The sequence below is a fragment of the Adiantum capillus-veneris genome, chromosome 6 (genome assembly GCF_014529385.1).
Source record: "Adiantum capillus-veneris isolate H3 chromosome 6, ASM1452938v2, whole genome shotgun sequence".
Classification (NCBI taxonomy): Eukaryota; Viridiplantae; Streptophyta; class Polypodiopsida; order Polypodiales; family Pteridaceae; genus Adiantum; species Adiantum capillus-veneris.
Window position 1 is genome coordinate 128,777,052 of NC_140936.1, and position 72,089 is coordinate 128,849,140.

The window sequence follows — 72,089 nt, forward strand, 5'->3', positions numbered from 1 at the left end:
ATCCCACTTACTACTAACTTAACCTATATACACTTATTCTTTAATACAATAGAATAAGGAGCTGAAAATAGGATAACGTTGCTGTGCGCTCCACCCAAAGTAGGTCTCTCTCTCTCTCTCTCTCTCTCTCTCTCTCTCTCTCTCTCTCTCTCTCTCTCTCTCTCTCTCTCTCTCTCTCTCTCTCTCTCTCTCTCTCTCTCTCTCTCGCTGCTCTTGCACATGCTTCCCGTGGAACCTTCAACATCTAGAGATCTTGTTTACAAAATTGACTCTTATAGTCACAATAGAAGCTCCACATAATATACTCCAAATTTGATGCCATATCCAAATTTTGATCGAAGCGTGGTTGATGTGCATGAGCAAGACTTGCTTTAGCTTTTAGAGCATGCCTTTCTAGAATCTTAATTCTAGAAAATGGTCCTTCTTTGTTGGGTCTCCATGACCAAATAATTTCATCTACCATTTCCCACACTTGTGGGTCTTTGCAGTTGATAGCCCAAAAATCCTTCCAGCAATTAGTGTAAGCTTGAGTATCCGTCATCCCACTCTTTCTTGTAGAAGGTGCCCAATATTGAATCAAATGTTTTTTGTAGTTTGGTGATGTAGTGTAACATTTAATGGCCTAATAACTTATGTGTAGCGGAAATTAGCATGAACATAGTGGGCATTTCATTAGAATAGATTCCTAATGAGAATTACAAGAGTGCTTGGGTGGAGAGAGCAACAAAAAGCATAACACGTAGTTAGATAGCATCGACAATACTTTCAAAAGAGAGAGCAATTAAGCTATTGACAACAGTTGAGGACCAGATTTTCATGGAGCCGGTCCCCCCTCCAAAAGACTTTGTATTATGGTTTCTCCCATCAAGAGAGACATTGTACAATACAATTCTTTGTGTTCCTTCAAGACTAGCTAGTGCAATGAAGATGTAAACTTCATGCACTAAGAAAAACACTTAACAAACACAACTTGAATTATCCCCGTTCTCAGACCCAAGACCTCACACACCTTCGAAGATGGTGAGAGCTAGCAGGGTATGAGAGTAGATTGAGAGGAAGAAGGAGTATCTTACGAGAAAGATGTACATCTCCTCACATAATCACTCATATGTAGCATAGCTTAGCTTAGTAATTAGCTTGGTAGAGGAGATGAGCATGCATTGAAGCTTGGCTCTTGGTTGGATTTGCATCCACATGCCAAGAGAGTGTTGATGTAGGCTTCTATCTCACAAGCTTGGAGTAGGTGATGAGCTCTCCATTAAAGCTTGGGAAGATATAGTCTTCTCTTTCTTCACACATGAGCTTGTGTGAGTGTGTGTGTGATAATGCCTTGCAAAAATCAGCCCCCCCTCTATCTTGGGCGAGCCCTCTTGCTAAATGCTCTTCCTGAAGCCTCATTGGCCCTCCCCAAGTCAAGCCAATCACAATTAAGCAGCATAAGTGATAGCCTTCTGACATGTGTCCCCCTTTCCCCTTTTGTGAGAGCTTTAGGTAATTAAATAATTAAACTAAACTCTCATTGGACCCCTTTGCCTCCTGGCCAATAGGAATCAGGCAAGCCATGGGGCTCCTGAATGCTCATTGGACTCCTTGGGAGACTGCCCAATAGTCTTCTAGGAGACTTAATTCTCATTGGTTTCTTTTATTAAATGTTTTTAAATTAATTAAACTAGATTTACTCTAGCTTAATTTTCATTGGTCCACTTCAAGGGTCATCCAATAGAAATTGGGCACACCTTGTGGGCATCTGGCCTAGGGAGCTGACATGTGTCCCTCATTCCATTTGTGTAAAGGGAGCCTGTGTGTGTGTGTGTGTGTGTGTGGCTTTCTCTCTCATCCCCTACTGTTAGGGCTTGCCCCCTCCCATGTAGGGATGTGCAAAGACTTTTAGGGCACACACAAAGCATCCAATTTTCCCTAGGGTTGACCTTTGGACACAACCTTTGAATTTTGGAAGTCTTAATGGGATGAACCTTAGGGTCTTTTTAGCCCATTGTTGCACATGGCTCTTTTGCAGATGTCCCCCCCTTTGGATCCCTATTTTCCCTCCTTTGGATCCCTTCTGTGGCCGGTCTGCTAGCTTAACCAATATTCTAGCTTTTTCTCCCCTGGCCTTCCCCACATTAAATGATCAGTTTAATATGAGAAAATCATTTAGGAGAATTAGATATTGATTATTATGACATGTAGGCTTGTTATCAATGTTTGATAAAGCCATAGTGAGACAAATTGGATAGATTTCCATGTCACTTGGAGCTAGCATAACAAAGTCACCTTGGTGCACATCAAACATAGGGTCAAACTCTTCCCTTGGTCTATCTCCTTGAGGAACACAAAAATGATCAGTCAACTCTTCAAGGCCTAAGAATCTTTCTTCTCCTTGCTGTAAGCTCATTGTGGTGGATTGTAGGTGACAAGAGTCCTGAGTTGTTGGCCAAAAATTTTCATACAAGCCTCCCTCTGATATGGTTGCTTTTCCAAGCTCGTCAATCACCTTACTCCAATAATCTATCACAAATCTATAATACCGTGGCACATTTGAACCATTTCCTAGATTTTTCCAAAACTTAATATAATTCTTCAACCCTAAAATCACTTCTTCGTGAGCCTTGACATATTCTGCAATTGGCACCAAAGGTGGATCTCAATGTGGCAACATTGGATTGCCTTCTATGTCTGTTTTCCAAAGGCGAATGCTTCCACTCCAACTTGATACACCTACATAGGCCTTATGATGCATCATTGGTGTCTCATCTTGAATAAAAAACCTGAATTGAAGTGGTTTGGAATGTTCAACAAGTATGTCTTGTCCACCATCACAATATTGCTTGAAATCGGGGACCTTTTCAAGCAAAAATGGGACAGGAGATGAAGATGAGCTATTTCGTAATGTATCCATCAAGTGTGGAAAAGTATATGTTTGTGTAACTCTCAATTTCTCTGGAAATTTACTGAACTTGGCATCTATGTTCTCATGTGTATGCCCAACCATCAAAAATCCTAGTTGGATGGTTTTGAAAACACCCCTTGCAACAAGAATTGACAAATAGGCAAATAAGTATGGATTTTTGTTTTCCCCTGCACAATTATCCAATTGTAGTAACAAGTTCTCTGGCAACTTGCAAAATGTATTCCTCTTTTGTAGCTTTTGATGGCTGCACGATGGGCTCTTTTCTATCACTCAATTTGTAGTGGTCTAATGTAACATTTAATGGCCTAGTAACTTGTGTGTAGTGGAAAATAGCATGAACATAGTGAGCATTTCATTAGAATAGCTTCCTAATGAGAATAACAAGAGTGCTTGGGTGGAGAGAGAAATAAAAATCATAACACCTAGTTAGATAGCATGAACAATACTTCAAAAGAGAGGGAAGTTAAGCTATTGACAACAGCCGAGGACCGGATTTACATGGAGCCGGTCCCCCCTCCAAAGGGCTTTGTATTATGGTTTCTACCATCAAGAGAGACATTTTACAATAAAATTGTTTGTGTTCCTTCAATACTAGCTAGTGCAATGAAGATGGAAACTTCATGCACTAAGCAAAACACTTATCAAACACAACTTGAATTATCCCCATTCTCAGACCCAAGACCTCACACACCTTCGAAGATGGTGAGAGCTAACAGGGTATGAGAGTACATTGGGAGGAAGAAGGAGTATTCTTACAAGAAAGATGTACATCTCCTCACATAATCACTCATATTAGCATAGCTTAACTTAGTAATTAGCATGGTAGAGGAGATGAGCATGCATTGAATCTTGGCTCTTGGTTGGATTTGCATCACAAAGAAAAGAGTTGTTGGTGTAGGCCTCCCTTCTCACAAGCTTGGAGTAGGTGATAAGCTTTCCATTAAAGCTTGAAAGAAAGAGAGAGTCTTCTTTTCTTCACACATGAGTTGTGTGTGTGTGTGAGTCAATAATGCCTTTGAAAAATCAGCCCCCTCCCTCTCTTGGTCGCGAACCCTCTTGCTATTTGCTCATGTTGCAGCCTCATTGGACCTCCCCAGAGCTAGCCAATGGTAATTAAGTAGTATAAGTGATAGGCTTCTGACATGTGTCCCCCTTTCCCCTTTTGTGAGAGTTTTAGGTAAATAATAAATGCAACTAAACTCTCATTGGACCCCTTTGCCTTCTGGCCAATTGGAATCAGGCAAGCCATTGGGCTGTTGAATGCTCATTGGTCCCCTTGGGAGACTATCCAGTAGTCTTCTAGAGAGATTAATTCTTATTGGTTCTCTTATTAAGTGTTTTTAAATTAATTAAACTAGATATACTCTAGCCTAATTCTCATTGTGTAAGAAACTAGGCAACTAGGCTATGGTAGATCCTCCTCCCAACCTCCCTTTATAGGGTGGACTCCTAGCCCCTTGCCCTAGATGGATCCCCTATCCACATTGCCTAGCCCGGACCGTGGCTGTAGTCCTTGCCTAGCCTAGTTCTTAGGGTACAGAACTCAGCCTTTCATTCAAGGACAAAGCACATTGAGGTGAGATATCACTTCATACGCACTCTTTTGGAAGAGGGACAACTAAAGCTAGGAAAGGTGCATACAAGTGAAAATCCTGCAGACATTTTTACAAAGGTGGTCAACAAGGAGAAGTTGAGCTTTTGCTCATCTTCAATCGGCATTCAAGGATAAGAAGCCAGAATGGAAAGCAGTCACAGGTTTGGTTTGGAGATCAGTCTTCAAGTGGGAGATTGTTACGTATGGAGCCTGATTTACCCTTTTAATTTTCTGTGGTAAAAGCGCACATTTTTAAGGCCCCCATTATGAGGAGAAGCCATCGTGCGTGAAGGAAAATCACTCACTGGAAACCAAAATTTTCACGGACAAGAATCAGGGGAAACTTTAAAGGCCGGAATATTCTTTTTCGCCGGTAGTCAATGGCCGATGGCCGGTGGTCGGAAGTCAATGGCTGGTGGCCTGTGGTCGGAAGTCAATGACCGGTGGCCGGTGGCCGAATTCAAAAGCGGACTTGTCTTCTCAAGGACGGCCACACATGGGCGGATTGGAGGGTCCGATTTGGACTTATTCGCACAAGGGCGGCTACACATGATTGTCTCTCATAAGAGAGGGCAACCCTTTTGGCCTATAAAAGGAGGCCATTTCTACACACATTTCATAGTGTGAAGTTGATGCAACAAGGTGAGTGTGAGGTGGTGAGAGTGAAGCAAGGCGGGAGCTCCATTAAGGGTATAATCCCTTTGTAAACTACTTCTTGTTTTGAAGTACTAAAGCCATTGAGTGGCTGCTTTTCCGTGGACGTAGCCCACATTGGGTGAACCACGTATATCATGTGTACTCTCTCTCTCTCTCTCTACTCTATAATCTCGTGTATATAAATCTGTCTCTCTCCATTAAGTAATCTACTCAATTATCTATTTAGCTACGTCTTATTTCCTAACGGTTGAAACCCATACATGAGCATGAAAGGACTGAAGCCCATTGTGACACGCTTAGAACTATTGTAGGCAAACTCGAGAATAGGTAAGTATTCTTCCTAGTCTGTCTGTTTTTTGCTAACGTATGCTCGAATCATATCCTCTAGCACCTGGTTAACCCGTTTCGTTTGACCATCTGTCTCCGGATGGTCAGTTGTACTGAGGTTGAGTTGTGTACCCAATCGTTTAAATACAGCTCGCCAGAAGTGACTGTTAAACTTTGGGTCACGATCACTAACAATATTACTTGGCAATCCATACAATTTGTACAGATTGTCCACAAACAATTTTGCTAGTTCTGGTGTCTTAACCGTTGATTTGGTCGGAATAAACTTACATAGTTTAGTCAACCTGTCTACGACCACCCATACTGAGTCATGTCCGTGTATAGTGGTTGGTAAACCTACTATGAAATCCATGGAGATACTTTCCCATTTTCCATTGGGAATTTCCAAGGGATGTAAGAGTCCTCCTGCTTTCAGGCGCTCTGCTTTGTTAACTTGAAATTTTTGGCAATGCAAGACATAAACTTGAACAAAACCACGGAGACCTGGCCAGTAAAACTGTCATCGTAGGAGAGAGTAAGTTTTTCTAATCCCTGGGTGCCCTGCACTTGGACTATCATGACATTCATAAAGAATTTGGCGCCGAATGTCTGTGTCCTTCGATACACAAACACTCCCCTTGTGAAGTAGGTACCCATTGTCGATGGTAAAATGCTTCCATCGCTGTAGTTCATCACTTGATAAAGGAGAACTAGGTGTGGAGGTTAACTGTGCACTACCTTCATTGGAGTGAGAAGGATCCCTCTTTTGAACATGGCTCCACACTTTGGAATATGTTTCATCTTGCTCATATTTGCCCTTGAGAGAATCTAAAAGTTCACTTACGAAGTTCCGTGAACAATAGCGAGTTAATCTCTAGCATTAGACTGAGAGAATCTGCCACTATATTGTATCGGCCTTTGCGATACCTTAACTTGGCGTCATATTCATGAAGGATCTCGGCCCACCTGGCTTTTCGACCCTTTAAATCTGTTTGTTGTGTAAACCATTTGATGCTTTCATGGTCAAACACAATCTCGAACTGAGCACCATACAAATAGTGACACCATATCTTTAAGGTAGACACTATTGCATAGAGTTCACGTTCGTAAGCAGAGTAATTATGCTGATCTGCATCCAGCTTCTTACTTTCGAATGCAATTGGCCGTCCGTCTTGTAACAGGACTGCTCCAATAGCATGGTCGTTGGCATCCGTTTCCAAAACGAATGGTTTCAAAGGATCGACAATAGCTAGTATAGGAGCTGTAGCTAATGCATCCTTGAGTGTTTCAAAACTCTACTGTTGAGCTGCACCCCACTGAAAAGACTTACCTTTGCCTTTGAGTTGGTCCGTCATAGGTACAGCAAGGTGAGCATAGTTTTTAACGAACCTTCGGTAAAAACCTACAAAGCCTAAAAAGATTTGTAATTCTTCCAGATTTTTAGGAGGTGGCCATTTCCGGATGGTATCCACTTTGGATTGATCCATGTACAGGCCATTTGTTGAAATAACATGCCCTAAATAATGAATTTCTTCCTTGAGAAAATCACATTTAGATTCCTTGGCATATAACTTGTTTGAACGTAACAACTCAAACACCTGTCTGAGATGTTGCAAGTGATCTTCTTTAGAAGCACTGTAAACTAGTATGTCATCGAGGAACACAATGACAAATTTGCCCAGATATGGTTTCAAGACACTATCCATAAGTGTCATGAAAGTTGCGGGTGCATTGGTTAACCCAAAGTCCATCATCAAAAACTCCTAATGTCCAAACCGTGTTCGGAATGCAGTCTTAGGGATAACAGCAAGCCGAATACAGACTTGGTGATATCCTGACCTCAAATCAATATTTGAAAAAAATCGTTTATGCGTTAACTTGTCAAATAACTCATCGACCCTTGGAAAATGGGTATTTGTTCTTAATTGTCACCGCATTTAAACCTTGGTAGTCTATGCACATGCGCATATTGTGTCCTTTTTCTTCACCAAAATTATAGGCGAAGCCCATGGTGAAGAACTGGGTTGTATAAACCCTATGCTAAGGTAGTCAGCAAGCTGACGTTCCACTTCAGCAGCCTCTGAGTAACTCATACGGTATGGTGGTTTACTAACAGGCTTACAGTCTGCAGCCACGTCAATGCCATGTTGCATTGAACGTGTCGGCAGTAAACCTGATGGCAAATCATTAGGAAAAACATCTTGAAATTCCTTTAACAATTTTTGTAATTGATTAGCAACGTTTTCTTGTGTAGAATTAGAAATTGGTGGAATAGAGGAGAGAGAAGCATGCGGCATTGAGGAATTTTCAACAGACTCAAGATTGGAAAGAAAATGAGACAGTGAGTAACACAATAAAACCTGTTCTATTTCATTATCAGAAACGAGCTGCATCAGCTCAACATTAGAAATCAGTGGTGATGATGGTATATCCTTTTCTCCTAACAACAACACATGTGCGCCCTGGGAATCAAACATCAAACTGTTGTGCTCATAGCTACGCTTCAGTGATGGTCCTAGGCTATGCAACCACTCCCTACCAAGAACCACATCAGCCCTTTCCATGCTCATAACTTGAAAATCCAAACAAGTAGAGTACCCTTGTACTTCCAATGGAACAGCTCTACATTGAGTATCCCATACTTCACTGTCATGTCCATTCATCATTGCTACCTTGTAGCGGTTGGTACTCGGAGTTTGAGGCAGTTTGAGTTTTTTCACCAATCCATAATTGGTGAAATTGTGCGTAGCACCGTCATCTACCAAGATGCGCACCTTGTGCCCTTGCAGATATCCGTGCATACGTACTAACTCATGTGTTCCAAAGGTCTGTTTCCACATGAATGCTATGAGACAGCATTCATGCACCACCTCAGTGTGTGTTACTTCCACTGTAGAAAACTTGGAGGAAGACTCGAGAGGCAGTAGTTGCACGGTGTGCACTGCTTTCTCCTTCCCATGGGCAGCAGATTTCCCCTTGGGACAATCCTTTTTGCCATGGCCTCTTCCTAAGCATTGAAAACATAGCTTCTCTTTCTTGGCCTTATCAAAATCCTCAGGAGAGAGAGGACCCCTGGACCCCTTGGGTTTTTAGATGCCTCTGAATTAGCAACTATAAATTTTCTTTTATTGTGCCCATACTGAGTGCGTGTATTATTATGTGTACTAGCAGGCACATGACTGTGATGTGTTTTCTTATCCTCAGGGTCATCATGAATATGTGCTTTCACTATGGCTTCCTCGAGTGTTTTAGGGTCTTGGGTCTTGACATACTTCTTAAGTTCTGGAGTCAGACCTCGGATGAACCCTCGTACTTGTTGAAAGGTGTCCAATCCTTCCAACTTGAGGATAACGTCCCGATAGTGAGAGATATATTCAAGGAGTTATGGATATTGGTGCATGGAACATGTGTCCCAATTGGTCCAATTCCGATCTGCCTCATTGGTAGGCAAAAACTCATTGCTGAACATTATTTCAAAGGCTGCCCAACTCTGTGGTATGATGTTCTTCTCCTTGAGAGACATCCACCACTTGTAGGCCTTGCCTTCCAGAGTTAGGCTCGTTTGCAGAGCTCTTACTGCATCCAGAGTGCGTCGTAAGGCGTGAATTCCATCCCATTTACTGAGAAAGATGGTCATTGCATCCTTATTGCGGTCCCGGTCTTTGCCTTTGAAAACTGGTGATTTGAAATTTTTCAATAAATCATCTACCTCTTTGGTAGTGAGAGTATGTAGTGTTTCATTAATTGGGCCTTGCCCGTGTGTTCCAACGTGCTCATGCATGTGTCAGCCGGACCCTTGTTCTGCTGTTGCAGCAATTGAATGACTAAATTAGAAAGTTTAGTAACATTTTCATTTAAAGCCTTAAAATTCTCGTCCATGACTGTCATGCATGTTTGAAGTGCACGAAATTCTTGAATATTGAGCAATTCATAAGTATCTTCTCCTGCCGTAGCGTCGCACGTACTCTCCTTGAGAGTATCCGGCCGCGAGACATCATTGGCAAGAGCAGGAATACTTTGCTCAAAATCAAAATTCATGTTGATATCCAAATCCATGGCTACACAGTGCAGTGCAAGAAGTACTCAGGAAAAAAAAAACCTGATCTCGGTAGCTTGAAAATATTGAGCAAATCGACAATCGATGATTCTCTTGAAAGTATGGAGCAAATTCAAGCGGCCAATAATCTGGTTTGCGTCGTATGCAATACACCAGTTAATCTTTGAAATGTGTCGACGAAATTCGTACCCGACAAGAAGCGTGAACAGACGAATCACTGTGGAGTTGTTTCCGATGGGGCTTGCATCGTATACGAGAAGCCAAAACGGAAAAAGTTTCGACCAATTAATGGCTTGTCGAAACGTCCAAAAGCTATGTGCAGCAAGTTCGAATTTCTGGATTTACTGTAGTTGACAGAAATTTGTTGTGATGATGCCCATCGTATCGGAGAGGGAAGCCGAAGAGCAAAAGAAAACAAGCTGCGTGGGCATCGGCTCCCTTATAATGTCCAATAGGGTTGTCCGAGTGGGAACGGCCAACCCTTAAGGGATTTTAAAAAACAATTATGACGAACTTTGCTCTGCAGACAGCATGACCGCCTGCGCAATCCTTGTGAGGGAGTTAGCTCGCGATGGCGAGCTCCTCTGAAGCCGGGCAAGAGACGGCAATTGTGGGTCTTCCCCTTGCGCTCCCACTGAGCCTGAGTTCGACGGTTTTGGAGCAAGTCAAAAGACGCTCTCTTCCCCCACTAGGGGTTGCTGCACACGTGCGGGCTCTGGCTTCTTCGTCCCTCTCCCAATTTAGATTGCATGACCATGCAAAGCCAAAAACGGCTGGTTCTCCACGCCTGTGTCCTAAAAAAAGGAGTGGCTATGATACCAGTGTAAGAAACTAGGCAACTAGGCTCTAGTAGATCCTCCTCCCAACCTCCCTTTATAGGGTGGACTCCTAGCCCCTTGCTCTAGATGGATCCCCTCTCCACATTGCCTAGCCCGGCCCGTGGCCGTAGTCCTTGCCTAGCCTAGTTCTTAGGGTACAGGACCCGTGTCTTGACACATTGGTTCACCTCAATGGCCATCCAATAGGATTTCAGTACACCTTGTGGGTATCTGGCCTAGGGAGCTAACATGTGTCCCTCTTTCCCCTTGTGTACAAATGAGGCTTGTGAGTGTGTGTGGGTGTTTATCTCTCATCCCATACTTCTTGGGCTTGCCCCCTCCTATGTAGGGCTTGAAAAAGACTTTTTGGGACACACTCAAAGCATCCAATTCCCCTAATGTTTGACCTTTGGACACAACCTTTGATTTTTGGAACCTTATCATTTTGGAAGTCTTAATGGGCTAAACCTTAGGGTCTTTTAAGCCCATTGTTACACATTGTTCTTTTGCAAATGGCCCCCCCTTTGGATCCCTATTTTCCCTCCTTTGGATCCCTACTGTGGTCGGTCTGCAAACTTAACCAATATTCTAACTTTTTCTCCCTTGGCACTTCCCCATATTAAATGATCAGTTTAACATGAGATAATCATTTAGGAGAATTATATATTGATTATCATGACATTACCTCTCTCTTGAAATCATAGTCGTCTTCGACTATGGTGTAGAGAAGATAAAGCATATTCATGAGTCCTTTTTCCTAGCGGGTAGAGGATCTCTATGTTACCCTACGACATCGTTCCACAATGGATGACTAGTCCATTTGGTGCTTGAGAGCCTGAGGCTGCTGCAAGCATGTTTGCACATTAGTCCTATCAATCTTCCATAGTAGAGTGACAAGCTCTACTTGGTGTTCGGGAGACTTCGTCTCCGCAAACTTGATGTAAGCATGCATACTACTTCAATTTTGTGCACAATAAAGAAAAAGAGAGTCTTATAAGACAAACATTTTGTTCATTTTTAACATTTGTACATTTTCTTTACTCTTGGGAAGCATTGTAAGCATTGACAAGGTTTAGGTTATCCTTTAATTGTATGCCTTACATACATCCATCTAGCATCTTCAAAAGGATAATTCTTAAACTGAATAAGATATCATCGGATAGTCTTACCGCCTCTTAGTACCTTGTCTTCATGTCGTAGAATGGACTCGGGGTGGAGCACCTCTTCTTGGTCCTCGATCTCCGGTGGGTCTTCAATATTTGGTTCTTGAGGTGGCTCTCCTTTGTAAGGCTTTAATAGGCTCACATGGAAAGCATTATGTATGAGCAAGTGATTGGGCAACTTGAGTTGATAGGCCATCTCATTGATTGGCCTAAGAATTTGGAAGGGACCATAATACCTTTTTGCTAGCTTGGCATAGTACGTTTGGTGTCCTGTAGGATTCTTTCCCGTCGTGTGACTTAATCGAGCCTTGGGAAACATGAGTAAGACCCAATCATTTCTTTAAAGGCTTGGGCTCTTTTGTGCTTATCAACAGTAGCCTTTTGCATTTGCTATGAGATAGAGATAGCATCCTTAATCTTTTGAAAAGATTCTTGTAGGTCTCGGCTATACTCATCTGCAGTGAAGATATTCCCATGTACCTTAAGTACCAAGGGACTTTTTGATCTTTCCTCAATTACCTCAAAAGGTGCTTTTCTTGTGGAAGTATGTACAGTGTTATTGTAAGCATACTCCACTAAGGGTAAGTACTTCTTCCATTGGGATCTTTGATCTACTTCCGTTACATAGGCTTTTAGTAGATTGAGAAATGTTAGGTGAGCTATTTCACTTTGGCCATCCGTTTGAGGGTGGTAGGCCGAAGAGAAGTTTAGCCTTGTCCCTAAATTCTCAAAGAGTCCCTTCCAAAAATTACCGATCATTCTAGGATCTCTATCCGACACTATGGACATTGGCAAGCCATGGTATTTGAAAATTTGTGAAATGAAGAGGGTTGCCATTTGATGGGCTTTGATAGTCTTTTTGACAGGTATAAAATGAGCTTGTTTATTGAACATGTCTACTATCATCCATATTCCTGCATTCCCATGGATAGACTTGGCAATCCAAAGATAAAATCCATGGATATGCTCTCCCATGGTGAATTATGGATTGGCAACGGTTGAAGCAATATGGGTTTCTTCCCTCTATCAAATTTTGTCTTTTGGAATACCACACATTTAGAAACATACTCTTGTATGTTCGCTTTCATGGTAGGCCAATAGAAATATGTTTCAATTCCCTTTAGGGTAGACTGAATCCCTCTATGCCATGCATAAGGATGAGCATGAGATTCATACATTACTTTCTCACGGAGTGAGTTAGTAACACATAGTCTATTGCCATAGAGACGATAACCATCTTGTAAAGTAAATGGTTCCTGTTTCTTTGCTAATGCAAGGGCTGAAGTCACATCTCAAAAATTAGGATCAATAGCATACTCATCTATCATTGAAGATAGATCATTGTGAGTTGCTATGGAAACCGCATTCATTCACGGCCATCTTGAGAGTGCATCGGCTACTTGATTATGCTTGCCAGCAATGTGAGCAATATGAAAATGAAATTGTGATAGGAAATTTTCCCACCTCATTCGTTTTCCGGAGAGCTTGGTATACCTCACGAAGTCCTTAAGTCTTTGGTGATCCGTTTGTAGAATGAAAGGAGTCCCCAATAGGTAGTGCTTCCATGAGTCTGAGGCATGTAGAACTGCAAGGAGTTCCTTTTCATATATGCCTAGAGATTTCTCAACAGGGTCGAGCCTTCGATTCTCATAGCCTATAACGTGCCCTTCTTGGAGCAAAACAACTCCAACACAATCACCACAAGCATCACATTGGACGTCAAATGGATTTGAGAGATCCGATAGTGTAAGCACAGGTTGAGAGATAAGCTTTTCGAAAGCATTGTTCTCTTTAGCAGACCATGTATACCTAACACTTTTGTTTGTTAGGTCATGTAATGGTCCTGCAATTTGTGAGAACTTTTCTATGAAGCGCCTATAGTATGCACACATACCTATAAAGCTTCTTAGTTCATGAAGGTTCCTTGGTTTAGGCCATGCTTTTATTACCTCTAGCTTTGATGGATACATTTGGATGCCATCTTGAGAGATAATGTGACCTAAATACTAAATCTCTTGCAAGAAAAATTCACTTTTCTTTCAATTAACATAAAGTTTATTCTCTCTTAAAACTTGAAATATTACCTGGAGGTGTTGCTTGTGTTCATCTAATGAATTAGAGTAGATGATAATACCATCAAAGAACACTCTAGTGAAGGTTTGGTGAGGCCTCAATAGCTTCTCCATCAAGCGGTTGAATGTGGCCGGTGCATTGGTCAAGCCAAAAGGCATGACAATGTATTCATAAAGACCAAACGTAGTGTGAAATGCGTTCTTTATGATGTCTTGATCAACTATCCTTATTTGATGATAACCACTTTTTAGGTCAATCCTACTGAAGTAGGTTGACCCTTGTAGCTTATCAAATAGGTTTTCTACCCGTGGAACGGGAAACCTATTTTTGATAGTGATCCTATTTAGTGCTCTATAGTCGACACACATACGATATGTGCCGTCTTTCTTTTGAACTAGTAGCACAAGAGAACAAAATGGGGATGATCTAGGCCTAACCATGCCCTTCTCAACTAACTCATGCACTTGCCGCATAATGTCCTTTTGTTGAGCTTGAGAAACTCTAAAGGAGGTTTGTTAGGTGGTGAACTCCCTGGAAGAAGTTCAATTGCATGGTTATCATTACCTCGTTTACGAGATAGCTCACAAGGGATGTCGTCAATAAAGACATCTTGAAACCCCTTGAGAAAATTGGATAACTCTAATTCCTTTTGTTTGTGTATACTTTCTTTTGCTAAAACATTAGGTTCATTTTGAGAATCTTTAACAAAAATCATGTACATGGAAATAGAGCTCTTTATTGACTTGTTAAAAGCTTGTGTATGTACAATGGGTATAGTGTTACCCATTTCATTAGCATCTATATACATATATCTTTTTCCCTTAACTTAAAGGAGATTCTCCTTTCAGGAAATTCAACATTGGTAGCCATGCAATCAACCAATGGTGCCCCTAGGATTACATCCTCATGCTTGAGAGGAGAGTTAACAAAGTCCTCTTTGTCCACATAGCTTTGGACACGGAGCCTCAATTTCCCTATGAAGGGAGTGACTGAAGCTTCTTGCCCCTTGAAAGGACCGTCTGCGGGTAGGACATCTCCCATCTCGTAGGCTTGTATGCCTAGCTTGGTGGCCAACTCTATAGATATAAAATTGTGTGTAGAACCAGGGTCAAAGAGAATAAAAGCATCATGTTCTCTTACATTTCCCCACGCATGGCATAGAGGAGATTCTTTGTGGTGAGTTTCCTCCTCTTGGATTTCAACCAAGGTAGCTCTAAGAGGCTCATGGCGGGTGTTCTTTTGGGGACAAGCGCGGTACGCATGCCCTTGTTTGCCGCACTTGAAACAGCGTTATCGCAAAAAGAATGGCTATCTTTGCGATAACGCTCAAGCTCTTCAGGAGAGAGTTTTTTTTTGCCTTTGTAAACTCCCTTCTCCTTAGCTTTGTTGGAATTGGCCTTAGGAGACTTTTGGACATTGTCCTTCCCCTTAGGCTCATTGGAACCCTTGTTTTCAGAGGGCTTAAAATTCCTATTAGCCCTTGTTTGGAAATTGATTCAAGAGGCCACCATAGTGTGGTGTATTATCACCGATATGGTGCGTGACCTTTGGGAGTTGACGTACTCCGCCATTTTTTTTGGTTAAGCCCGCACAAAATTGCTGCTTTTGCTCTCCAAAATCCAACTTTTTGAAGACAGTGGCTTTGAGTTGTATGTCCCAAAACTTGTCTATATATTTGTGGATGGATTCATAGGGAGAGAGCTTCAAGCTTCACCATTTGGTGAGTAGTTTTTCTTTGGCATCAGTGGAAAAAAACTGCTTCATAATGGAAGCTCTTAAATCTTTCCATTTCGTGGAGCTTCACCATTAGCCCGTAGGCTAAACCACCATTGCTTGGAGGACTTTTGAAAGTGCATAGCTACATGGCATAGCTTAGAGGAATTCGTGAAGCCCTCATCTCCGAATGCTGCACCAAATTGTTGGATAAAGGCCAAGACTTTGTCCGTAGCACCAAAGGTGCCATCATAGGTAAGAAAAGAGATGCTCTTCCCTCCCCCTTTGAACTTCTTAAGCTTGGACGACCTCTTCCATGCGGCATAGGATTTCCTATGGCCTCTTCTTTTTTATGGTTCAAAGGTTGCACCATCACTTTCTTCAAAAGATGAATAATTTGAGGAAGATGGAGAAGAGGGTGACCTCTTTCTCGCCTTTTTCTTGCCTTGATCTTCGTTGTCTTCACCATCACTTTCATAAGAGGAAGAGGATGAAGAAGATGGAGAAGAGGGTGTCCTCTTTCTCGCCTTTTTCTTCTCTTGCTTTTTGTCATCCCTCTTTGAATTATGGTGTGGAGAAGTGTGCGATGGTCTTCTCCGTTCTGGAGGTGATGGAGAGCGTTTAGCCGGCCGTCTTTGTGGAGCCATCTCCATCGAGGTGGCGGGAGACTCACTCCTTTCTCGTTCGGTGGAGGCTCTTGAGTTCTCCTTTGGGAAGGAGATGCATCATTAAGAAGTAAATTCTTGAACCCTTCATATGGATTCTTTTCTTCTTCCCAAATCGAAGAGAGGCCTCTTTTGGAAGTCTCACAAGGAGGCTTCCTAGGTGTTCTCTCATCATGGTGGGGAGCTTGGAGAATCCCATGAGCATGGAGCTATCGTTGCACTTCACTTTGGAGAGATGGATTGCCCATGGCTTGTTGAAGATTAGAAACAAGATAGTTAACAAGCATCGGGGCATCATTAGTAGCTTGCTCATTAGCAAAATCAAATTTATCAACATTAATTTCACTCTCTTTACTTTTGTCAGCCATTCTAACAACTTTTAAGTGTAAACTTTTTAGGTGTACTTTGGCACTTCATGCCCTAGTTGCTACTCCTCTTTACCCCTTTAGAAAAAGCACTCAAACTATTGTACCCGTGGCTCGAATACCATTAATTGTTGCAAGGAATAGAAGAGAGGGTCGTTCACCCCATCAAAACAGCACCGGATCCTGTCAAGCTTCTAATAGCTCAATAGTGGTTAAGCCATAGGAAATCCCTGTAGGACTCCACTATTAAGACCATAGCTCTCCACGGTGATGCCCCTTTAACTGCACAAAGGCAGGTGCACTGCAAGGCTGAAAAATCCCTATTCTGTTACTCACATGCAATTAATAACACCAACCATTTATAGCTAGCTTGAGGACCTCTCTTCTTGAGCAAGAAAAGAGAAACCTTGCACTCTTATACCAATGTAGCATTTAATGGCCTAGTAGCTTGTGTGTAGCGGAAAATAGCATGAACATAGTGAGTATTTGATCATTAGAATAGCGTCCTAATGAGAATAACAAGAGTGCTTGGGTGGAGAGAGAAACAAAAAGTATAACACCTAGTTAGATAGCATGAACAATACTTCAAAAGAGACAAATTAAGACCGGATTTACATGGAGCCAGTCCCCCCTCCAAAAGGCTTTGTATTATGGTTTCTCCCATCAAGAGAGACATTTTACAATACAATTCTTTGTGCTGCTTCAATACTAGATAGTGCAATGAAGATGGAAACTTCATGCACTAAGCAAAACACTTATCAAACACAACATCATTTCCGTCACGGTCTCAAACCCAAGACCTCACACACCCTCGAAGATGGTGAGAGCTAGCGGGGTATGAGAGTAGATTGAGAGGAAGAAGGAGTATTCTTACGAAAATATGTACATCTCCTCACATAATCACTCATATTAGCATAGCTTAGCCTAGTAATTAGCATGGTAGACGAGATGAGCATGCATTGAGGCTTGGCTCTTGGTTGGATTTGCATCACAAAGCCAAGAGTGGTTGGTGTAGGCCTCCCTTCTCACAAGCTTCGAGTAGGTGATAAGCTTTCCATTAAAGCTTGAGAAGAGAGAGAGAGTCTTCTTTTCTTCACACATGATTTTTGTGTGTGTGTGTGTGTGTGTGTGAGTCAATAATGCCTTTGAAAAATCAGCCCCCTCCCTCTCTTGGTAAACCCCTCTTGCTATTTGTTCATGTTGCAACCTCATTGGACCTCCCCAGAGCTAGCCAATGGTAATAAAGCAGTATAAGTGATAGCCTTCTGACATGTGTCCCCCTTTCCCCTTTTGTGAGAGTTTTAGGTAATTAATAAATGCAACTAAACTCTCATTGGAGCCCTTTGCCTCTTCGCCAATAGGAATCAGACAAGCCATTGGGCTGTTGAATGCTCATTGGTCCCCTTGGGAGATTGTCCAATAGTCTTCTAGAGAGCTTAATTCTTATTGGTTCTTTTATTAAGTGTTTGTAAATTAATTAAACTATATTTACTCTAGCCTAATTTGTTAAGTATGGAGCCTGACTTACCCTTGTAATTTCTATGGTAAAAGGGCACATTTGTAAGGCCCCCATTATGAGGAGAAGCCATCGTGCGTGAAGGTAAATCACTCACCGGAAACCAAAATTTTCACAGTCAAAAACCAGGGGCAACTTTAGGGGCCTCGCCGGCGGAAGCCCCCGAGACTTTTTTCCCCCCTCTCCGGAATATTCCTTTTTGCCGGAATATTATGGCCGGACGGCAGCCAAAAAGTGGTCGGAAAACAACCGTCGGTTGGCCGGTGGCCGGTAGTCAATGGCCGGTGACCGGTGGTCGGAAGTCAATGGCCAGTGGGCCAGTGGTCGAATTCAAAATCGGACTTGTCTTCTCAAGGGTGGCCACACATGGGCGAATCGGAGGGTCCGATATGGACTTATCTACACAAGAGCGGCTACACATGGCTGCCTCTCATGAGAGAAGGCAGCCCTTTTGGCCTATAAAAGGAGGCCATTTCTACACACATTTCATAGTGTGTGAAGTTGATGCAACAAGGTGAGTGTGAGGTGGTGAGAGTGAAGCAAGGCGGGAGCTCCATTAAGGGTATAATCCAATAAGGTATTTCTTATGAAGCGCTTATTCAATCTAAAGATGGCAGAGAATGGTTTAGTTGCAGAACACCTAAACATTAGGAAATTTTGGAGGTCATTTGGAGGGCCATATGAAGAGAGAGAAAAATAGAGCGCGTCCAATGAGCATGAAGGCTACGTTACGTAGAAAAGTACCTGGAAAAACTCAAAAAATAGGAAAATAGCATAAAACTTTCACGAAACTAGGATTGTAGCATAGTAATTTCCTTACTTTTACCGAGCTTTTAGGTGCTTGCGTGTGGTCCCACTTCTGATATTCTCTCATGGTCATTAACGTACTGGAGGGTGACCATTAAGCCCGCACAAGATATTGGAATTTTGAAACACTTTCCCTCCATTAGAATGCTTTCAAAGTGAATCTCCCTCCACTAAAGCTTTTCTCTGAGAGTTATGGCATCCACGTCTTCTCGCCCAAGAGCCTCAAGGTGTTTACTGTCTCTCACACCAACAAACAACAACGGCACTTTGCCTAGAAGGCCAAGTAGTAGCATATCCTCAATTACAATACCAGCTTCAATAAGTGCAGACAACCAATGGGTTGGACAAAGGATAAACAAAGGTTCATGGGTCCTCATGCAACCAAGAAGACCCAAGAGGTTTAGTGGTATCAACGTTTACCGCTCAGCATGGAAAGCCAGGGTGTTGGATTTCAAAGTTGAGATCGGCAAAAGATCTGTAAAGGAAGTTCTTGTTCAGCATGTGTTTACCCATCCAGAGGTGATAGCAAACGGTGGAAATGTATCAAATATACATCAACCACGTTGCAATTGTAAGTACTCTTGACATGTGAACTTACTGATACTCTCATTATAACTTTTCTTATATATTTTGCAATGTTTCTCCCGCTTGTTATGAGTAATGTCTCTACTCTTCACAACTCAATTACATTAGATTTGTCATTTGTACTTATTGATACTCTTAGTTTAACTCTTCTTTTATATATTGCAGATGTTTATCCCTCTTCTTATGAGCAATGGGAGCCTGTGGAGTGCATAATAGGCCTCTTCCATGTTGTACATGCCCATATTGGTTCTCTACAGTATTCAGAGAGGAGCACCAAAAGATTGGCTGATGAGGGAATCTTTTTTTATGACCACTTTTACCAACTCAGCTCAGGCAATAAGAATGGCATGTTGGTGAAACTACCTCTACCGACTGATTGGAACACTGTGGACTGGCCAGTTCCCGAGGAAACAATGGTGGAGGCAATGCGAAGTAAGCTCTACAAGGATATACAAAGGTCTCTGCGTAGCTCTGTTCCTACCAAACTGGTTCGAATTGCAAACTTTTGTCCTGTTGCACTCTTCATAGAGCTGTTTCATAGCTACAACATCAGAGTTACAAAAACTATGTTCATGTGCAAGTCATTTCAGCAGTCATCCTGTGACAAACTTCTTGACAAAGGATGGTATGCAAAGGAAGAGATTGGTTTACGGTGCGAGGTCGCGCTTGATACTCTAGTTGTCAAGTACATGATTGCAAGCCAATCACTATTACTCTCATTTTGGTATATGCGATCACAAATGCTAAACGGTAAGTACATTCCTATGGACCAAGTTTCTGCAGGTTTGGAAGATAATCCTACTGTGGATGTGGAAGTGATTGATAAAGAGAATGGCCTACTATTGGTGGTTACAATAAGGGAGCTATGCAGTCTTCAGCATTTGCGAAATGACATCATTGAAGAGTCAATGGACAAGGAACTATCAGATTTTTCCTTTTTCTTAGCTGGCCGTAAGGTGATGCGGCGAAGAGAAAAAGATATTTTGTGCAAAGAGTTGGATGGTCGGGTTGAAGTAGTGTCAATGTAACAGATATTCTTGTAAACCCAAGTGTATACAAATGACTTTCAAGACATGAAGTTTATTGATCTCATTTTTCAATTGTGCCCTGTGAAAAAGTGTGCTTGAAATACATTTGTTTACCACGTCAAATCTCTCTCTCTCTCTCTCTCTCTCTCTCTCTCTCTCTCTCTCTCTCTCTCTCTCTCTCTCTCTCTCTCTCTCTGTCTATATATTAGAAAAACACAGATAGAAGAATCATCTTAATTCATTAGAAAGTACAAACTCGTCCGTGAACAATGGACTGAGATACAATTTCTGTAAGTATGGAATCAGAATATCTTCAAGGTAAAAATCGAAGGAATGCCCCTCGAAAGAAGGTGGTGAGATGGTTGTTCCCGGCGGATTTAGTTCTCCCTTTTCGGGAGTATCGTCAATTAGTAGTGTATTAGTTGCATCAAAGGGTACACCGATTTGGCTAAACGGTTTGTACAAAAGAGGTAATCCTGGTTTTTTAGGGTGGTAGTGGCCCTCAACAGTAACGCATTTTCTTTGATCATACAAAAAGGCAAAATCTGACGTGTGAGCTTGGCATACACTGCAAACTATTGCAACTAGTGGCGATAAGTTTTGCCTTTGCATTGAAGACCATATGCCAACTCTGAAGCGCGGAAGAAGAAACTCAATAAACTCCTTGGTTCCTGGACGAACCACGACTCGACAAGTTCCCATCCGAAACGTTTGCAAATCATCAAAGGGTCCTCTGTCACCGAGAGGCACCCGCATCAGCAGCAATCCATTGACGTCCAAGATAATCAACCTCTGTAAAAGTTGACAAGTACATATAAGTAGTTAGAAGCTGAATATATTTTGCCATACTTGAATAGACATTACCGGAACAACCGTATCTACAGGTAGCAAGGGTCCATACTGGGTCTCTGTAGTGTTCATGTCATTGTTGCTCTCCTCCGCTTTATCTTCATAGTCATCATTCAAAGCGTCATCAGGGGTCTCCCCCATGGCCCTTTCTGCCTGATTCAAGGTTGATCGGCTTGCCTCATACATCCTTTCCTGATCCATATCATTTTGCTCGTCCCGAGGCCTGCTTTCCTCATCCATATCCTTTTGCTCATCTATAGGCCTGCTTTCCTCATCTTCGGTTTCAGCCATAGGCTCTTTTGGCTGTTCCACAGGCTGACTTGCCTCTTTTATTGTCTCCTCCGGTTGAACCTTAGCTGCTTCCATATGCTCATTTGTCCTTTCCTCATCCTCGACTCTTTGATCTTCTGCTGATATGACACCCTCGGCCCGATGCGATTCCACTGTATCGGATGTAGGGGTTTGTCGTGGTGGCACGTCATGTTTTGTAAGATCAATAGTGCGCTCATCCAAGCCGCTATCTTCAAGCTCTCTAGGGCTAGACATAGTAAGCAGGTGTTGTATTAAACTTACCCGGTATCTTTGCAAATAATCATATGTGTAGTTTTTTAAAGCACTCTGCAAAATTGAAAGACCACATGATGAGAATTCTTTTATAGAATAAACCAAAACTAACTGAATGCATTGCAAAATGGGTACCTTAGTCATGAAAGGTTTTAATGCAAAGTAGCTTTGCAGGACATATTCTGCATGGAGAAGACATCTCCAGCCGCAAGAATTCCCATCGGTTTGATTTGGGACAGGTACTTCTTTGATTGTGGCCTTGTATAGTTCATACCTTCCACATAGCTTGCCATAGGCAAGCAACAACCTCTTTATACAACTGCATTAGGCAATGTCAAGATGTTAGCATGAGGCTTCAAATTTACATGGATATCTATAATAAACACTTTCTGACAGAAAACACTTACAGCCTAATTTCAGGGTGGGTTCCTTTTATTGAATTGAACACCCACACTGCTGGTTGGTCAACATCAAGGCATATGAGACTCCAGTGATGGTTGTTCTCATATGGGAAGATGATCACAGTAACTTCCAGCATAGCACAGTGGCGGAACCAGCTCTCAAATGTCCCAGATGGACTATTCTTTTGTCTAATAATTACAGACATTTGTGGATCAAGGAGAAACACCTCTGTGTGAGTGTGCAGTGGGAGTTGACTTTTGATCAGGCTGCAGAGACTCTACCTGAGTTAGCAAACCTATTATCTGAGTTTTCAAAGCTAGCAAGATAGTAACACTTACTTAAGACAAGCATAGATAATTGTGTCTGAAATCTGAGCATCTGGATTCTGCAATAAATCAATGTCCACCTTTTCCAAAGCTAGGCTTCTGGTTCCATCTACAAATGGTATCTCTGCAAGCAAACCATTCTTCATTGAAAGCAGAGTTTCTTGATTCATTGCCTCTATAGACAGGGTCACATTGCACTCTGTTTGTTTCTGGGACACCTCTGCTACTTTTTCTTTCTCCTGAAGCTCTGCTTCCCTCATTTCCTCTGTTTGGCGAGCAATAGTCTCTGCCTTTGCCCTTGTATTCACATCATGTGTGACATCTACAACTGTGAGCTGAGGCACTAGCTCCGGGGGGTATAACAAAATTTCTCTCATTTTCTTGTCCTTGCACACATTGGGGACCAGCAGTTTGTCATACCTCCACCTTATTCTTTTCAATGTCTCACTATCTTTGTCCATTATAGTAACCCTGTGGGCATGGGCTGCAACAATGGTCATGTCACTGAAGTACTCCAGTAGAAAGTCCTCAACTGCTTCCTGTAGAGCCATCAATGCCACCACCTTCCACCTTTTGGTGCCCCAGGTAGCTTCATCACATATGGACCTCACCATCCTCTGGAAGGGCAGTTTTGGTATGCATAAATCTACACATTTTTGTGCCTTTCTGATTTCTCTGAAAAGTCCCATGCAGGTTTGGAGGTTCTTCATCCTTGGCCCTTTCAGAATTTTATTTGGTTTTCCAAGTCTTTTCTTTGGGGTTGCTGATCTACCACTTGCTTTCGATGCTAATCCTGGACCTTTGCCTGCCTTCCTTGCAGTGGCTTTTGTTCTAGCCATCTTACTGTACACCAAAAGAAGAGTCTCAATCGCCTTCTCTCTTTCTATGAATCTCTCTCTCCCTCTCTCTCTCTCTCTCTCTCTCTCTCTCTCTCTCTCTCTCTCTCTCTCTGACTCTCTCTCTCTCTCTCTCTCTCTCTCTCTCTCTCTCTCTCTCTCTCTCTCTCTAGCTTAGCATATATAACTAGAGAGAGAGAGAGAGAGAGAGAGAGAATCCACATTACTAAAGGCGCGCACAGACCACTGTTTAACCTCAACAAACACGTCCGCGCGCCGTTAGTATAGGTTAAAATAACACACCGATACTCTCTCTCTCTCTCTCTCTCTCTCTCTGCTCAATGGACTGTACTAACGGCGCGCATAGACACATGAACTACGGGTATGACTCTCTACGCGCGCCGTTGGTATAGAGAGAGAGGGAGAGAGAGAGAGAGGGAGACAGAGAGAGAGAGAGGGAGAGAGATTGTGTGTGTGTGTGTGTGTGTGGGTGTGTGTGTGTGTGTGTGTGTATTTTTAAGATGTGTGTCTGTGTGTAAGTGTGTGTGTTTGTGAGTGTGGGTGTGTGTGTGTGTGTGTGTGTGTGTGTGTGTGTGTGTGTGTGGGTGTGTATATGTGTGTGTGTGTTTGTGTGTGGGTGACAGAAACAGAGATAGAGAGATTTAGGCAAAGCCAGAGGGAGAAGCAGACCTTCTTTATCTCGCTGCGTGGGGTTGCTGTCGGAGACGCAGGCTTTGCTCTTGCACACTCTCTATCTCACTCTCTCACTCACTCACTCTCTTTCACAAGGTGTAGTTTTTCTCTCTCTTCACCGCTTTATATGGCGTACAAAAAGTATACGGAAATAATTATGACCACACGTGCGACCGCATGCAAATATATTTTAATTGATTGTGACACGTGGGGCGCCGCCGTGTGTATCCGTTAAAGGTGTGATTTTGAGAGAGAGAGAAAGAGAGAGAACAATAGAGAGAGAGAGAGAGAGAGAGAGAGAGAGTCTTAGAGAGACAGAGAGAGAGAGAGAGAGAGAGAGCAGATTGTCACAAAGAGAGAGAGAGAGAGAGAGTGAGAGTCTCAGAGAGAGAGAAAGCGTGATCAGCTTGTCACAGAGAAAGGGAGAGGGAGAGACACAGATTGAGAGAGATAGAGAAAGAGGGAGTCCTTACTCTCAGAGGGAGAGAGAGAGAGAGAGGGAGGGAGAAAGACAGACTCCGCTTGACACAGAGAAAAGCAATGGAGGAGACACCTCCCTTTGAGTTCCTGCAAACCCCACCAAAAAAAGGTGATCTCTCACTCTTTCTCTCTGTATATCTAGCAGTTGGTGTGTGTGTGTGTATGTGTGTGTGTGTGTGTGTTCTTCAACACACACACACCTCAATACCCATAGTTCCATAGACAAATACACAGACACATCCTCTCTCTCTCTCTCTCTCTCTCTTTGCATTTGTCCATTGGACTAAAGGCGCGCGAGGAAGGGAAAGTTCCTTTGGCTACTCTCTCCGCGCGCCGTTAGTAATGCTATTTCTCTGGCAGTTGTACTTAAGGCGCGCGGAGAGGTTTGCACAAGGCACATTTCCTTCCTCGCGCGCCTTTAGTCCAATGGACAAATGCAAAGTGAGAGAGAGAGAGAGAGAGAGAGAGAGAGAGAGAGAGAGAGAGAGAGAGAGAGAGACTAGGTGTGTTTCTGTTTTGGTGAGAGACAGATATATTTATTTATTTATTTATTTATATTTATAGATATATTTATATCTATAAGGGGAGAGAGACAGAGATCATGATGGTTTGGTTTTGGCAGAATTGTCATGTTTGCTCATGGTTTTGACTTGTTATGTTTCTTGATGATTAGGATTAAGGTCCAGTAGGCAGAAGAGGCTGAAACCAGATCCAGGGCTTGTGCCAGGATTTCAAACCTTGCAGGCTCAGTTGCTTAATGTATCTGCCAAAAGAACTGTTGACTTTTGTCAGGACATATCTGAGGAAAAGTTTCTTGGTGAAGACCAATCAGAGAGGTCACCAGGGCTAGAAGATTCCTCACCCGACAAGGGTGTGGTGCCCTGTAAGGTACATCTCAAGAAAAATACCAGAAAGAGAAATATAGACTTCTCCGATGATGCAGATGTGCTAGAAAGTACAAAATGTAAAGAAAAGGAGGATGTAACTTCTCTGGAAGACCCAGCTGCAACTGATGAGAGGCTGTTTGATTTTGCAGCATCTTGTGGTGCTGGGGACAAGTATGATCTAATTCATTCTATGTTTAATCCAAAGTTTGACATTGAAGACCTATTAGCTCAGCACAGTAATTTCTTGCAGTCCTACAGAGATAAGTTTGAGGTGATGGTGCAGGTAGGAAGGGTTGTTCTGCCTACTATGACTCTTGTGCATTTAAATGACTGTGGTGGAAATGGACAGGGAGTGAAGAAGTATAGGGAATTACCACCCTCTTGCCGACATTCAGTCTGCCCTTTTCACCAAAAAGAATGCAAACTCATTCAGGAAGCCTTTGGCTTTATGATTTACCTCAACAGCCTGTTTGGATTCCTCATGCAGAATCCTGATGAGGTGTTAGAGGAGCAGGATGCAGCACCAGAAGAGGAATGCGAGGAGACAACTCATATGCAAGAAGTCGAGGAGGTTGAAGACACAGTCGACCTTGAGGTTGAGGCAATTGAAGTACAAAGAAGTAAGATGCTCTCCGTGAAAACCACAGAAATCAAACTTCCATTGGATGTCAGTAACTTCACTGAGAAGCATGCTCAGATGATGTTGCCAGCTGTGCCTGAGTTCAGGATTGGAGACAGGACCTATATCTTCTTACATGATGTGCAAAGTGTGTTTTATTTAAGGGAGGATTTCTCCCTGGCTATTATTTCCAGAGTCCAAGAGGAGAGGAGTGGATTTGTTTCAGAGGATAGTAGTGATGATGAGGCAATGGAAACATCCAGCAATCCAATGGAATGCCTTCGAAGATGCTTTGAGAAAGCTGAAAAATACAAGGAGACACTACCTGATGAAGCCACCTTCCAAGCAATAAGACAAAGCCTAAGACCATCGAAAAGTAACAAAGAAGTGGAGGATTGGTTTAACCATTCAAGTCAGGGGTCAACTACATCTGTAGACCTGTGGCAAGAAAACCTCTTTCTGCAGGATGAGAGCTTCATGGTATCTCTCTCTCTCTCTCTCTCTCTCTCTCTCTCTCTCTCTCTCTCTCTCTCTCTCTCTCTCTCTCTCTCTCTCTCTCTGTTTGTGTCATTTCTGACATTGTATGTGCAGTCTTGGATTGCTGACAAGGATGACTTCCTTCGGCGCCGGACAAGAGAGTATCGAGGAAGGGATACGGCCCTAGCACAGTACCTTTCAAAGCTCTGCGAGTCACCGATAGTAGTTTTTCACAATTCCATGTCACAAGAGGGTTCAATAGCAACTTACACATTCAAGACACTATCACGCTTCTTGGGTGGACCGGTGCTGCCCAAAAGTGCAGATAAAGTCATTCTTGTTGACAAAGTGTTTGCTAGAGATTGTTTTGGTTACTGCCCAGGCTATACAGGTGGTCGGGCAGCGTATTACTACACGTACACAGCAATGGCACTAGCTCTTGGTAGACAAAACCCAGATGAACTTTTAGAGTCTGGCAAACATCTCATGATTCGTTACAAGGGTGACGTGCCAAAAAACAAAATTGAACCTGCAAAATCTTGATACACTTCAAGTAGCAATTGTATAAGATCATGTATTACATAAATTTTTTACAATGCCATCCACTCAGAGTATCTTTCTCCACTTGTGATTCACATACACCATTGTCTCTCTCCACCTTCGTTGACTTTCACGAGCTCCGGAGTTGTTGTATGCCATTGATCTTTTAGCTTTTTGTTGTTGTAAATGTCTGATTGCTTGTGCTGTTGCTGAATTTGCCAAGACTTCTTTTGCCTGCATTCGATGAATGATTCTACGATAGAACCATTCAAATAGTTCTCTCAAACTGTTAGCCTTGATTCGAGAGCCACCATGTCGTGTGTGCCTGAAATAAGCATTTCTCGCCATGTAATGAGACTTTTCCATCCCTTGGGTATTCCATATTGCCGGGTTCCCATACTTCTGTATAAAATATGGCAAATGATTGAAGATGATGTGCTGGATATGAAAACAGATTAGTTAGAATGTTTTACACTCACATATTTGCACATAAGAGAGAAAGAAAAACATGATAATACCATGTAGTGAGTAATCTGGGTGTCTGTCCATGCTGTCTTGAATGATTTTTTCAGAAGGTTGAGATTTTCCTTGAACTTGTTCATATCACCTTGTGACCAGTCATCTTTGTCGCACATCAAAAATAGGATGTCTATTGATCGCCAAACCTCAGCCTTCGCGTTACGAGTAGTTGGTTCGTGGTCTTTGACTGCAATATGTAGCTTTTTCCAGCTCTGATACTCTACCTTGCTAACATAAGATGTGTTATATATTTTTCCATGTTTTGTTAGCTTTGGATCTCTTGTACCTTGGGGCTTAGATAAAAACCTCCGTGCCTTCACCCCACCGATGGATGGTTTGCATGGGACATCCTTCTCAGCAGTTGATCTCTTTTCATCCCGCTGGATTTTCACATTGCCACCATGAAGCCCCATATCCGACAGTACCATTTCTAAGCACTGCAAGGCTACTTGTCGTTCTGCAGAGTTCTTAATCTTCCAAGCAAACCCGATGTATAAGTAGACCAATTTCTCTACAATTCTACAAAGGGCATGCATTGTACAAATGTGAACATTCACAAGTGGTATTTTCAAAACTGGTCGAAAAGCAGGATCCTCAATGTGACGTGTTGGAGCTTTTCTCCACCACTTTGGGTTCATGACCTTTGCAGGCTCCATGCAGAACAAACACGGTGACTTTGCCATTGCACCCATTCCACAATTATACATGCACTTTAATGTTTTAAGGTCACCTGCAAGATGCCACTGAACTTGAAAGTCTCCCCTTCCATCTAGACGTAGTACCTCTCCCTGGTTAGTCTGTCGATCAATCAGCTCCGGAATATTAGTTCGATGGAACACCCAATATAGAATCTCATGATCTTCTTTCTTTACCTGCAACACAAAATAAATGAGACTTAAGTAGATCTGAATATTTGAGCTTACTTGAGAATATCGCTTACCTCAAACGCACCAAGCCACCATATGTTAGATTCTGATTGAACACTAAAATATAAAGGATCATCACTGGGACACTTTGAGAGGGCTCTATTCATTAAAGTAATAGTAACACGCTCTAGCTTTTTCTCTTTAACAAGCTCACACTCATCCAGTTTTAACACAAAATGTAATAGTCCACGTGACTCTTCAAATGTGATGTTGTAAAACTCCACCATTCTCTTCTGTAGTATCCGCAGGTCCATAAAAATATTGTTGAACTCATCATATGCCACAGTGTTGACTCCATGGCCACTGTAAGTTGCTTTAATATGAAAGGGCTGTCCAAGATAGTCTCCCTGTGCCTCGTTAAGCTGAAGCCTCTCTTTCCAAACACTTGAGGCTGATGGTAGAAGTTTGGATTTTATACCCTTCCTAACAAAGATGGATGAGACAGACTTTTGGATAGCCGAATATCCTCTTTTGCTTACACCAAGTGAATCAAGTGTGCCTTGTATCTCTTTTGCAGGCACTGAGTTCTCTGAAATAAAGCGGTCCACTACATTTCTTTGTAGAACCTTAAACTTCTTGTCATGTACTATATCTGCTGCCAGGCTTCTACTTATAAGTGGCTTCAATCTCTTTCCTATATTGGCTTTGGGGTCAATGTTTTCCTTGTCAGGATAGATTGAGTCTCTACATGAAGACAATGCATAAGTAAATAACAGAAAATTTGCTTCACTAACACTATTTAGGCACATGAAAACAATGCATAACAAGAAAAAACAAAGAGATTACTTAACTAAGACAATGTAGCCAACCAAGAAGCATCACCTTAATGCTCGGATTCTTTTCTTGAGACCTCCTGATGCAACCTGCAATGTTTCAAGATTGCGCAATTTCTTCTTTCAGATACGACCACCCAAGATGGTGTCCTTCATTTGACAACTTCGCACCTTTTCTTTCAGTTCTTGTACCTCTGTTTTATGTTGCAAAATGGTAACCTGATCTGTAGAATGTAAATGTGAAAGGCGAACAATCTCACATTGTTGAGATTGGAAAATGCTCTTGTAAGTTCCAGCTTCTCTTGTAAGTGATTTACAATAACCCAGAAGGCCGTTTTCTCCATCACCAGCAAAGGTCAATAAGCTTGTAGGATTGACAAACGGTGGAGACGCATTAGTTATTGGATTCTTAGGGTAGAGAGAGCCTCTCGTCCAGATATCTATGTGTTTAGCTCCTTGAGCTCTGAGCGTGTCTATGGAGGTGGGAGGTATATGTGTGTTTGTTTTACTGCGCTTAATCAATGGTTGGTACTCATTGTCCAAATCAATGTGAAGGTGATATTTGGCTCGTTTGTGGGTAACATTTGTGCCATTTGAGGAGTGCGCCATTAGCCAAATGTGCAGGTTTAATGGAAAGTGAATAGCGGCTGCGGATTTGTCCCTCCATGTTAGCCTCATTCCCTCCGTATTGACGTTGTTCATTCAATACAACTAAAAAGAGTATTATCCCTCAATCACTACGAACGAATGTTCAGAGGGGTAAGGAATCTACTTAAAGTACACTTTTTGAAGTTTTACTATGAAAGACCCAGCTCTTTTATTTGTCATTTTTTCTAGAGAGAGAGTGCAAAAAATACATTTTCTTAGAAGGCCCTCCAAATGACCTCCGAAATTTCCTAATGTGACTTTAACAAAAACATAAGTCAAATTTGATCGGTGAAAATCAATTTCGATGACGAAGAGCGAGCTCTCCTTATACTATCATCTCTACCGGATAGTTGGGACAGCCTTGTGATGGCTGTAAGTAATTCTATTTCTGGCACAAATACTCTTAAGTTTGATGATGTTGTGGGTGTTGTCCTAAGCGAGGAAATACGAAGGAGAAGGAGAGGAGAAGCATCAAGTGCTGCACTGTCAGTGGAAATAAGAGGAAGTCCTAAGGAGAGGTTCAAAAACCAAAAGGGTCATGATCGCTCAAGGCGGAGCAAGTCACGCACAAAGTCAGTTCTTGAATGTTGGAACCGCGACAAGAAGGGCCACGTCAAGAAGGATTGCTGGTCCAAGAAGAAGAAGGAGACAGAGTCTCAAGACAACAAGCCAACATCGGAGGCCAATGTGGCAGGTAATGTAGAGCAAGATGCTCTAATTCTCTCATTAGACAATGTGTCTAATTCCTAGATAGTAGATTCCGGGGCTTCATTCCATGCGACACCACACAAGCAACATTTCCAAGACTACACCAAAGGTAATTTTGGGTATGTATACTTAGGAGATGATGAAGCTTGTGAGATTGTCGGCAAAGGTATAGTTTGTATCAAAACTGCTAACGAAAATGAATGGAAGCTTACAGATGTTAGGCATGTTCCTTCTCTTCGCAAAAAATTAATCTCTACAGGACAATTGGACGATGAAGGTCACAACATTGCATTCGGAAACAAACGGTGGAAGATCTCAAAGGGATCTTTGGTGGTTTCTAAGGGAGAAAAGGTCGGTACACTTTACTTGTGTACTATTAGCACGCAACCTTCAGCTTGTGCAGCAACTACAGAAGTTGACAGTGCAGTGTGGCACTACTGGCTTGGGCATATGAGTGCCAAAGGAATGCAAATCCTTCAAACAAAGAAGCTTCTACCAGGTTTGAAAGAAGTGGACTTAGAGTTCTGTGAAGATTGTGTTTATGGTAAACAAAAGAGGGTAAAATTTCAAAAATCAAGAAATGAAAGAAAAAATAAAAAACTTGAGTTGGTTCATTCTGATGTTTGGGGTCCTGCAAGTACACCATCACTTGGTGGCTCATTGTACTATGTAACATTCATAGACGATGCGACTAGAAAAACATGGGTTTATGTCATGAAGAATAAATCCGATGTATTTTTCATATTTCAAAGGTGGAAAGCCTTTGTGGAGAATGAAACAGGTACCAAGGCTAAATGCCTTAGATGCGACAATGGAGGTGAATATTGCAGCCAAGCTTTTGAAAGATTTTGTGCTAGCAATGGCATTCGGAGGCAAAGGACAACCCCAAGGACACCTCAGCAAAATGGTATTTTGGAAAGGATGAACAGGACAATCATGGAGCGAGCACGAAGCATGCGGCTACATGCAGGCCTATCGCTTGAGCTTTGGGCGGAAGCTGTAAGTGCGTCTCTATACTTAATCAATCGGTCACCCTCAATGGCATTGGATGGGGGAGTTCTAGAAGAGGCATGGATAGGTAAACCAGTGAATTATGTATTTCTCAAAGTGTTTGGGTGTGAGGCTTTCATGAACATAGATAGAAGCCTAAGATCAAAGCTAGATGCAAAGTCCAAAAAGTGTTTCTTCATTGGCTATGAAGAAGGAGACTTTGGGTATCGCCTATGGAATCCTGAAGATGGTAAAATCTTAAGGAGTAGGGATGTAATTTTTAACGAACAAAATATGTACAAAGATTACTTGGAAAGAAAACAAAAAAAAGTAACAGGTGATGAGTACATGGAGCGTGAGGACGGTGAAAACTCAAGGACTGCAAACGGTGACAATGTGCAACAACGTCAACCAAATGAGGAGCCTCAATCTATTCCCCGAAGATCTACAAGAGCAAGTAGACCTCCAGAAAGGTTTGTTCCTTCCTTCAACCATCTCTTGATCTCAGATTCTGGAGAGCCGGAATCATACGAAGAAGCTATGCAACATGAATCCAAACAAGAATGGACGAAGAACATGCAAGTGGAGATGGACTCACTACATCGCAACCAAACATGGGAGTTGGTTGAGTTGCCTAAAGGTAAGCGGGCACTTCAAAACAAATGGGTGTACAAGCTGAAGGAAGAAGAAGGTGGGAAGAAAAGGTACAAGTCTAAGCTTGTGGTAAAAGGTTTTTCTCAAAAGAAAGGTATTGACTTCAATGAAATATTTTCTCCTGTTGTAAAAATGAACTCAATTAGGCTTGTCTTAAGCCTTGTGGCTGCTCATGATCTAAATCTCGAGCAAATGGATGTAAATACGGCATTCCCTCACGGTGACTTAGAGGAGGAAATCTACATGCTTCAACCAAAGGGGTATGAAGTAAAAGGTAAGGAGAAAATGGTTTGCAGATTAAAGAAGACCTTGTATGGTTTAAAGCAAGCATCAAGACAATGGTACTTGAAGTTTGATCGATGGATGTTGGATCATGGATTCACAAGATGCAACTCGGATCACTGCGTCTACACGAAGAATTTGGGAGATGGGAAATTCACCATCCTAATGTTGTATGTTGATGACATGTTGATTGCAAGTGTGTAAGGTTTCCAGTTTCTGAAACCTTAAAGGTTGTATAAAGCTTAATCAAACTAATATGATTATTGAAAAAGCACTTTAGATTGTCCGACCATGGCAAATATTGGTATTTTTGGAATCTTAAGCACAGCAAACCCCGTGCTAGAAATTTTCAGAATTGAATTCTGATAAAAACTGGCATACTTATGACCCCTGGAAGTTTACACTGTGAATTGAGTAAAATAGGAAAAATTGAAGGGTTGCAGTAATCATTTAAGCATAGACTTTATTAAAGGTCTCCCAGATATTTACCAATTAAGCAAAAATAGGTCAAATTATAGCAAAATTGACATTTTAAAAGCTGGCAGGTAATGGGAGGGTCATCACTGACCTGCCAGGGACTCATTTAGCAGCAGGGGACGTTTTTGACTTGCTGGGGGCTGCTTGAACTGCAAGCAACTGCTTTTTTAAGCCTGTGAGAGCTTAAGAGTGCTAGAAAACTATAAATAAGACCCCTAGCTTCACATTTTGGACAGACTCGGAGCCTTGACACACTCTCTCTCCTCTAGAGAGACCGCTACGCAGAAATCATTAGAGATTAATCTCTAATTGATTAACCTAAACGGTAATTAGTTTAATCTTTCTTAATTAGCAAGGTTAGATTAAGCTATTTTGTTAATAAATCAAAGATTAAGCCTATGTATGCTCCTCAAACCTCTCTTAATTAATTAATCTCCGCTCATTATTAGAATTAAGCTTAGCAATACTAAGCTAATTAATTATCTTATTATAATAGGGCTGAAATTAGCCAAATTAACCATGAATTAATGGTAAATATATTAATTAAGATTAGATTAAGTTGAAGTAATTATCAGAGATGCATTAGATAGTTATTAATCTAGGTAAATTATCCTATAATTTTTTGAGAAGTTTTCCTAATTAATTAGGCATAATTACTCTGTTTTTTAAGCAATTTTAATAGGGGAAATTAGTAAATGAATTTCAAATGATGTGATAAATTTATTAGTGGTTAATTAGGTGTTCAAAAACCCGTGATAATTAGGAGAAGCTCAGAAAATTAATCTAGCTAATTAATTTAGCATAAATACTCTATTTTTGAGTAGTTTAAATAGGGGAAATTTGTAAATGGATTTCAAATGTTGTGATATATTTATCAGTGGTTAAATAGGTCTTCAAAAACCCGTGATAACTAGGAGAAGCTCAGAAAATTAATCTAGCTAATTAATTTAGCAAAAATACTCTATGTTTTGAGTAATTTAAATAAGGGAAATTAGTAAATGGATTTCAAATGTTGTGATATATTTATCAGTGGTTAAATAGGTCTTCAAAAACTTGTGATAATTAGGACAAGCTCAGAAAATTAATCTAGCTAATTAAGTTAGCAGAAATACTTTGTTTTTTGAGTAATTTAAATAGGGGAAATTAGTAAATGGATTTTAAATATTGTGATATATTTATCAATGGTTAATTAAATGTTCACAAACTCGTGATAATTAGGATAAGCTCAGAAAATTAATCTAGCTAATAATGTTAGCAAAAATACTCTATTTCTTGAGAAATTTAAATAAGGGAAATAAGTAAATTGATTTCAATTACTCTGATATATTTATCAATGGTTAATTAGGTGTTAATAAACCTGTGATAATTATGAGAAGCTCAGATAATCAATCTAGCTAATTAATTAGGCGGAATTACCCTGATTTTTGAGCAATTTAAATAGGAGAAATTAATAAATGGATTTTAAATGTTGTGATATATTCATAAATGGTTAATTAGGTTATCAAAAACGAGTGATAATTAGGAGAAGCTCAGATTCTTAGTTTAACAGATTATCTTAGTGGAATGACGCTATTTTTAGGGGTAAATTAAAGAGGGAAATTAGTAAATCATGCACGATAATTACATGCTGTTTATTAGAGCTGTATTATAGAGTAGAAAATCCGTGATAATTATGCCAAGGTTAGAAAAGTAGTTTAGATATTTATCTAGGTCAAGTACCTCTATTTTTAGCTAAAAACTAAAGAGGGAAATTAGTAAATCATGCTATATGATTACATGCTATTTATCAGAGCTATATTATAGGGTAAAAAGGCCGTGATAATTATGCCAAGGTTAGAAACGTAGTATAAATATTTATCTAAGTCAAATTACACTATTTTTAGCTAAAAACTAAAGAGGGAAATTAGTAAACCATGTGCTATAATTACATGCTATTTATGAGAGCTGTATTACAGGGTAAAGAGGCCGTGATAATTATTCCAAGGTTAGAAACGTAGTATAAATATTTATTTAAGTCAAATTACACTATTTTTAGCTAAAACCTAAAGAGGGAAATTAGTAAATCATGTGCTATAGTTACATGCTATTTATGAGAGCTGTATTACAGGATAAAAAGGCCGTGATAATTATGCCAAGGTTAGAAAAGTAGTATAGATATTTATCTAAGTCAAATTACTCTAAGTATAGCTAAAAAGTAAAGAGGGAAATTAGTAAATCATGCTATATGATTACATCTTATTTATCAGAGCTATATTATAGGGTAAAGAGGCCGCGATAATTATACCAAGGTCAGAAAAGTAGTATAGATATTTATCTAAGTCAAATTACACTATTTCTAGCTAAAAAGTAAAGAGGGAAATTAGTAAATCATGCTATATGATTACATGCTATTTTTTAGAGCTTTATTATAGAGTAAAGAGACCGTGATAATTATGCCAAGGTTAAAAAAGTAGTATAGATATTTATCTAAGTCAAATTACACTATTTTTAGCTAAAAACTAAAGAGAGAAATTAGTAAATCATGCTATATGATTACATCCTATTTATCAGAGCTATATTATAGGGTAAATAGGCCGTGATAATTATGTCAAGGATAGAAAAGTATTATAAATGTTTATCTAAGTTAAATTATCCTAATTCTAGCTGAAAATTGAAGATGGAAATTATATAATTAAATTATAAAATAATAAGATAATTACCAGAGGTAAAAAATATCCTTATGTACTTGTGGTAATTATACCATAGTTATTTGGTGAGGTTAGAAAATTATAATTGACCAAAAGTCCTATTTTTAGCGAATGATTAATTAAAATAAATAGACTTTGTGGTCAAAAGTTTTTAGGAAAATTATAGTAAGTGTAAACGTATGGTGTCAAGTTGAGAAAATGAAATCTTTAAGAGAAATTAATTACAATAAATATTAAGCCCAAAATAAGTAGATTATTAGCTTAAAAGTCAATGGGAAAATTAGAGAAAAAGATATAGAAAATTATAATAAAATTAGGAGAGCTTAGAAAACCCTTAGGGAAGCGGTGGAAAAAGTTATCATACCTATATAGACAAATAAGAAATTACTAGGTCAAGAATTTACCAATTAAAACTATAAATTTAACCTTGGATGGGTTACGGTTGAATACAAAGGTAAAGTTTAGATTTTGAACTATTTACCTAATAATTAGACGTCCTTTTTATAAGGATAAGAAGTTATGATACCAAAAAGAACCCGAGCAAATCCTACATCTGATGATGAGAAAGTAGCTCCAAAACAAACTAGAGCGTCGCACGACGACGAAGCCGGGCCTAGTAGTAGGCCTACTGAGGAGAGTCTTCAGGCGCCAGCGCAGCAGCAGATGGCCAATCAATCCCAGGTGGGTGTCCCATTGTTCAATTAAGTCTTTAATTAGTTTAAGTTATTTTATAAGTTAGCATTGCATACGTAAGAAGGATAAACTGACTGAAAACGGAAGGTAACTTCCAATGTACATTTGTGTATAATATAGGAAAGAATTGTTTGGGTTAAAACTGGTTGAATTAGGAAAGATATATTTGATCATCCTTAAGACAGCTTGTCTCAAGACACCTCCGACTCCTTGATATAAATTGATGATAATGATTGGCTTTCTAGCCACGGTTAAGCCGGTTACCCCCATGAACGATGAGTTTCTACTCCGTGTCATGTCTTGATGTTTCTACATAAGTTAGGATACCGTTTTTATCCTAGGGGAGCCGCCCGGTTGTATGGGCAACTGGTTTGGTGTATGGGCACCCGGAACCTTGGGTGGGGGTTTATCCACTCCGGATTTGAATAAGGAATGGGTGCCGTTTTTCCCCCTTAGGTAGTCTTGAGACAAGAAGAGTACCGGTCATGGTTATTATGGACAATGTTTTGATTGACAGTACCCTGTCTTAAGTTTAAAGATGTCAGTTTTCTAAAAGAATGCTTTCAATGTTGTCTTCAAGGAATTACTGTGATGGAACGTTGAAAGAGACCATTATTTTAAATATTAAAACAATGTAATAATAAGATAAATGAATCTTGTGTGAGTGCGGGGTGGTAAGTGGGGATTGACTAAGGTTGACAATCATGGACGGGTGGACCTGATTAGTTAGGTAACTATCCATCCCTGCGCACTAAAACGTTTAGAAAACTTATTCACTTGGAAGAGGAGTCCACCAGCGGTTGTGCCCTCACATCTGTTAGGGGGAAAACAGCGTTGGTTGAGGATACCTTAGCCCAATTGTGGCAGTTATAGGGCCGAAATAGTTTTTTGGACTTTTAATACGTTGTCCCATTTCCACTGCGAGACAGGACTAGGTCTTCTTCTAAGGCTATAGACCCAAGCCATTGTCAATGGTAAAGGTCTATTCCTTGGATTTTTCTTGTTTAGAGACTCTAATTTTTATTAGACCTAGAGACCTGTCAAGGATCCCATCCCCATCTCGGTATAGGCAAGTTGGGGACCTTACAAGTGGTATCAGAGCATGTGTTAACTAAAGTCTTGGACCTAGGGAAAAGTTTAAGGCGTTAAGTTGAAATAAGTAATCTTTGACAAATCCATTTAAAGAAGTATTTAATTAAAAAGAGGGAGTGAAAGGAAAAAGAGAATTATCCCTATCCTTGCAGTAAAGTTTCCATCAGGCCTACTTCAAATTCTTGGATTTCAACATTAGGTTTATGAGGGCTTGCTTATCCCGAGACTATTCAATGCGAAAAAGCGTGATGAAATGGCTGGATAATAGATTTTTTACTCGTGAGATAATCCCACTAGTAGTCCATCTTGGGAGAAAATGAAGCAGGCAAGCAAAGAACGTTATCTCCCTCTTGCACATCAGGCTATCAAAATGAACGAGTTCTTTGATCTACGCCAACTAGGACTTTCATTAGAGGAGTACTACATTAAGTTCGTGTCTTTACGACGCTATGCTCTCCAGATGACCATGGAGCAACAAATTGCTCGTTTCTATCAAGGCCTCAACAAACCCCTGAGTACACGTCTCGAAGCCATGAGGCCTACATCAATACAGGATGCCCTTCTCAGGGCTAAGCCTCTTGCAGCCAAAGGAACCAACTCCATAAGGAACTATAATGGATTTAATAACTTTAAGGGAAGAGCCAGGGGAACTTTCAACCAAGGATACCAACAACGTGGACTAGCTGCAATAGTAAACCTGGAGCAGACCGTCCCAAACGTTAGGTGCTATGGATGCAATCAAATGGGACACTATAGAAATAACTGTCCTAAAGAGCAAAACCCTCGAACTACTGCTACAACCACTCCTCAAAATCAAGGCGATAATGTAAGAGGAGGTAGAAATGGAGGACGAGGTAGAGGAAGAGCACGAGGAACCGGATCTTATGCAATCATAGGAGAACCAACCTTATGAATAAGAAAGATAAAAGAGCCACTCGCTTGGCCATAGTTAGCAATCTTAGAGGTTTGTAAACCACTATAAATCAATAATGTAAAAACTTGAGTTACTTATATATTATAATGGAATACATGATTTTCTTCTCCAAAATTACTTAATGAATCCAAAGTTAAGTTGGTATTTAATCAAGAAATTAAGGGTTGATCTAGCAAATGAGACAGAAGTTCTCGATAGTATGAAAAGAAATTGAATCTTGAGATTGAGATAGTTATTAAGCAACCAACTCACATTCCTTGTGCACACGATAACCTAGATATGAAAGTATTAAAGTAACGAGACTAATAGGAAGACGAAAAGAACTCTTGGTATGATACTTCTTAAAACCCTTTACATATTGTTGGTCAACCAGGTTAGAGCACAGAGGGGGTACCTCTGGTGCAATGGTGGGAGCTTATGCCGAACGAAGATTGCTCAGAATGGCAAGAACACGCCGAGCACGTTCAGATTGGCAAAGCTAAAATACATGATACTTGTCGAACGCTGATTGCTCTGAATGGTCAGTTAGACCGAGCGCGTTCATGTTGACAAGGTGGATATATGGATCTTTATGGAATCGAATTAACCTAGTTTTTGAGATGATAAAAATGGTTTGTAAAGGTTTTTAAGATGGGCTCAACACTAAGAGTTTCTTGAGGAAAAATTGGCTAGCAAGTAACTCCAACCAGAAACTAGAAAGAACTCTTAGAATAATCAGTAACATTTGGTAAAGTGGAAAGGTTATCCCTTCAAAGATGCCACTTGGGGGGGGGGATGAATTTCTCTTCTCAAAGATTTTCCCAATTTCGGTTGAGATGAGGACATCTCAAAGTGCTAACATGCAGGACATCAAAGACCTAAAAGAGGAGTTGTCTAAATCTTTTTCAATGAAAGATTTAGGTGCTGCAAAGAGGATACTTGGTATGAAAATATAAAGGGACAGGACGAAGAAGATAATAAAGGTATCTCAAGCAGATTACATCAAGAAGGTACTAGAAAGGTTTGCAATGCAAAATGCAAAACCAGTTTCTACACCTTTGGCTGGTCATTTTAAACTAACGAAGGATATGTGTCCAAAGACACAAGAGGAGATGGCCTATATGTCTAAAGTTCCATATGCTGTAGCGGTAGGTTCTCTAATGTATGCTATGGTCTGGACAAGGCCAAACATTGCACATGCAGTGGGATTTGTGAGTAGGTTCATGGACAACCCAGGTAAAGAGCATTGGCAAGCTGTGAAGTGGATACTTAGGTATCTAAAAGGGACAACAACAAATGCTTTGTGTTTTGGAGGAAATGATATTTTTCTAGAAGGGTATGCTGATGCAGATATGGCAGGTGACAAAGATACTCGAAGGAGCACTATGTGTTCACGGTTGGAGGCACAGCAGTAAGCTGGGCTTCAAAGCTATAGAAAGTGGTTCACTTTCTACCACGGAAGTAGAGTATGTAGCAATGACGGAGGCAAGCAAAGAAATTCTGTGGCTTCACAGATTCTTAGAAGAGCTTGGATTCAAACAAGACAATTGTGTCTTGTACAGTGATAGCCAAAGCGCTATCCATCTTGCGAAGAACTCAGCCTTTCATTCAAGGACAAAGCACATTGAGGTGAGATATCACTTCATACGCACTCTTTTGGAAGAGGGACAGCTAAAGCTAGGAAAGGTGCATACAAGTGAAAATCCTGCAGACATGTTTACAAAGGTGGTCAACAAGGAGAAGTTGAGCTTTTGCTCATCTTCAATCGGCATTCAAGGATAAGAAGCTAGAATGGAAAGCAGTCATAGGTTTGGTTTGAAGATCAGTCTCCAAGTGGGAGATTGTTAAGTATGGAGCCTGATTTACCCTTGTAATTTTTTGTGGTAAAAGCGCACATTTGTAAGTCCCCATTATGAGGAGAAGCCATTGTGCGTGAAGAAAAATCGCTCGCCGGAAACCAAAATTTTCACGGCCAAAAATCAGGGACAACTTTAGGGGCCTTGGGGGCGGAAGTCCCCGATACTTTTTTTCCCCTCGCCGGAATATTCCTTTTCGCCGGAATATTATGGCCAGATGGCGGCCGGAAAGTGGTCCGAAAACAACCGTCAGTTGGCCGGTGGCCGGTAGTCAATGGCCGATGACCGGTGGTCGGAAGTCAATGGCCGGTGGCCGGTGGCCGAATTCAAAAGCGGACTTGTCTTCTCAAGGGCGACCACACATGGACGAATTGGAGGGTCCGATTTGGACTTATCTACACAAGGGCGGCTACACATGGCTGCCTCTCATGAGAGAAGGCAACCCTTTTGGCCTATAAAAGGAGGCCATTTCTACACACATTTCATAGTGTGTGAAGTTGATGCAACAAGGTGAGTGTGAGGTGGTGAGAGTGAAGCAAGGCGGGAGCTCCATTAAGGGTATAATCCCTTTGTAAACTACTTCTTGTTTTGAAGTACTAAAGCCATTGAGTGGCTTCTTTCCCGTGGACGTAGCTCACATTGGGTGAACCACGTATATTGTGTGTACTCTCTCTCTCTACTCTATAATCTCGTGTATGTAAATCTATCTCTCTCCATTAAGTAATCTACTCAATTATCTATTTAGCTGCGTCTTATTTCCTAACATAATTATCATTGGTCCACCTCCATGGCCATCCAATAGGATTTGAGTACACCTTGTGGGAATCTGGCCTAGGGAGCTGACATGTGTCCCTCTTTCCCCTTGTGTACAAATGAGGCTTGTGAGTGTGTGTGGGTGTTTCTCTCTCCTCTCCTACTTCTTGGGCTTGCCCCCTCCTATGTAGGGCTTGACAAAGACTTTTTGGGACACACTCAAAGCATCCAATTCCCCTAATGTTTGAGCTTTCGACACAACCTTTGATTTTCGGAACCTTAGCATTTTGGAAGTCTTAATGGGCTAAACCTTAGGGTCTTCTAATCCCATTGTTACACGTTGTTCTTTTGAAGATGGCCCCCCCTTTGGATCCCTATTTTCCCTCCTTTGGATCCCTAATGTGGCCGGTCTGCTAACCTAACCAATATTCTAGCTTTTTCTCCCCTAGCACTTCCCCATATTAAATGATCAGTTTAACATGAGAAATCATTTACGAGAATTAGATATTGATTATTATGACATCTAAAGCATCCCTCATTAGAAAATTTCGGAGGTCATTTGGAGGGCCTTGTAAGAAATTGTATTTCTCTCTCTAGAAACTTTTTTTAAAATGCACTTGCACCTTGTGAGTACGTCCAAAAGGACAACTAGACACTCTGAAAAGTAGATTTATATTCCCAATCGTCCTTGAAAACGGTCACTTTTTTATTTAATGCGAGCGTCTTTTTCAGGAGGCAGGTGCGGCGCATTCAATGCAGCTTACGTCATCACTGAAAGTTGAAAAGTCACAAACTGTAAAATAGTGATAGATTTTGAGGATTTTGACACCACCAATGCATCCGGAACGCCAAAATACCTTAAAAACGAATGTCTACTTGTCTCATTCCGACATCCGGAGAGGCAAAAAATGTCAAAAAACCCCCAAAAATGGGCTTTTTACTAGAGGCGCGCGAGGAGGCATTCTAAAATTTTAGAATGCCCCTCTGCGCGCCGTTAGTACAAAGCCCATTTTTGGGGGTTTTTTGACACTTATCTTTCCAAAAAGCCCCTTTTTAGAGGTTTTTGGACATTTTCTTCTCAAAAAGCTCCCTAAAAAAAAGAAAAAAGGGCCTTTTTACTAACGGCGCGCGAGGAGGCATTCCAAAATTTTGGAATGCCCCCTCGCACGCCGTTAGTACAAAGCGTTTTTTAGTGATTTTTGGACACTTATCTTTCCAAAAAGGCCCTATTTAGAGGTTTTTGGACATTTTCCTCTCAAAAAGCTCCCTAAAAAGAGGAAAAAAAGACCTTTTTACTAACGGCGCGCGAGGAGGCATTCCAAAATTTTGGAATGACCCCTCGCGCGCCGTTAGTACAAAGCTCTTTTTAGTGATTTTTGGACACTTATCTTTCCAAAAAGCCCCTTTTTAGAGGTTTTTGGACATTTTCCTCTCAAAAAGCTCCCTAAAAAGAGGGAAAAATGGCCTTTTTACTAACGGCGCGCGAGGAGGCATTCCAAAATTTTGAAATGCCCCCTCGCGCGCCGTTAGTAAAATGTTCTTTTAGGGGTGTTTCATTTTTGGCCTCTTTGGATGTCTAAGCGAGGCAATTGGACATTCATTTCTAGGAGATATGTGTGTTCCGGACGCATTGGCAGTATCAAAAGTTTCAAAATCTTCCACCACTTGAGAGTTTTGTGACTTTTTGAGTTCTAGTGATGACGTATCCCGTATCAAATGCACCGCATCTACCTTCTGAAAAAGGTGCTCGCATTAAATAAAAGAGAGTGCTCATCTTCAAGGACCACTAGATTATTAAATGAGGAGAGGGACACCTTTTATATTTTTGTTAATATCAATCTATTTTTCTACGTAACGTAGGCTCTTCTCTCATTGGAGGAGCTTATTTTCCTCTCTCTACCAAAACGCCCTCCAAAAGACCTCCGAAATCTCCTAATGTGAGTTCAAAGCATGTAGTAGAGAGATACTACTCCTTGGTAGTCCATTTGGTGCCAGATCATGAAGAGGATGCTTATCTATCCTCTGTAAGTTATGTAAACAATTAGCAATTGAGCCAATTGTAAGATTTGGATCAGGTGGCCACAAACCATTCAAGACAAATTGACCATAATGACCTTCTCCATGGCCACGAGTGATCATACCTATCAAAGACACTTGCAAATTGTATCCTGAATCCACATCCTTAGGAACAATGCATAATCTAGGAATGGCAGTCTCTTTATGATACATCTTATCATAGATTATACAAACATACTTTTGTGGTTGAGTTTCTGAATATGTGCACCATGCATAATATAAGTGCCTACAACTCTTCTGTTGTGCCATGTGAACTTCTCTTTCTCTCAAGAGAAGAGCTCTCTCTTCAAGAGAAGGTTTAGCTTCTAGCCTTGCCTTGATTGAACTACTGACATTGTACTTAGAGAACTCACTTGTCTTTGTTAAAGTGACATGTGGATACTCTTTGTTCCAAATTCTACCAAAAGAAGATTGAGATAACTTCTTCTCATAGCCCATTTGGTACAGTGTTGTGTTGATTTTGCTTAAAATGTCAACTTGTTTGTACATTTATGGAATCACTAATTGAGTCTCTCTTAAGCCATCTAGAGGTGTTTTGCTTCTATGTGGCATCTTCTCAGAGTTGCTATCCACAAATTCATTTAATAGTGCTCTTGCTAAACTAGTATGTTGATGTCCTCTTCTCAATGTACATGTGTTACCATGCACATATTGGCGCACACCGTTTTCAAAATTTTCCTTGTAGCGGTAAAATGATGTCTTTGGTATTCCATGTATCTCATACCATGCTCTGCACCAAAAAATAGATCCATTTATCTTGAATTGGTATCGCATCTTCTCATCTTTCTGATAGCATATAGACAGAACATCATATACATAATTTGTGCATGCTTTTTGAGACTCCCCAAAACTATTGCCGTAATCTTGTCACCAAATCACGATCTACAAACTGACAACATTTTTTTCCATAATAATCAATGCATGAAACCCTTTGAATTGACTCAGCTAAAAGATACAAAGTAGAAGCTGGTGCTGCTTTCACTTTTTGAGTCCTATTGATGAAGCTGTATTGTCTCTTCCTTAGCAAAGGGGCATCAACACTACCATCAAGTTTTTTCACAGCATTCTCATCATTGGATACATCCTCGTGTCTAGTATGCATCCCATCAATAGGAACAAAGCGTTGTTGTGGGCTCCCATCCAACATGTTTGTCTATTGGATAGGCCACTTTAGCAAAGTAATGCTTCCCACTTCCGACATAATCTCACTGATTGCATTCTCCCTTTCAATACCTACGCCCACAAAGTCATCACCAAGTACTTGAAAATTGACATAATCATGTGGAAATACATACAACATGGTCCCTTCATTCACAATGTGCATCATTGTGTCGTCCTTTAAAAGGACTCTTTGATTTCTCGAAGACTCGCGTATTGACATTTCAAACTCTGGGCTTGTAATAGGTATTGCATCTGTAACTAGAGGATCAAAATGATCCCCTTGTTCATCAACATTGTAGCTTTCATTTGTGTCAATTACATTGTCATTCATTATGGATTTCTGCAAACGAAGCTTAGGCCATCGAACAACACTCCATAATGAGCTTTGGAGAGATGTAGTATCCATTGTAGAAAAAGGGAGGACCACATCCTTTAAAATTCCTCCACTAGTGTAGATACATTTCCTTGTCCTATCTTTGTACCACCACAAGTGGAATCAAGATCTTTTCTACACACAACACCAATACCAACAATTTCATTATCAAGTACTATATGCACTTTTCTCCCGAGATTCAAAGTCCATCCTGTAAGTTGAAAAGAAACACCTTGTTAAGTTCATATTTATAGATAAATTCCCTTTGGAAAAAAAAAAGTTATACTACACATTACATGAGCGTTGTGAATACTATAACTCTATAGACATCTCTATATTAGATCATAGCTTGGACAAGTGGTGGACCTAGTTGTAATGGCCAGTGTCCAAGGTGCTATTTTAGGAAATTGCTTGTCAATGTCCAAGTATCTCTTGCTTCTTCGAATGGAAGTAAGGTTGGACAAGGGGGGATTTTGAAACCAAAATCCCCTTTCTATATTAGGTAAAGCTTGGAGAAATGGTGGACCTAGCTCTAATGGCTATTGTTCAAGGTGCTATTGTAGGAACTTGCTTCCCAATGTCCAAATATCCCTTGCTTCTTTCAATGGAAGTAAGGTTGGACAAGTGGTGGAGCTTGAAACCAAAAGTCACTTTTTCTATATGAGAGTAAATCTTGGACAAGTGATGGACATAATTTTAATGTCCAGTGTCCAAGGTAGTATTGTTGGATCTTGGTTCCCAATGTGCAAGCATCTCTTGTTGTTATAGAATTGATATTTTATTCTCTATTGTAGCTGACAGGTGGAAAAAACATCAACAAATAATGGATTATGCAGAAGGATATTACATTTTATGTATATTTGATTATTCAAGTGCTCTTTATGAGCTTTGGCCACTTATGTCCAGCCGACTAGTTTGTACTCATTTTTGGGCATTCAAAAAATCTAAATAAATACGTGCAATAGGGAAATGCTCACTCTTGCATGGGGGGAGATTGCACCCAGTGTCTATGTTATTCTCCTCTCCGCTCCTCTCTTCTCTCTAGCACTCAAATGGAAGGCCTCTCTGTTGCAGTAGTTCATCCTTGACTGACTGTCTGAAGCAGTACACATACAGTTCTCTACGAGCTTCCTTAGGGCTTCTTTAATGTGACATGCACATGTCATGTTGAGTCACTTGAGTACAGGCAGCTTCACCAAGGTTTTGGCAGCTCCAAGAATTTAAGGTCTATTGGCCCAAGACTCACATGCAAGATAAAATATTACAAGGTCTGCTTTCATATGTTCATGACCTCATCATATAGTTTCTCTTTGTAGTAGGCTAGCATTAGACCATTGACACCAGTAGTAGAATCCTCATCTGCGGTACCCTTAGTCATTCTGTTGAACCATCTCTCCACAAGATAAAACCTGCGGCCCTTGGTAAGCTCTTTCATGACCTTCACAAAGGTAGCGCTCTGAAGAGTTATACCCTGTTACACAACCTCAACGTACAACTCCTCCGTCGCTTGCCATTTTTGAGCACTGATGTAGTTTCAAACAGCTACAAACTAAGACCTCGTCATTCAAAATAAAGCCTAGTTGCACTTTGCTCCATGTGTAGAGGGCATAACTAGGTATTGAATTAGATCATTAAAGATTGTATCAATATGGTCTCCTAGGCTTTTTTGAAGACAAGTAATTTAACATTTCATTTCATTTCACTCTCTTTTCCTAGTACGCCTACCTATAGAGGTGGACATTAACAATGCTCTTCTGTGCTTGCTGCAATATTTTATCAGACATATGCCCGTTGCCAACCATTCTCACGCATTGATGATGATGATACTGATTTCATCACGATATTAGTCTCTACGTTTTATGCTTTCAATTGTACATCATTTTATTTTATTTTGTACCCAGGCATCGAAATAGATACACAAGGATTGTATCAGCTTTTCTCACACTCAATTTTATATTTTTAAGACGGTTAATATAACATTTCATTTTGTTTTCTCCCTCTCTTTCCCCCCTCAACCAAACTAAGCACCCTACCTTTGTATTCGATTACCCCCAACCTCGCAAGTCGATGACCTCTTGTCCTCCACACACAATCACTTGTCAATTCCGATGATATACACATACACACTCACACACACACACACACACACATACTGTAAGTATTCTATATAGTCTTTCATAGCTTGAAGTTAATGTTCGTGGCTACGCGGTGTGAGATTTGTGTGTCTATATTTAAGGTGGCGATAAGCGCTGCTATGTCTCTTGGTATTATAGTGTTTGTTGTATCCGTTCAAAGATGACCATCGAAAGTAGTTCCTACGAAATTTTTCACGAGAAATTCTCTTTGGGTTAGAGTACTCATAGAAATGTTTGTCGATCGAGGTAGGTCTTACCAACAACAATTTTCCTAACTGAAGACAATGAGGGCACACCTAAAGCTCTTTTGTTTTTGGGTCAAAACTCAAAGATTTTCAGGTATTCGCACTAAAACTTGTAAAACTTTGCCGATTTACTTGAAGGAAATAATGGAATCTAGCCATTGTTTTGCTATTTTAGCTAGTTTCAATAACACGGGTGACATTTTAATAGCTTCTAATTTTCTTGTGACAACAATCAATGGTTTAAAACCTTACTCACATATACAATCCACCTCATCGATATCTGGCACCCATCTGTACGACTTGAACTTTATGGCATCTGTACTTTGGGTTGTTCTAACTTGCATAACATTACTCAAATGATGAATTTTGCTGTTGACCTTTGTTTTCAAGAAGCTGTTTAGCAGTTGACTATTTGGATACTAGTCACTTCTTCACACCACCTCCAAGTACGTAATTTATCATTGTTTTCCACGGTATTTAAATTCTCCTTAATGAATCCATTCCTATGTATATCTATGGCTATCATCTTTCTTAAGATCTCATCAACTATGCAACATATATTGTCTACCTATACTGCACTGACATCCCTTATCATACTCCTACAATAATATTCACTTTCTCTACTTGCTTGGAAGTTTATTTTGTTTGTGAAGATATTTAAGGACACAAAGTCAAGAAGATTGTAATAGGGATAATACCATTGGACAATTTGAAAGAAAAAAGATCTTTTACTTCTTTGCATTTTCTTACGGCATATGAAATTAAGAATCCCTAAAGTTACTTGTGCTTGCACTGCATGTAATTTCTATTGAGAGGATTTGACATTAAGCTATGCAGCTACTCATATGAGCTATGGTGCTTTGAGCTAGTGAACAAAAAATTGTAAGTACTCTGCTACTCACGTATACTCCAATGTGGTGTCACACAGGTAGTAAATGTTTGTCTTTTTATGTCTTGTCTAGTCCATTGGTCACATGCACACAGATCCGCCGATTTAGGCAGTGTGTAAATGCTCACCTTGGTGTAGATTCACCGATCTAGGCAACCCCAGTTATCTGTGTAGATCCGCCGATTTAGGCAGCACACTGACAAATTGCGAATTGACAATGGTAAATGCAAATCTTCCGATATAGGCAGCATTAGTGCAGATTCGCCGATCCAGGTTGTCTTGGAGACTGGGAACCAAGATCCTACACCACTGCAACACCGATCACAAAATCATGCTGCAGTGGCTGGCCACCACTGCAACTGGTATGATTTTGTTACCCGGGTATAGAAAATGAAAGATATTTTGGATTTGGAATTGGATTTCGAACTGGTACATGCTGATTTTTTGTCACGACAATATTTATGAAAGTGAACTTGAGATTGATGAGAATTGATTTATACAATGATGAGTGTGACCAATGATATCCTGATTCATCAGGGTATGACATATACTGCTTATTCTAGTGGTATGGGACACTAGAGTAGGTAGTATGTGGATGACGATAGGCATAACCAATGTGTCTAATTATATGGATTTTTCTTTTACTATTTGATACAGATTTATAATCATTGTTTTTGACAAGTATTGTTTGCATATTTTTATCTTCGCAACTGAGGATAATTGCTTTCCAACGGAGAGGTATGTTATAGAATTGATATTTTATTATCTATTGCAACTCACGGGTGGCAAAAGCATCAACAAATAATGGATTATACAGAAGGATATTACATTTTATGTATATTTGATTATTCAAGTGCTCTTTATGAGCTTTGTCCATTTATGTCCGACCGGCCAGTTTGTACTCATTTTTGGGCATTCAAAAAATCTATAAATAAATACGTGCAAGAGGAAAATGCTCACTCTTTCACGGGGGGAGATTGCACCCAATGTCTGTGTTATTCTCCTCTCCGCTCCTCTCTTCTCTCTCTTGCCGTGCTGACATAGCACTCCGCTCTAGGAGGTGCGCCTACACGTGCGTTGTCTTGTTCTTGCTCTCTCTCTGTTCACTTACGGCTTTGATTCTGTGCTATGAGATATGTCAGGTATGTCAATTAGTACGTTTTATGATTTGCAATGTGCTATTTTGAGTATTATGCATGGGTATCCAAGCTTTCGACTGTAGCAGTTGCTTCTTTCAATGGAAGTATGGTTGTACAAGTGATGGATCTCAAAACCAGAAGTCCCTTTCTATATGAGAGTAAAGGTTGGACAAGTGGTGGACCTAGTTAATGTCCAAGGTGAACTATTGTAGGGCCTTGGTTCTCAATGTCCAAGTAGCCCTTTCTTCTTTCAATGGAAGTATGATTGGACAAGTGATGGATCTCAAAACCAAAAGTCCCTTTCTATATGAGAGTAAAGCTTCGACAAGTGGTGGACCTAGTTAATGTACAAGGTGAATTATTGTAGGACCTTGGTTCTCAATGTCCAAGTAGCCCTTGCTTATTTTAATGGAAGTAAGGATAGACAAGTGGTGGAGCTTGAAACCAAAAGTCCCTTTTATAAATGAGAGTAAAGGTTGGACAAGTGGTGGACCTAGTTTTAATGTCCAGTGTCCAAGGTGGTATTGTTGGTTCCCAATGTACAAGTATCTATTGCTTCTTTCAATTGAAGTATGGTTGAACAAGTGATGGATCTCAAAACCAAAAGTACCTTTCTATATGAGACTAAAGGTTGGACAAGTGGTGGACCTAGTTAGTGTACAAGGTGAACTATTGTAGGGCCTTGGTTCTCAATGTCCAAGTAGCCCTTGCTTCTTTTAATGGAAGTAAGTTTGGACAAGTGGTGGATCTTGAAACCAAAAGTCCCTTTTAGATATGAGAGTAAAGGTTGGACAGGTGGTGGACCTAGTTTTAATGGCCAGTGTCCAAGGTGGTGTAGGATCTTGGTTCCCAGTCTCCAAGTATGTCTTGCTTCTTTCAATGCAAGTAAGGTTGGACAAGTGATGGATCTTGAAACCAAAAGTCCCTTTCTATATGAGAGTAAAGTTTGTTTAAGTTGTGGACCTACTTTTGATGACCAATGTCCAAGGTGAACTATTGTAGGGCCTTGCTTCTCAATGTGCAAGTAGCCCTTGCTTATTTTAATGGAAACAAAATTGGAGTAGTGGTGGACCTTGGAACAAAAACCCCCCTACTTTATTTGAGAGTAGGTTGGACAAGTGGTGGACCTAGTTTTAATGGCCGAGGTTCAAGGTGAACTATACGCAGTTGGTCCAATGGTTAGAGAAGTAGTGAATATTGGACCAAATATAATAGAGTATAGCTTGGATAAGTGGTGGACCTATAAGTTTCAATGAAAAACATAGGAAAATTTCAAGGCCTTACTTCCCAATGTCTAAGTAGCCCTTGATTTTTTCCATTGAAGCAAGGTTGATAGTAGGACCTTTCTTCTCAATGTTCGAGTATCCCTTGATTTCTTCAATGGAAGGTTGGAGAAGTGGTGGACATAGTTTTAATGGCCAATGTTGAAGGTGAACTACTATATGAGATAGTAGCTTCCTAAAGTTAAAGGATTACTTGCTTCAACAAGGAGAAGTGGTGAATCTTGAAACCCAAAGCCCCTCCCTATGTAAGAGTCTCACATTGACAAGTGGTGGACGTAGCTCTGATGGGAAATAGCAAAGGTGTACTGCAAGAAAGAAACATTGCTTTTTAATGTCAAAGTTGAATGAAAACAGGGTTGGAGTAGTGGTGGACCAAGTGGTTGATTTTCACATAGAAGACACCTTACTATATTAGATTATGGCTTGGAATTGTGGTGGACTCAAGATTTGGGGCAAGGTCCAAGGTGAATTATTGAACAACCTAGCCCTTGCTTCTCTTGATAAGCAAGATTTGACAATTGGTGAAATTTGAAACAAAAACCCCCAAGATTGCTATGACGAGAATAGCTTTGAGCACATAGTTTAGGCATGTTGTGGATATGGTCAATGTCCAAGGAAAATTTTGAGTTATGAGCTCCAAAATAGAGTCATTTTCCACCGTTTATTTATGTTGATTGTCCTTGGAGAGATGTGAAGCAAGAAAAGAGACTAGGTTTAGATACATAGCCTATATAAGCTAGACCACAATTGAGAAAGTGGAATAGGGTGGTGCAACAAGAGTTTGGATTGTGGTTTGGTGCAGCACCCCAAGCAAGGTCTCGTGGGATTTGGGGAAGCGAACCAAGTGGGGTCAAGGGGCGGAAGCCCCTGTGGGGTTCGGGGCAACACCCCAAGCAGGGTCCAGGGGCGGCAACCCTCCTGGGGTTTGGGGCACACCCCAAGCGGGGTCAAGGGGCGGCAGCCCCTGTGGGGTTCGGGGGCAACGCATCTAGCAGGGTCGAGGGGCGGCAACCCCTGCGGGGTTTGGGGCAGCACCCCAAGCAAGGTCAAGGGGTGGAAAAATCAATGAAGTTTTATCTCTTTTTAACATGATTAGGACACAAGAATTTTTACTTGTACAGTCTGCCAAATTTGCTTTTTTTTTAAAAACTCAGTTGGTCAAAATGAAAGCAAAACGCTCAAAAGGTAGATGACTTCTAAGTAGTATACATGGCATTTTAAATAACCCTACCACATAAACACACAGCAAACCAAGCAAAACACAGGCGAAACAGGGGAGATTCTTTCTTGCACGCACAAAAGGATTTCTTGCTCGCACAAACAAGGAAACCATAGCGTATGCAAAACAGATTGTGCACAGCACGATAGGGGAAGCATCGCATTCAAAAGAGGGACTTCTGATTTGTACGCATACATGGACCAGATCGTGTGAAAAACAAATCATGAACAGCTTCACAAAGGAAATCACACTCAGGGCTTCGACATCAGAGACAACAGATTCTTTTACTGTGTAAATCGAAAGTGTTTGACAAGGTGCATTTCATCTCCCTCTCTCTTTGTCTCTCACTCTGCATCTACATCAAGTTTTTGTCTTTATGTTTTGCTCTCCAACAAACCAAAATGATTCTCTTTCTCTGTGTTGCCTTCTTACACACACATATACATGGATGTTTTGCACACACACACACAATCCACACATAAACATGATGAAAACTCTTTTCCTTCACACTGTTCACCTTACTATAAATTTCAGTAGTACTAAGGTTTCTAATGAAGATGATGGTTGAAACTAGGGAGGCTCATAGATAATACATGAAATGATAAATTTACCTGCTATTGGGATGAAATAAGATAGGTTCTCAGTATAAATAAGGTTATAGATTGACGTTGGACAAGTGGTGGACCTTGCTCTAATGCTATAACATCTCGCTCAAGTAGAAAATTTTGAATTGAAGCGGGAAATTTTTAATTTAAGCGATAAATTTTTAATTTTGAATCCAAGCGGAAAACTTTTAATTTAGGTCGGACAAGTGGTGGATCTAGAAACCAAGCAAGCCATGCTGCTAGATATAATAGCTAATTATAGGTTGTACATGTGGTGGACCTTGCATCGATTCTCCATGCCTAGTTTAGACTATGGTCCTTGTGGCTCTCTATGCTCCAATGGAGCTTACATTGGACAAGTGGTGGACCTTGCATCAATTCCAAATGCCTAGCTTAGATTGTAGACCTTGTTTTTGTCTTTACTTTTATAAATCTTAGATTAGACAAGTGGTGGACCTTGTGGCTATCTGTGTGTCAGTAATAGAGTTTAGCTTAAAGAAGTTTTAGAGATTGTGACTCTTTTTGCTTCATTGATAGAGTTTGGATTCAATGATAGACCTTGCATCATTGCAGCTTAGTCTAAGGATCTTGTGGCTCTGTATTGTCCAAATGAGCTTAGCTTGAACAAGTGGTTGACCTTGTGTCTCTCTATACTTTGATGGGGCTTAGATTAAATACACGGTGGACCCATGCATTTTTCTTCCATGCCTAACTTAAACTATGGACCTTGCATCTCTCTATTCTTGAATGGACCTTAGCTTTTATAAGTCATAGACATTGGTGCTTTTTATGCTTTAATGGGATTTTTCATAGACAAGGGGTGGAACCTTGCATCCATTCTTCATGCCTAAATTAGATTGTGGACCTTGTGTCTCTCTACGCTTTAATGGATCTTAGCTTGGACAAGTGGTTGACCTTCTGGCTCTCTATTCTACAATAGAGTGGGCCTCTATGCTAGAATAAATCTTAGCTTAAACAAGTGGTGAACCTTGTGAATCTCTTTAGGCTTGGATAAATGGTGGTGAACCTTGTGAATCTCTTTAGGCTCGGGTAAATGGTGGACCTTGCATCAGTTCTACATGCATATATTAAATTATGGACCCTGTAAGTATTTATGAAACAATGGAGATTAGGTTGGACAAGTGGTGGACCTTGTGGCTATCTATGCTTGAATATAGCTTAAGCTTGAACAAGTGATGGATGTTCCATCATTTCTCCATGCTTAGCTTAAATTGTGGACCTTCTCTCACTCAATGCTTCAATAGAGATTATCTTGAATAGGTGTTGGAAATTATGTCTCTCTATTCTTCAATGAAGTGATGCTCAATGATTCAATGGATCTTGGCTTGAATAATTGATGGACCTCGCATCAATTTTCCATGCATACCTTAGATTGTGGACATTCTGGCTCTATGTGCTTTGGTTGGACTTTGTGGCTCTATATGATGTAATGAAGATTAGCTTGGACAAGTGGTGGACCTTGTGGATCTCTATCCTTCAATTGAGCTTAGGGTTGGACAAGTGGTGGACCTTGTGGATCTCTATGCTTCAATAGAGCTTACGTTTGGACAAGTGGTGGACTTTGCATCAATTCTCTATGCATAGCTTACATTGTGGACCTTGTAACTCTCCATGCTACAATGGAGATCTGGGTGGGATAAGTGGTGAATCTTCTACCTCTCTAACAAAGTAGCTACACTCCATTCACACATTGACTTTGAAATAATAGAGATAACTTGTTTCAATGGAGCTGCTTGAACATGTGGTGGACCTTCAAATAATCATGGGCTAAAACCTCCATAAAACAATGGATAGTAGGGTGGAAGGGTGGTGGACCTTTTCCCCAAACCATACACACATTGGCTTTGAAAGTAGCTACACCGCATTCACACATTGACTTTGAAACAATAGAGATAGCTTTGTTCACTAGATCTAGCTGAGACAGGTTGTGGACCTTCAAACCAACCTAGGCAAAAACCTCCAGAACACAATGGATAGAAGGTTGGAAAGATACTAGACCTCTGCCCCAAACCATCCATGGTAGTAATCCTAGTAGCTACACTCCATTCACACATTGACCTTCAAACAATAGAGGTAGGAATTTTCAATAGAGCTAGCTTCAACAAGTGGTGGACATTCAAACCACCTAGGGCTAAAACCTTCGTAGCACAATGGATAGAAGGCTAGACAACTCGTGGAACTCTACCCCAAACTGTCCATGGTACTAAACATAGTAGGTACACTTCATTCACACTTTGACCTTCAAATAATAGAGATAGGACTATTCAATAGAGCTAGCTTGGACAGGTGATGGACCTTCAAACCACCATGGGCTAAAACCTCCATAACACAATGGTCCTTGAAACCACCATGGGCTCAAACCTCCATATGGCACAATGGTCCTTGAAACCAACATGGGCTAAAAACTCCATAACACAATGGTTAGTACGTTGGACAAGTGGTGGACCTCTACCCCAAACCATCCACTTGATTAGACTAGAGATAGGACTATTCAATAGAACTAGCTTGGATAGGTGGTGGACCTTCAAACATTCTAGGGCTAAAACCTCCATAACACAATAGATAGTAGGTTGGACAAGTGTGGACCTCTATCCCAAACCAAACATGGTAGTGAAAAAAGTAGCTACACTCCATTCACACATTGACCTTCAAACAATCGAGATATCCTCTTTCAATAGATCTAGCTTGGATAGGTGGTGGACCTTCAAACCACCTTGGGCTAAAACCTCCATAACATAATGGATATTAGGTTGGACAAGTGTTGGACATTTAGCTAAAACCATCCACTCTATCAGAGTAGAGATAGGACTATTCAATAGAGCGAAGTTGGACAATAGTGATAGATTCTTTCAATAGAGCTAGCTTGGATAGGTGTTGGATCTTTAAACAACCTTGGGCTAAAACCTCCCATACCACAATGGTTATTAGGTTGGACAAGTGGTAAACCTCTGTCCCAAACCATCAATGGTAGTATAAATATCCCTACTCGATTCACACATTGACCTTCAAACTATAGAGATAGCTTCTTTCAATAGATCTATCTTGGATAGGTGGTGGACCTTCAAACCACCTTGGGCTAAAACCTCGATAACACAATGGATAGTAGGTTAGAAAAGTGCCGGACCTCTACCCCAAACCCTCCATGTAATCAGACTAGAGATAGGACTATTCAATAGATTTAACTTGGACAGGTGATGGACCTTCAAACCATCGTGGGCTAAAACCTCCATAACACAATGGTTAGTAGGTTGGACAAGTGGTGGACATTCAAACAACCTTAGAAAAGTGACGGACCTCTACCCCAAACCCTCCATGTAATCAGACTAGAGATAGGACTATTCAATAGTTGGACAGGTGATGGACCTTCAAAACACCATGGGCTAAAACCTCCATAACACAATGGTTAGTAGGTTGGACAAGTGGTGGACATTCAAACAACCTTAGACTAGAGATAGGACTATTCAATAGAACTAGCTTGGATAGGTGGTGGACCTTCAAACATTCTAGGGCTAAAACCTCCATAACACAATAGATAGTAGGTTGGACAAGTGGTGGACCTCTATCCCAAACCAAACATGGTAGTGAAAAAAGTAGCTACACTCCATTCACACATTGACCTTAAAACAATAGATATAGCTTCTTTCAAAGATGCTAGCTTGGACAAGTGGTGGACCTTCAAACAATATTGGGCTAAAACCTCCATAACACAATGGATAGTAGGTTGGACAAGTGGTGGAACTTTGCCCCAACTGTCCATGGTAGTAAATAAAGTAGCTACACTCCATTCACACACTGACTTTGAAACAAAAGAGATAGCTTTTTTTCAATAGATCTAGCTTGGATAGGTGGTGGATCGTCAAACCAGCCTAAGCTAAAACCTTGAGAACACAATGGAAAGTAGGTTGGACAAGTGGTGGACGTCTACCTCAAACCATCCATGGAAGAAGCCTAGTAGCTACAATCCATTGGCACAATTACCTTCAAACAATAGAGGTATGAATTTTCAATTGAGCTAGCTTGGACAGGTGGTGGTCCGGTGGACCTTCAAACCACCTTGGGCTAAAACCTTAACACAATGTTTAGTAGGTTGGACAAGTGGTGGATCTCTACCCCAAACCATCCATGGTAGTAAACATAATAGCTACACTCCATTCACACACTGAACTTCAAACAATATAAATATCTTCTTTCAATAAATCTAGCTTGGGTAGGTGGTGGACCTTCAAACCGCCTTGGGCTAAAACCTTCATAACAAAACGGATAGTAGGTTGGACAAGATTTGGACCTCTAACTAAAACCATCCACGCTATCAGAGTAGAGATAGGACTATTCAATAAAGCGAGGTTGGACAAGTTGTGGACCTTCATACCACATAGGGCAAAAACGTGCATAACACAATGGCTTGTAGGTTGGACAAGTGATGGTCCTCTGCTCAAACCATCCATGGTAGGAAACAAAGTAGTTATACTCCATTCACACATTGACCTTCAAACGATAGCAATAGCTTCTTTCAATAGAGCTAACATGGACAGGTGGTGGACCTTCAAACCACCTTGCACTAGAACCTCAATAACACAATGGATAGTAGGTTGAACAAGTGTTAGACCTCTACCCCAAACCATGCACGCTATTAGAGTAGAGATAGGACTATTCAATAGAGCTAGCTTGGGGGTGAAAGCATGTTAACATGTCATGATTTTTCATGTCCCGGACAATGCTAACTAGCACAATTTTGACATATGCTAACTAGTACAATAACTTGAGCTACATCTCCAAGATCTATGACACATGATATATCAATAGAAAGCACTTGAAACAAGGAATCCAAATGTACAACCTCCGATAAATTTTGATATTATTTGTAAAAAATTTACCGAACGCCCAACTTTTCGAAGATGTGCTAACTTGAAACTGCTAACTAGCGCAAAAAGCACGACAGGTTAACATGCTTTCACCCTTGGACAGGTGCTGGACCTTCAAACCACCTTGGGCTAAAACCTCCATAACCCAATGGTTAGTAGGTTGGACAAGTGATGGACCTTTGTCCCAAGCCCTTCATGGTAGTATACATAGAAGCTAGACACCATTCTCACTTTAACGTTTAAACAATAGTGATAGATTCTTCAAACAACCTTGGGCTAAAACCACCATAACGCAATGGTTAGTAGGTTGAACAAGTGGTGGAGCTATGTCCCAAACCATCAATGGTAGTAAACATAGTAGATCTAGTCCATTCACACATTGAACTTCAAACAATAGAGATAGCTTCTTTCAATAGATCTAGCCTTGACAGGTGGTGGACCTTCAAACCTCCTTGGGCTAAAACCTCAATAACACAATGTATAGTAGGTTGGAAAAGTGATGGATCTCTACCCCAAACCATCCATGTCATCAGACTAGAGATAGGACTACTCAATAGAGCTAGGCTGGACAAGTGATGGACCTTCAAACCACCATGGGCGTAAACCTCTATAACACAATGGTTAGTAGGTTGGACAACTGGTGGACGTCTACCCCAAACCATCCACGTGATCAGACTAGAGATATGACTATTCAATAGAGCTAGCTTGGTTAGGTGGTGGACCTTCAAACAACCTTGGGCTAAAACCTCAATAACACAATAGATAGTAGGTTGGACAAGTTCTGGACCTCTGTCCCAAACCATCCATGGTAGGAAAAAAAGTAGCTACACTTCATTCACACATTGACCTTGGAACAATAGAGATATCTTCTTTCAAAGAATCTAGCTTGGAGAGGTTGTGCACCTTCAAACAATCTTGGGCTAAAACCTCTAGAACACAATGGATAGTAGGTTGCACAAGTGGTGAAGCTTTCCCCCAAACAAAATCCTTGATAGTAAACAAAGTAGCTACACTCTTTGCACACACTGACTTTGAAACAATAGAGATAGATTTGTTCGATAAGAGATAGATTTGTTCGATAGTGGATACATGGTGGATCTTCAAACCAAATTGGGCTAAAATCTTAAAGAACACAATGGAAAGTAGGCTGGATAAGTGGTGGACCTCCACCCCAAACCATCCAAGGTAGTGAACATAGTAGCTACACTCCATTCGCAAATTGACCTTCAAACAATAGAGATAGCTTTTTTCAATAGAGCTAGCTTGGACTGGTGGTGGACCTTCAAACCACCTTGGACCTAAACCTCCATAACACAATGGATAGTAGGTTGGACCAGTGGTGGAGCTCTATCCCAAACCATCCATGGTAGTAAACATAGTAGCTACACTTCATTCACACTTGGACCTTCAAACAATAGAGATAGATTTTTTCAATAGATCTAGCTTAGATAGGTGGTGGACCTTCAAACCGCCTTGGGGTAAAACCTCCATAACACAATGGATAGTAGGTTGGAAAAGTACCTCTAGCCGAAAACCATCCATTCTATCAGAGTCAAGATAGGACTATTCAATAGAGCGATCTTGATAGGTGGTGGACCTTCAAACCACATAGGGTTAATACCTACGTAACACAATGGCTAGTAGGTTGGACAAGTGATGGTCCTCTACCCAAACCATCCATGGTAGTAAACATAGTAGCTACATTCCATTCACACTTTGAAATTAAAACAATAGAGATAACTTCTTTCAATAGAGCTAGCCTGGACAGGTGGTGGACCTTCAAACAACCTTGTGCTAAAACCTCAATAACACAATAGATAGTAGTTTGTACAAGTGGTGGACCTATGCCCCAAACCATCCATGGTAGTAAAAATAGTAGCTACACTCCATTCACACATTGACCTTGAAACAATAGAGATAGCCTCTTTCAAAGGAGCTAGCATAGACATGTGGTGGACCTTTAAACAATTTTGGGTTATAACCTACATATCACAATGGTGAGTAGGTTGGACAAGTGGTGGATCTTTCCTCCAGACCAGCCATGGTATTAAACAAAGTAGCTACACTCCATTCACACATTGACATTGAAACAATAGAGATAGCTTTGTTCGATAGATCTAGCTCGGATAGGTGTTGTATCTTCAAACCAACCTGTGATAAAACCTTTAGAACAAAATGGAAAGTAGGTTGGAAAAGTGGTGGACCTCTACCCCAAACCATCCATGGTAGTAAACATAGTAGCTACACTCCATTCATAAATTGACCTTCAAACAATAGAGATAGCTTTTTTGAATAGAGCTAACCTGGATAGGTGGTGGACCTTCAAACCACCTTGAACTTAAACCTCCATAACACAATGGCTAGTAGGTTGGACAACTGGTGGAACTCTACCCAAACCATCGATGGTAGTAAACATAATAGCTACACTCTATTCACACATTGAACTTCAAACAATATAGATAGGTTCTTTCAAAAGAGCTAGCTTGGATAGGTGGTAGACCTTCAAATCACTTTGGGTTTAAACCTCAATAACACAATGTATAGTATGTTGGACAAGTGCTAGACCTCTATCCCAAACCATCCACACTATCAAAGTAGAGATATGACTTTTCAATGGAGCTAGCTTGGACAGGTGGTGGACCTTCAAACCACCTTGGGCTAAGACCTCCATAACACAATCGTTAGAAGGTTGGACACGTGATGCACGTTTGTCCCAAACCCTTCATGGTAGTAAACATAGTAGCTAGACTCCATTCACACTTTAACCTTTAAACAATAGTGATAGATTCTTTCAATAGAGCTAGCTTGGATGGGTGGTGGATCTTCAAACAACCTTGGGCTAAAACCTCCATAACACAATGGTTAGTAGGTTGGAAAAGTGATGGACCTCTGTCCCAAACCATAAATGGTAGTATACATAGTAGCTCTACTCCATTCACACATTGACCTTCAAACAATAGAGATATCTTCTTTCAATAGATCTAGCTTGGATAGGTATTGGACCTTCAAACCACCTTGGGCTAAAACCTCAACAACACAATGGATAGTAGGTTGGAAAAGTGTCGGACCTCTACCCCAAACCATCCACGTCATCAAACTAGAGATAGGACATTTCAATAGAGCTAGCTTCGACAGGTGATGGACCTTCAAACCACCATGGACTAAAAACTCCATAACACAATGGTTAGTAGGTTGGACAAGTGGTGGACCTTCAAACAACGTTAGGCTAAAACCTCAATAACACAATAGATAGTAGGTTGTACAAGTGGTGGACCTTTTCCCCAAACCATCCATGGTAGGAAAAAAAGTAGCTACACTCTATTCACACATTGACCTTGAAATAATAGAGATAGCCTCTTTCGAAGGATCTAGCTTGGACAAGTGGACCTTCAAACACTCTTGGGCTAAAATCTCTGTAACCCAATGGATAGTAGGCTGGACAAGTGGTGGAGCTTTCCCCCAAACCATCCATGGTAGTAAACAAAGTAGCTGCACTCCATTCACACACTGACTTTGAAATAATAGAGATAGCTTTGTTCAATAGATCTAGATTGGATAGGTGGTGGATCATTAAACCAACCTGGGCTAAAACCTTAAGAACACAATGGAAAGTAGGTTGAACAAGTGGTGGACCTCTACCCTTAACCATCCATGGTAGTAAACATAGTATCTACACTCCATTCACAAATTGACCTTCAAACAATAGAAATAGATTTTTTCAATAGAGCTAGCTTGGACACGTGGTGGACCTTCAAACCACCTTGGACATAAACCTCCATAACACAATGGATAGTAGGTTGGACAATTGGTGGATCTCTACCCTAAACCATCAATGGTAGTAAAAATAGTAGCTATACTCCATTCACACATTGACCTTCAAACAATTGAGATATCCTCTTTCAATAGATCTAGCTTGGATAGGTTGTGGACCTTCAAACCACCTTGGGCTAAAACCTCCATAACAGAATGGATATTAGGTTGGACAAGTGTTGGACCTTTAGCTGAAACCATCCACTCTATCAAAGTAGAGATAGGACTATTCAATAGAGCGAACTTGGACAATAGTGATAGATTCTTTCAAAAGAGCTAGCTTGCATAGGTGTTGGATCTTTAAACAACCTTGGGCTAAAACCTCCATACCACAATGGTTATTAGGCTGGACAAGTGGTAAACCTCTGTCCCAAACCATCAATGGTAGTATAAACCCCTACTCGATTCACACATTGACCTTCAAACTATAGAGATAGCTTCTTTTAGTAGATCTAACTTGGATAGGTGGTGGACCTTCAAACCACCTTGGGCTAAAACCTCGATAACACAATGGATAGTAGGTTAGAAAAGTGTCGGACCTCTACCCCAAATGGACTAGAGATAGGACTATTCAATAGAGCTAACTTGGACAGGTGATGGACCTTCAAACCACCATGGGCTAAAACCTCCATAACACAATGGTTAGTAGGTTAGAAAAGTGGTGGACATTCAAACAACCTTAGACTAAAACCTCAATAACACAATAGATAGTAGGTTGTACAAGTGGTGGACCTTTGCCCCACACACATTGACCTTGAAACAATAGAGATAGCCTCTTTCAAAGGAGCTAGCTTGGATAGGTGGTGGACCTTCAAATAATCTTGCGCTAAAATCTCTGTAACACAATGTATAATAGGTTGGACAAGTGGTGGATCTTTCCCCCAAACAATCCATGGCAGTAAACCAAGTAGCTACACTCCATTTACACACTCACTTTGAAACAATAGAGATAGCTTTGTTCAATAGATCTAGATTGGATAGGTGGTGGACCTTGAAACCAACCTAGGCTAAAACCTTTAGAACACAATGGAAAGTAGGTTGGACAAGTGGTGGACCTCTACCCAAAATCATCCATGGTAGTAAACATAGTAGCTACACTCTATTCACAAATTGATCTTCAAACAATAGAGATAGCTTTTTTCAATAGAGCTAGCTTGGACAAGTTGTGGACCTTCAAATCACCTTAGACTTAAACCTCCATAACACAATGGATAGTAGGTTCGGCAAGTGGTAGAGCTCTACCCCAAACCATCCATGGAAGTAAAAATAGTAGCTACACTCCATTCACACATTGACCTTCAAACAATCGAGATATCCTCTTTCAATAGATCTAGCTTGCATAGGTGGTGGACCTTCAAACCGCCTTCGGCTAAAACCTCCATAACACAATAGATAGTAGGTTAAACATGTGTTGGACCTTTAGCCGAAACCATCCACTCTATCAAAGTAGAGATAGGACTATTCAATAGAGCGAGCTTGGACAAGTGGTGAACCTTAAAACCACATAGGGTTGAAACCTGCATACCACAATGGTTAGTAGGTTGGACAAGTGATGGTCCTCTACCCAAACCATCCATGTTAGTAAACATAGTAGGTACACTCCATTCACACATTGACCTTCAAACAATATAGATAGCTTCTTTCAATAGATCTAGCTTGGACAGGTGGTGGATCTTCAAACCACCTTGGCCAAAAACCTCAATAACACAATGGATAGTAGGTTGGATAAGTGCTAGACCTCTATCCCAAACCATCCATGCTATCAAAGTAGAGATATGACTATTCAATGGGTCTAACTTGGGCCTTCAAACCACCTTGGGCTAAAACCTCCAGAACATAATGGTTAGTAGGTTGAATACATCATGGACCTGTGTCCCAAACCCTTCATGGTAGTAAGCATAGTAGCTAGACTGCATTCACACTTAAACCTTCAAACAATAGTGATAGATTCTTTCAATAGAGCTAGCTTGGATAGGTGTTGGATCTTCAAACAACTTTGGGCCAAAACCTCCATAACGCAATGGTTAGTAGTTTGGACAAGTGGTGCATCTCTCTCCCAAACCATCAATGGTACTAAATACAGTAGCTCTACTCCATTCACACATTGACCTTCAAACAATAGAGATATCTTCTTTCAATACATCTAGCCTGGATAGGTGGTGAACCTTCAAACCACCTTGGGATAAAACCTCAATAACACAATAAATAGTAGGTTGGAAAAGTTCCGGACCTCTACCCCAAACCATCCACGTCATGAGACTAGAGATAGGATTATTCAATAGATCTAGTTTGGATAGTTGATGGACCGTCAAACCACCATGGGCTAAAACTTCCATAACACAATGGTTAGTAGGTTAGACATGTGGTGGACCTCTACCCCAAACCATCCACGTGATCATACTAGAGATAGGACTATTCAATAGAGCTAGCTTGGACAAGTGGTGGACCTTCAAACAACCTTAGGCTAAAAACTCAAGAACACGATAGATTGTAGGTTGTACAAGTGGTGTACCTCTGTCCCAAACCATCCATGGTAGGAAAAAAATTAGCCACACTCCTTTCACACATTGACCTTGAAGAAATAGAGATAGACTCTTTCAAAGGAACTAGCTTGGACAAGTGGTGGACCTTCAAACAATCTTGGGCTAAAACCTCCATAACAAAATGGATATAAGGTTGGAAAAGTGGTGGAGCTTTTCCCAAACCATCCACGGTAGTAAACAAATTAGCTACACTCCATTCACACACTAACTTTGAAACAATAGAGATAGCCTTGTTCAATAGATCTAGCTTGGATAGATGGTGGATCTTGAAACCAACCTGGGCTAAAACCTTTAGAACACAATGTAAAGTTACTTGGACAAGTGGTGGACCTCTACCCCAAACCATCCATGGTAGTAAACAAAGTAGCTACACTCCATTCACAAATTGACCTTCAACCAATAGAGATGGATTTTTTAAATAGAGCTAGCTTGGGTAGGTGGTGGATCTCCAAACCACCTTGGACTTAAACCTCCATAATAACACAGTGGATAGTAGGTTGGACAAGTGGTGGAGCTCCACCAAAAACCAATCATGATAGTAAAAATAGTAGCTACACTCCATTCACACATTGACCTTCAAACAATCGAGATATCTTCTTTCAATAGGTCTAGCTTGGATAGGTGGTGGACCTTCAAACCACTTTGGGCTAAAACCTCCATAGCACAATGGATAGTAGGTTGGACAAGTGTTGGACCTTTAGCCAAAACCATTCACTCTATTAGAGTAGAGATAGGATTATCCAATAAAGCGAGCTTGGAGAGGTGGTGAACCTTTAAACCATATAGGGCTAAAACCTACATAACACAATGGTTAGTAGGTTGGACAAGTGATGGTCCTCTTCCCAAACCATCCATGGTAGTAAACGTGTAGCTACAATCCATTCACACATTGAAATTCAAGAAATATAGATAGCTTATTTAAATAGATCTAGCTTGGATAGGTGGTGGATCTGCAAACCACCTTGGCCAGAAACCTCAATAACACAATGGGTAGTAGGTTGGACAAGTGCTAGACCTCTATCCCAAACCATCCATGCTATCAGGTAGCGATATGACTATTCAATGGGGCTAGCTTCGACAGCTGGTGGACCTTCAATCCACCTTGGACTAAAACCTCCATAACACAATCTTTAGTAGGTTGAACAAGTGATGGACCTCTGTCCCAAACCCTTCATGGTAGTGAACATAGTATCTAGACTCCATTCATACTTTAACCTTCAAACAATAGTGATATATTCTTTCAATAGAGCTAGCTTGGATAGGTTTTGGATCTTCAAATAACCTTGGGCTAAAACATCCATAACGCAATGGTTAGTAGGTTGGACAAGTGGTGGACCTCCGTCCCAAACCATCAATGGTAGTAAAAATAGTAGCTCTACTCCATTGACACATTGACCTTCAAAAAATAGAGATAGATTCTTTCAATTGATTTAGCTTGGACAGGTGGCGGACCTTCAAACCAGCTTGGGCTAAAACCTCAAAAACACAATGGATAGTAGGTTGGAAAAGTACCGGACCTCTACCCAAATACATCCATGTGATCAGACTAGGGATAGTACTATTCAATAGAGCTAGCTTGGACACGTGATGGACCTTCAAACCACCATGGGATAAAACCTCCATAACATAGTGGTTAGTAGGTTGGACAAGTGGTGGACCTCTACCCCAAACCATCCATGTGATCATACTAGAGATAGGACTATTCAATAAAGCTAGCTTGGACAGGTGGTTGACCTTCAAACAACCTTAGGCTAAAACCTCAATAACATAATAGATAGTAGGTTCTACAAGTAGTGGACCTCTGCCCCAAACCATCCATGGTAGGAAAAAAAGTTGTTACACTCCATTCACACATTGACCTTGAAACAATAGAGATAGCCTCTTTAAAAAAACCTAGCTTGGACAGGTGGTGAACCTTCAAACAATCTTGGGCTAAAACCTCCATAACATAGTGGTTAGTAGGTTGGACAAGTGGTGGATCTTTCCCTAAAACCATCCATGGTAGTAAAAAAGTAGCTACACTCCATTCACACACTACCTTTGAAACAATAGAGATAGCTTTGTTCAATAGATATAGCTTTGATAGGTGGTGGATCTTCAAACCAACCCGGGCTAAAACCTTTAGAACACAATGGAAAGTAGGTTGGACAAGTGGTAGACCTCTACCCCAAACCCTCCATAGTAGTAAACATAGTAGCTACACTCCGTTCACAAATTGACCTTCAAACAATAGAGATAGCTTTTTTCAATAGAGTTAGCTTGGACAGGTGGTGGACCTTCAAACCAACTTGGACTTAAACATCCATAACACAATGGATAGTAGGTTGGACAAGTGGTGGATGTCTACCCCAAACCATCCATGGTAGTAAAAATAGTAGCTACACTCCATTCACACACTGACTTTGAAACAATAGAGATCGCTTTGTTCAATAGATCTAGCTTGGATAAGTGGTGGATCTTCAAACTAACCTGGGCTAAAACCTTTAGAACACAATGTAGAGTAGGTTGGACAAGTGTTGGACCTTTAGCCAAAACCATCCACTCTATCATAGTAGAGATAGGACTATTCAATAGAGCGATCTTGGCCAAGTGGAGAACCTTCAGGCCACATAGGGCTAAAACCTGCATAACACAATGGCTAGTAGGTTGACAAGTGATGGTTCTGTACCCAAACCATCCATGGTAGTAAACATAGTAGCTACTCTCCATTCACTCAATGCACTTCAAACAATATAGATAGGTGTGAATGGAGTAGAGCTAGCTTGTACAAGTGGTGGACCTTCAAACCACCTTGGACTTAAACCTCCATAACGCAATGGTTAGTAGGTTGGACAAGTGGTGGAGCTCTTTGCCAAACCATCAATGGTTGTAAAAATAGTAGCTCTACTCCATTCACACATTGACCTTCAAACAAAAGAGATAACTTCTTTCAATAGATCTAGCTTGGACAGGTGGTGGACCTTCAAACCACCCTGGGTTAAAACCTCAATAACACAATGGATAGTAGGTTGGAAAAGTGTCCGACCTCTATCCCAAACCATCTATATCATCAAACTAGAGATAGGACTATTCAATAGAGCTATCTTGGATAGGTGATGGACCTTCAAACCACCATGGGCTAAAACCTCCATAACACAATGGCTAGTAGGTTGGACAAGTATTGTAGCTCTGCTCCAAACCATTCATGGTAGTAAACATAGTAGGTACACTCCATTCACAAATTGACCTTCAAACCACATAGGGCTAAAATCCCCATAACACAATGGACTGTATGTTGTACAAGTGGTGGACCTCTACCGCAAACATGATCCATGGTACTAAACATAGATGCTACACTCCATTCACACATTGAAATTCAAACAATAGAGATAGCTTCATTCAATAGAGCTAGGCTAGATAGGTTCATTCAATAGAGCTAGGTTAGACAGGTTTTGGACCTTCAAACCACCTTGGACTAAAACATTTATAACACAAGGGATAGTAGGTTGGACAAGTGGTGGACGTCTGCCACAGACTATCCATGGTAGTAAACATAATAGCTACACTCCATTCACACATTGACCTTCAAAAAATAGAGATAAAACTATTAAATAGAGCTAGCTTGGACAGGTGGTGGACCTTCAAATAACCTTGGGATAAACCCACCATAACACAAGGGATAGTAGGTTGGACAAGTTGTGGACCTATGCCCCAAACCATCCATGTTAATAGAGATAGTAGCTACACTCCATTCACACATTGACCTTGAAACATTAGAGATAGCTTGAACAAGTGGTCCACCTTCAAACCACCCTGGGCTAAAACCTCCATAACACAATGGATAGTAGGTTGGACAAGTGATGGACCTCTACCGAAAACCATCCATGGTAGGTAACAAAGTAGCTACACTCTATTCACACATTGATGTTGAAACAATAGAGATAGTGTCTTTCAATAGAGCTAGCTTAAACAGGTGGTGGACCTTCAAACAATATTGGGATAAAATCTCCATAACACAATGGATAGTAGGTTGGACAAGTAGTGGAGCTTTTCCCCAAACCATCCATGGTAGTAAACACAGTATCTACACTCCATTCACACATTGAATTTGAAATAATAGAGATATCTTTGTGCAATTTATCTACCTTGGAGAGGTGGTGGACCTTCAAACCAACTTGGGCTAAAACCTCAAGAACACAATGGATAGTAGGTTGGACAAGTGGTGGACCTCTGACCCAAACCGTCCATGATAGTAAATCTAGTATCTACACTCTATTCACAAATTGACCTTGAAATAGGTATAGGACTATTTAATAGAGCTAGCTTGGACAGATGGTAGACCTTTAAACCACCTACCACTAAAACCTCCATAACACCATGATTAGTAGGTTGGGACCTTTATACCAATCCATCCATGGTAGCAAACATAGTAGCTACATTCCTTTCACACATTGACCTTGAAACAATAGAGATAGCTTCTTTCAATAGATCTAGCTTGGACATGTTGTGGACCTTCAAACACCTAGGGAAAATACCTTCATAACACAATGGATAGTAGGTTTGACAAGCGGTGGACCTCTTCCCCAAACCTTCCATGCTAAAAGACATAGTAGCTACACTCCATTCACACATTGACCTTGAAACAACATAGATAGCTTGTTTCAATAGAACTATATTGGACAGGTGGTGGACCTCCAAACCACCTTGGGCTAAAACTTCCATAACACAATGGATAGTAGGTTGGAAAAGGGGTGGACCTATGCCCCAAACCATCCATGGTAGTAAACATAGTAGCTACACTCAATTCACACATTGACCTTGAAACAATAGAGATAGCTTGTTTCAACAGAGCTAGCTTGGATAGGTGGTGGACCTTCAAGCCACCTTGGGTTAAATCCTCCATAACACAATGGATAGTAGGTTGGACAAGTGGTGCACCTTTTCCCCAAACCATTCATGCTAATAGACATAGTAGCTACACTCCATTCACACATTGACCTTGAAACAATAGAGATAACTTGTTTTAGTAGAGGTAGCTTGGACAAGTGGTGGACCTACAAACCACCTCGAAAGTAGGTTGGGCAAGTGGTGGACTATATTATTTAGTAACAATTGAATTTGTTTTTTCTCCAAGAAGATATGGCACCAAAAGAAATGTTACTAGGGTGGTTGTTTCAATTGACTATACTTGCAATGATCAAAGGAATTGGTATATAGATATACATGGTGTGGATGGTGAAAATTTTCATAAGGTGCATCTATTTATTGCAAACAAAGAGAATGACAGTCTATTTGAAGATGTTGACCAAGTAGTGGAAGCCTTTATCTCTATAGTTAATGGTCATCCACAGGTGAAATGCATTGATATTGTAGTCTGAATGAATCAAGAATTCCAATTATCTCCAGGACCATATGCATTTTCACGCATGTCTTGAAATAAAGATGACACAATGTTTTCTTGAGGATGGAATATTGAAGATTCAACTCAAGATGTCACAGCAGATCAACTTCAAAGCTCCATCATAGCCACACTATAGGGAAAGAAGGTGGAATCTTCACGACCACCTATAAACAAGAAAGTCAAAGTGCAAAAAGTAGCACCTAAGGAGACTAGTTCTATTTTTGATGTAGACAATGCATCTCTAGCATCCTCAACACAAGGTTCAACGTCCAAGATGAGAATCGTTGATCCAGAAGCTCTAGAGGCAGAGGCCATAAAAGGACAAGAAAAAGATACAGGTGGAATGACTAAGTATATAATCTATTTCCCTTTCCAATATATGGAGTTTGATATCCCTATTTAAAATTGTTGGCTAGCTGTTGATCACATAATGTACATACTATTGATGGAAAACATGCTGAAAGCATGCTATTTGGATTTTCTCGAAGTACAGCTAAGCCTATAGCGTGTGCATATTTAATGCCTGTTCAAAATGCAAAGGCAAAGAAGGTACACCTTTAGCAGTAGAAGAGGTACAAGAGGGCAAACTACAAGATTATCATTATTGGATTTTTGATGGCCAACATTCAATTTATGCAGCAAAAGTTTTGCTTCGCAATGAAAAAAAGCAATGAGATATTTCAAAGATTGATTGACGTGTATAAATTTCAAAAGGCTCCTATTGTTGTAAATGCTCCTCCAATGGTTTCAATTGCTATATCTTCCATTGCAAATGATGAGGCTAAAGAATTGTATATCAAGCAACCTTACAGTCAAATATTGTGGCATTTGCAAAGTCAATGGATCTATTCAGGACGACCATCAAGGGAATCAAGTGGAGTTACAAAGGGCCATATATCTCGTGCTGGATGGGATGTATGTGTATTTCTTCTTCTTTCTTATTTTCTTTAATTGAAAACTTGAGTTCAATCTTCTCATTGGTGTTATATTTCTTTCTAGACTTTTCTTCGATTGGCAAGAATGAGTGCATGAGCAAGTTGGATTGTTAAAGAGGCACACATGGTTACATATTCCGATCAAGTTTATAATTGTTGGGTAGAAATTATTACAAGGCTTGAGGATAAGAACAAGAAACCCCCAACAACAATATTCATATTAGTTTGCGGTCTTGAGGAATCAGAGGTAAAAATCATTCAAGAACAAATTAAAGATGAGAGGATTTTATTGTCAAAGAGTGCAAAAGATGGTGATGTAATTGATATGTATGATCAAATCAAGAAACTCAAACAAGACAAACTCATTCAAGATGCACTTCTTGAAGGCTTGAATGCCATTAGGAAGTGAATGGGAAATAGGAGGGCCTCTTTATTTGGTAGTTTAAAGGAATGCTTAAGCTTAAGCCAAGCTTGACCAAGTCTAAAAGAGAGGGCAAAAAAGCCTATGCTGAGATTTTTTAAAAAGCCATTTCCATATTTTGAATTTCAAAATAGTTTATTTAGTAACCCAAAAGAGAGGGGGGTAAATGAATTTCCAAATGTCTTTTTCCCACCCCTCTTCTCTGTCTAACATATAAAACACTCTTTCTCACTTAGAACTCATTAAAGGAGGCACTTTTTAGCCCCCCCTGCCAGAAAAGCAGATTTTTCACTCTCTCATTGCATTCTCTCTCTAAAACATGATCCAACTCTCTCTCTATCTCTCTTTCCCCCCTTTTCTCTCATGTCACTTCCTCTTCCAATCATTAAGGAACATTCTTGGCTGTCTCTTTCTAAAAAAGTGCAGATCCTTCAAGGTTGCAGATCTATCCTCTCTCCCACTCTCTCTTCGTTTATTCTCTCTCTCTCTCTCTCTCTCTCTCTCTCTCTCATGCTTCTCCCACTCTAGCTCCAGTTGAGTGCAATGGAAAACTCCATTACCTCTGTGTGTTGCATGGCTTCTCTCCCTAGAGTCATGATCAACAATTCGAATCCAAAGGAGATTGAGCTGCACTCCCTCTCTTTCTTCCGTCCACAACATAATCTTTTTCTCTTAACTCTGAGTACTCTCCACTTCTTTCCTCCATAGCCACTTCACCTGCTTGTAGCAGTCACCATTACACATTCTCACTAGTTTGCTTGATTAACTAACACAATGTCATTCAATCCCCCACCATTGCAAGACATTACTAACAAATCAAAAAGATATCGATTAAACGCTGATTTAGAGCAGGAGTATGCAACTGTGCAACTTGGCACATCTAATCCCAATGCTGGAGACCAGCTACAGAACCATGGATGCAAGGCAATCAAATTATGGGTTGATGGCCATATTTACCCTTGCAATCCAATGACCAATGCATCACCGCCTTTCCGTAATGTCATTGAGCTACTGCGATTTATTGGAGATGGGAGAGACGGACTGTTTGGCTACTGTTGGGGATTACATTCAGCTTTTTTCAATGAAAGGGAAGCAAAAAAACATCTCTATTCTGCCTATTCTTCATTGCAAGAGAAGTACGTGAAAAACATTCAGCAAGTTAGAGAGGAAGCCAATGAGAAGACGAAGCAGCTTAATGACGAGATGTTGATGGGGGTGCCATGTCTCTTGTCTTGTAGCTAAATAATCTCCCCCACACTCACACACTCAGTTTCACTGAAAAAGGTGCCCACAGACCCATCCCCACCCGGTGGTTACCTGATTTTTCTTGTGTTCACACACATCTGCACACAGATTCACCTGTGAACACACTCCCCTCTTTCCCCTCTTGTAATTACTTTATTCTCCATGTCACCTCTCACTTTTTTTCATCAACCCATCTCTATATATACACAGCCAGACAAGTGGGGCCCACAGTCACATGGCCTATGTAGATAATGATTTCTTCATTTCTAAATTCTAGAATTCCTCCCCCCTCCTACCCTATATAAAGAGGGGTCACCATCACACTAAATACACACACAACATCACCAAAGAACACACTATGCATTGTGTGTGCCTAGTGCACACACACACACCCACACCATCACCATCACCGCAATCACCATGCTTCTCTTGAGCATGACCTCTACACCCTTGGCTATGGAAGATGAAGGGCAACTAAATGAAGGATCATGGCCATAATCCTCGTGTGAGTCTTCGCCATCAACTCCCACCTATCCGCCATGTGCTCTACCACTCTCTCCCTTCTCATTCCCCTACCCTATGCTCCCCATTTCATTGCCTAATTTGTCTAAATAAAGCTTGAGGTTTTGTGAGTATGTTTTCTTGCAATGTTTTTCCCATGTGAGGTGTGTGGAATCGCCACCTAATCTTGTGTTTTGGAGTGAGCTTGTGTATGTGTGAAGGGTGTGCGGATTCGCCATCCTTTTGTGATGCCTAAGTACTAAGCCGCTATACCACCTCCCTCACTCTCTCTCTCTCTCTCTCTCTCTCTCTCTCTCTCTCTC